The 72,089-nt window shown below is 38.7% G+C and overlaps 2 protein-coding genes across 5 annotated transcripts; one reads left to right on the top strand and one right to left on the bottom strand.

Moving 5' to 3' along the window:
- Positions 1–19,467: 19,467 nt before the first annotated feature.
- LOC126603321 (glucan endo-1,3-beta-glucosidase 2-like) lies at positions 19,468–23,367 on the bottom strand. Its single transcript, XM_050270132.1, has 4 exons — positions 23,168–23,367; positions 20,105–21,358; positions 19,968–19,995; positions 19,468–19,851 (listed from the first exon to the last, which is right to left on the bottom strand). The coding sequence occupies exons 1-4, from the start codon at positions 23,247–23,249 to the stop codon at positions 19,701–19,703; spliced, it is 1,515 nt and encodes a 504-aa protein (XP_050126089.1). The 5' UTR covers positions 23,250–23,367; the 3' UTR covers positions 19,468–19,700.
- A 40,861-nt stretch (positions 23,368–64,228) lies between these two features.
- Positions 64,229–71,819, top strand: LOC126603318 (uncharacterized). Of its 4 annotated transcripts, none has more exons than XM_050270126.1 (13): positions 64,229–64,558; positions 64,646–64,788; positions 65,927–66,233; positions 66,351–66,563; positions 67,444–67,536; positions 67,628–67,741; positions 67,852–68,457; positions 68,985–69,226; positions 69,832–70,002; positions 70,104–70,235; positions 70,324–70,393; positions 70,482–70,577; positions 70,703–70,985. In XM_050270126.1, the coding sequence occupies exons 3-13, from the start codon at positions 65,943–65,945 to the stop codon at positions 70,712–70,714; spliced, it is 2,040 nt and encodes a 679-aa protein (XP_050126083.1). In that variant the 5' UTR covers positions 64,229–64,558; positions 64,646–64,788; positions 65,927–65,942; the 3' UTR covers positions 70,715–70,985. The 4 variants fall into 4 exon arrangements, with proteins under 4 accessions (XP_050126083.1, XP_050126081.1, XP_050126082.1 ...); XM_050270124.1 differs by lacking the exon at positions 70,703–70,985 and adding an exon at positions 71,617–71,819 and having other exon boundaries at positions 64,234–64,558; XM_050270125.1 differs by lacking the exons at positions 64,229–64,558; positions 70,703–70,985 and adding an exon at positions 71,617–71,819 and having other exon boundaries at positions 64,565–64,788.
- The last annotated feature ends 270 nt before the right edge of the window (positions 71,820–72,089 follow it).

Here is a 72,089-nt window from a genome sequence, read left to right as displayed (position 1 = left end):
TTTGATGACTTTCAAAGCTCACGTTTTGGTCATTCGTCTTCCTCGGCATGATCGTGATTTTCTTCTTCCACTCACCGTCCTCCAATTCTCTGCCATCCGATCCCTCCCGCCGCTCTCTCAGAACCTACAACTGGGGCGGACCCGCCTGGGAAAAATGGGTCAGGTCATCCGCTCTCTTAGAATCTCGGTCCTCGTCATCGTGAAGACAGGGTCCTTGGTTTGGATTGCTTCAATGACTACTATGACTCTTTGTTGAAGAGGGCTTGGCAAGCTCTTTTGGATCGGAGTGGGGTGTTCATTGTGGAAGGCGACACAGAGAGCAAGACTACTTTACAAACTACAGAAGCACTCTGCCACTCCTTCCCTCTCGTACAAAGAAGCTACGCAGACGCAAACTCTGATCTTTACGATTTAAAACGACGATCTCTTAATCGATGTCACCTGCGACGCTGCAACTATTAATTCTGGTATACATTGCGTTTTGTAGGTCCACGGTTTCCAAATTTTCAGCATCGTGTTTAAAGAGCCATGGAGGCCTTCGGCGTCGTTTCTAGCCAAGTTCAGTGTTTTTTCCGCCGCTAAAATCGACAACTCCGCCCATTCTTGTACGTCGTCGTTTAACTTCGAGCTTCACATTCTGGGTCGTCGTGATTTTGGAGTTTCACTGAGAACCAAACGCCTCATTGGCATTTAAATTCTGAGTTTAGCGATGACATACATTTACAGTATTATCAGGCGGGTCCTATGTGCTGTGGTATGAAAGAGAAGGCGAGAGAGTACCTAAAATGGTTATGTTGACGCACAATGGGTTGGGCTACAAAAAATTGATTCTTCTGTGATTGCAGATAAGACTCATTTTTTCTTTATTATTTTGCTTTATCATTATTACTTCCCAGCCACCAGAGAATGATGAAACAACCCTCAGTCTCAGAAATCATTGCAAACTATCAGACAGCTCAACCACTCCCACAAAAGGAAAAGTAAAATGATGCCTGGAAATGGAGTGGGAAACAAAAGCAGAAAGCAAAAGAGAAAAGAGAAAGTAAAAGCAGAAAGCAAAAGCAAACATAATTGCGGTGGTGATGGCATGCAGAAAAAAGAATTATAGGTGTGACCCATTGAGCAGAGGGTCGGATTTATTTTTGAATGATGTAATTTATTTTTCGTATCTTTCGGAGATATTGGTATAACCCCATCAGAGGGTAATAAAAAAAAAAGGGCAAGCCCAAAACAATGGGCTGGAATGTCATGTGGAGGGCGAAGACCCATATGCTTAAAAGAGCCAGACCCTCTATTATCACCAACCAGGTGATGAAAAGTACGTCCAGTGCTACAAAAAATTATTCGGCAGCCTGCAGCTATTACCACTAACCAAGTGATCAAAAATACGCCCAGTACTTCAAATTATACATTAGCATTACTCATATCAATCATACATAAACATTCATGAGCATTACTCATGTCAATCATACATAAACATTCATGAGCATCACTCATGTCAACATTCATGAGCATCACTCATGTCAACATCCATGAGCATCACTCATGTCAATCAACATAAACATTCATGAGCATCACTCATGTCAATCAGGCTTCAAAAACTTCATTTACAGAGCTCTAGCTTTAAAACCTTCATTTACAAAGCTCTAGCTTTGAAAGCTTCATTTACAAAAGCTCTAGCTTGAAAAGCTTCATTTACAGAGCTCTAGCTTCAAAAGCTTCATTTACAAAAGCTCTAGCTTCAAAAGTTTCATTTACAGAGCTCTAGCTTCAAAAGCTTCATTTACAAAAGCTCCAGCTTCAAAGCTTCACTTACAAAGCTTCACCTACAAAGCTTCAGTGCAGGGTATACAAATACTGCCTATGAACAACTGCCACTTCGGCCTATACATGGATTCAATTTGAAGTCTCCAGCCAACATACTCTATTAACCGAAGACTTAAGGAACTACATTATGTACCATATATTGAGCCTCAACTGGGCCTCATGAAAAATACTTGAGGGACTTAGCCCATTATTTATGTACTGAGGAGCGAGCCTTTATTTTATAATAGGGACTCCCTCGCTTTCATTAGAAAGCACCTATTATTCATGTACTGAAGAGTGAGCCCTTATTTTATAAAAGAGATTCTCTCACCATCATTAGAGAGCATCGCCGCCTGCTGAGCAACCGCCTTGCCGCGAGCATCACTCATAACCCATTATTTATGTACTGAGGAGCGAGCCCTTATTCTATAAAAGGGACTCCCTCACCTTCAACGCCACAAGCCGAGCCAACCAAGGCAACATAAGTCACAAGCCGAGCAGCCTCGCAACATGTGCTACTTATAGTTGAGCATCATTTCACTTTGAGCACCGCCTCATATCAAGTATCAGTTCAAGACGATATCTAGTTACTTTGGCCCACACATGGACTGAATTTCAAGTCTCCAGCCAAAACACTCTCTTGATTGAAGACTTGGAGGACTACTGTTTATACCATACTTAAGGCCTCCGTATTTAGATCTCGTATAAATAATCGGGGGACTTAAATGTAATTATATAATAAAGGAAGGGGCAAATATGTAATAAGTGAGGAGCCCTTATTCTATAAAAGGACCCCTCACCCTCACAATTGGAGAGGGCTCACTCTCACCCTCAGAGGCCAACTCTTAGGCCTGAAGCCCCCACACCCTCTCACATTATAGAGGTTCTCTCCTTCACAATCCTCTCAGAGAAATACAATATCAGTATAGACGTAGCCCAAACATTAGGGTGAACCACGATACATATTGTGTTATTTACTTTCTTGCAGATTCACGGTCGGATTTACGTTGTTCCAAGACCCCTCCAGTTTTGTGCATCAACAATGTGAAATGTCTAGAATACCCTTGGATGTTGAGTACATTGTGTGTGATGTTGTCATTTGAGTTTGGGTTTTAGACTAATTTAATTAGTTCCTAAGTTTTTGGAACTTAAAATTTATGGTTGTTGTTTGTTGTGATTGGCTGCAAATTGGACCACACACATACACCAACCCATTCCCTTACCCGTTGACCTTTCTCTCTCCTCCCTCTCTCGGTTTTCTTCCATTTTCCGTACAAAGGTACGGACAAACTTCAAACCCTCCCTTCTAGTCACGGATTAAGGCTGTGAAGGTGGTCTTTGTGTTCCTTGTGAACTCAGGAACATATCCATACCAATTGTAGTACATGAAACCCTTGAAAACCTGAAAACCCAAGAACCCTGATTTGGAGTACTGTTTATGCACTCGTAATCGTGAAATTTTCAAAGATTTTTAAGGTTATAGGGAGCCTTAAAACATCTTCACGAAGCTTGAGGAGTAATTTTGAAGTGATTTGGACGTCGGGAAGCCCAGGTTTAGCGAGTTGCATGTTTGGCTGGAATATCGAAGGTTTTTCAGGCAACTTTCCGTTGGTTTTAGGTCCCCAAAGTGGTATGAATATGTTCTTATCATCTTAAGCTTCAATTTGGTTCAAATTTCATGAATTTTGGTTGAGAAATGAAGAAGATATTGAAGTTCTAAGATTTTCCAGTTTCTGGCGATCGCAGCAGCACTGGCGCCGAACTCCGGTGAACCAAGGAAGAAGGAGAAGAATATTCTGTCAAAGTTGACGGAATATTCTGACGTCGTCAGGTAAACATAACGACATATTCTAGTTTTTAATGGAATATTCTCTAACGGCATTAACTATTCCATCCCATATGCCAAGCACGTGCGTGCGCATGAGCCGGGCGTCTGGCCGTGCCTTGGCCGGCGCGTGAGGGCGTGTGGGGTCATGAAATTTTTTTCTAAAAATATGGGGATGTTCCTAAGGTTGAGTAGGTTATGGTGGTATATTCAAATACCCCATTTGAGCAATGTATGAGAAGTTATTTCCTAGTTTTGTGTATGTGCTTTAAATAACGTTTATTTAGTTATTTCACATATAGGTGAAACCTATCCTGAGGACGAGCGCCAACAATCAAGGCTTGGGGGCTACGACCCTTCGACATACCAGTGAGTTCGCTTTTTGTTTTCCCTATATACCTATATACTTGAGATTTTTCCCAGAAAGTGAATTTGAATGATTATACGTTTTGAAATGCCATGCAAAGTATCTGCCTATTTTATTTATGCATTAGTAATTGCATATATTGACAGGTAAGTTCATAAATTAAAGATATGAGGTTACTTCAGTTATGTGAGATATGATGTAATGTATTGAGAGCTCATAAACATGCATCCGGTGTTAGAGCTCCCACCCAGAGTTAGGGCACAATCCTTCACGTGATGTTCACCTCCCGCACCATATGCTCACCTTGGACAAACTTCAAACCCTCCCTTCCAGTCACGGATCAAGGCTGTGAAGGTGGTCTTTGTGTTCCTTGTGAACTCAGGAACACATCCATACCAATTGTAGTACATGAAACCCTCGAAAACCCGAGAACCCAAGAACCCCGATTTGGAGTACTGTTCATGCACTCGTAATCGTGAAGTTTTCAAGGAGTTTTAAGGTTATAGGGAGCCTTAAAACATCTTCACGAAGCTCGGGGAGTAATTTTGAAGTGATTTGGACATCGGGAAGCCCAGGTTTAGCGAGTTGCATGTTTAGCTGGAATATCGAAGGTTTTTCAGGTGACTTTCCATTGGTTTTAGGTCCCCAAAGTAGTATGAATATGTTCTTTTCATCTTAAGCTTCAATTTGGTTCAAATTTCATGAATTTTGGTTGAGAAATGAAGAAGATATTGAAGTTTTAAGATTTTCCGGTTTCTGGCGATCGCAGCAGCAGCGGCACCGGCACCGGCGCCGGACTCCGGCGAACCAAGAAAGAAGGAGAAGAATATTCTGTCAAAGTTGACAGAATATTCTGACGTCGTCAGGTAAACATAACGGCATATCTAGTTTTTAATGGAATATTCTCTAACGGTGTTAACTATTCCATCCCATATGCCAGGCACGTGCCTGAGCGTCTGGCTGTGCCTTGGCCGGCGCGTGAGGGCGTGTGGGGTCATGAAATTTTTTTCTAAAAATATGGGGATGTTCCTGAGGTTGAGTAGGTCATAGTGGTATATTCAAATACCCCATTTGAGCAATGTGTGAGAAGTTTTTTCCTAATTTTGTGTATGTGCTTTAAATAACGTTTATTTAGTTATTTCGCATATAGGTGAAACTTATCCTGAGGACGAGCGCCTTCAATCAAGGCTTGGGGGCTACGACCTTTCGACATACCAGTGAGTGGGCTTTTGGTTTTCCGTATATACCTATATACTTGAGATTTTTCCCAGAAAGTAAATTTGAATGATTATACGTTTTGAAATGCCATGCAAAGTATATGCCTATTTTATTTATGCATTAGTAGTTGCACATATTTATGATTGGTGCTGCGGACGCACAGGTAAGTGCCAGGTAAGTTCATAAATTAAAGATATGAGGTTACTTCAGTTATGTGAGATATGATGTAATGTATTGAAAGCTCATAAACCTGCACCCCGTGTTAATGCTCCCGCCTAGAGTTAGGGCACAGTCCTTCACATGATGTTCACCTCCCGCACCATATGCTCACCTTGGATCCAAGTTAGGTGCACAAGCTTGTCGTACAAACCACTATAGGTGGTTCTGACTCATAGTTGACCCGTGATTATTCACACAGTCTTCAAGTGATCGTAGCACTAGAGCATATTTATTTTACACCTAGTCTTGTCATACAGACCACTTTAGGTGGTTCCGACTCATGTGCAGGATTTGATTTGATATGATTGAGATTGGTTATAAGCTATAGACTAAGCTGTACAAATTGAGTTAGAGGGATTTGGCTGATGCGATATCTGACATTGATATATTTTGTCTGGATTACTCATGGCATTGCATTGAGATACTTTGGCATGGTATACTTCTATGGATTTTCATCTTGAGTATAATTTCTAATACAGCTTATTATTATTATTATTATTATTATTTGGGAAATTATACAGGTTTTACGGCGATGCGTTAGAACTTTTGAGAAATGAAATGATTTTGAAAAGCTTTGTTTTTTGCCCACTCACACTTTCTGTTTTGTGCCCCTCCATGTTTTAGGTAGAAGTGCTTTGGTGGATCATGAAGATTTTGACGGGGGTTTTGACAGATTATCATAAATGTAGGATCACCCTTGGGTGTTGTATAATTAGTACTTATCTTGCTTGACTGCACTTAGGCTAATTATGCTCGGGTTGTGTATTTCACACTTCATCTTGCACTTACACCTTATCTTATCTAGTACTTGATTTGATTTTTGTTTATTCGTAATTCCTTATATCTCTATTGCTTCTGCACTGTGCACATGGCTACGTCACCCTCACATGACGGCCAGCATGCCCTGATTTAGGTCGGGGTGTGTCAGTTTGGTATCAAAGCATTAGGTTTGCAGTCCTACATATCTTGAGAATTTATAATTATTTTGATATCTTTTATCAGAACTATGCCGCCTCGTAGATATCCACATCCTTCTGTTGAGCCTAGTTTCCCCGATATAGCTCAGTTAGGGGAAGCTATAGCTAATGCTATTCAATCTTCACTCCGTCCTCCCCAAATGACACATCTTGAGACTGTGTATAATCTGAAGCTATCATTTTATGGGGAATGAAGGATATGAATGAGCGGAGAAATGGATTAATGATCTCGAAAAGACTTTCTGTGTAATGTTGAGTCAGGGGAATCTTCCTTCTGATAGGTGGGTCGAGACGACTACTTGGTTTCTAGGTCTGGAGCTTGCATCCTGGAAGAGACATGAGTTTTATCAGTTGTTACCAAAGGAAACAGTTGATTGGGAAATGTTTAAACAGTTGTTTCAGAAAAGGTTTATCCCCCCTGAGTATATAAATCGCAAAAAGCAAGAGTTTACTCAATTAAAGCAGGGGAAGATGACGGCAAATGAGTATTATAGGAGATTCACTGACTTGTCTCGCTATCATCCGGAGATTGCTGCTAATCCGGTTGAGATGCTCCGTCGTTTCAGGTTGGGTACTAAAAAGAAATGGCATTCTATAGCAACCTCGACCCCCTGTGTTACTTACCAGGAGTTTTATGATATTTTGTTGATGAATGAGGACTCAGAGAATATGCCCAATGATGGTGGCCACCACCAATGCCACCATCATTACCATCACCACCACTCACACCACCATCACCTCATTATCTACCCCATTACCCTTATTACTACCACCACCCCAACCATCATTGCTATCAACAATACTCTCATCTAAAACACCATATTTATCACCATCGCCACCATTGCTACCAAATGCGAATTTATATATATAAAGTTTGAGTTCAACACGACGTTGTACGCTATAAAAACTCACAAAGTGAGCTACAGACCAGCCGTACCTCCAGTGATTCTTGGACTAATAAAGTACGCAAGTAAAGCTACATGCGATTTGTTGTCTCTAAGAAGGGTGAGCTCAGGGGCTACACCGTTGAGCAAATAATTGATTGAAGAGTATAGATAGCGGTTTCCTTGGGTTGAGATAAGGCCAAGCTATGGCCTAACGGAAAGTTTTGGTGCATCAACTTTTTTTTATTTTAGACAAGCAGGAGGGTCATTTCATCTCTTGTGTGGTGTTGATGCTGGATTTTTTTAGCTAAGATAGTGGATATTGAAATCGGGGAGGCCTTGCCGCCATATAAAGAAGGAGAACTGTGGCTAAAGAGCCCTACTATTATGAAAGAGTATCTGGGTAATGTGGATGCATGTATATATGTGTGTATGCATGTATGTAGAATATCTATTTCTTGGATTGATCATGTGTAAAGATTAGAATATGTCTATGGTTTATAATACCCGTGTTGGAACCAAATTCGCACTCCACCGTGGATAGAGGAGCTATGCAAGTTCGGTTGCCTGTAAGAAGGAAAACAACCATGATTAACTCAAGGTACTAGTGTGGCATTGGCCAAAAGCTCTCAGACAGTCAAGTTTATTAAGGCTCAAGCAATAGGCAAGAGAATAAGCAAAGAGTATCCACTGTACGAGTGAATTACGTTACTAGAGTTCTGCCCTATATGAGAATATTATACTAGTTGGGAGATAGACCTTTTAGGATATTGTATCCATATTAAAACAGGAGAATCTAAGAGGATATCTAGGATTAGATATCATTTTCTCTTAAGAGTGTGATTACTTGCGACACACATCAATTTATAAATTGTAAAAATATCTAAGAATATAGGAAACCCGTCTGATCTTCAATCTGATCAGGTTTTCGTGTCTTGCGAAATAAGAATGGTCAATCTCACGAAGTGGGCAGACTTCATCTACTTTCTATAGTACAGCAAGATGTGGTGGCATCAATGGTCCGTTTAAGCAGCTCAATCTGATCGAAGCTGTTAAATCGATAACCGTCGTCTGAGGTACCTATATTCTAATCTGCCTTACTTTGACCCTAGAAAATCATAGTTCCACAATTGCCCTTAACTATTGTAACGCCCCAGCCCCGAAATATTTATTTTCGGGGATTAAGTTTGTTGATAGGCCCAAATTTAAACTCTTGTGTTATTTAGCTGCCAAAATTCATGACTCTTTAATTTAGTTCCTTAATTCCACACGTTCTATAACCTTAATTCTCTTACCAAAACATAACGATTATATTTTCAATTTACTACCATTTCATCTCTTAGATCAATTTTCCAATCTAAGAATAATTGTCATTACTCAAATGTAATTCTCGATTATTTAAGGCTGCATCTAAACTATGTAAGACTGCCTACGTACCCTGGAACGGGATCAAGCCCTTCGTAGTTCACAATTTATATTCAACCCAATTCACAAAGTAATCAATTAATCCAAAATATTCCACATTCCAGTTAATAATAAAAACACGTCAATTAGATACCAAAAACATAATTGAAATAACGAAATTCGCATAAAAACACAATGTTAGCTCCCTGGCCGTGCGCGCCACACGCGCTGCCATGGGTGGCGATCGGCAGCCCCGATTCGCCGGAAGATTTCACTATTTATAAAAATTCTCAAATTTTACAAAAATGTAGAGCAAGTCAAGGGGAACAAATTTTATACCTGGGCCGAAGTCCAATTCGACCGAGAAAACCCCTAATTCCACTCAAACCCGCCGAAACCCTAGAATTTAGGTGGCCTCCATCTATCACCTCCGATGATCACCACCTCCAAAGTTGTTTGGGCTTTGTTCCTTGCCTCACCAGGAGTCTAACCATAGTGGTAGTTGACCATTTTGCTTTCCCAAATGGCGAAATTGCTAGTAACCACCCCATACACCCACCGATTCCACAAACTCCAAGCCAAAATAGCTTAAATTGTTTGTTAGAACTTGATAGGGGAGGTCGAAAACACTATTCCAAGACATAATTCAAAGAAATTCATTGAAAATAGGACGGAAAACCGTCGAAAACCATCACGGGAGCCGGCTATCTGGGTCAGGTCATCGGGTCCATGGTGATCTGGTGTTTCCCCCTTCTCTCCTTTCCCCTCCCGGCTATTCGCTCCCCTTCTGGCTCTCCTATCCCCTTCGTCCCCCCTAATTCCTTCTTTCTTTTTCTCCTTTCTCATCTTTGCTTTCCATCATAACCGTCCTTTTTCTTTTTCTTTTTTCTTTCACCCCAACCACACACGTGGCACAATGCATTGGCTCCAATTTTCTGGAACCTTCTAAAATGGAATAAAATTACTAAAATGTCCCTGACTTTAAATGTTAATAACTTCTTCGTTGTAACTCCATTTCACAAACAGTTTGCGTCTGCGCGTTCGTGAGATCGAGCTCTATTCGAAAATACAGTTTGTGACCTCAAATGGTCTAAGTATTTTTAATAATTTATTTCCAAATTTCACTCTTCGTAACTAGTTTTAAGTAAAATCTAAATTCAAACAAATTTATATAAATTCTCGAAACATAATATAAAATCTCAATAATATAAATACGTAAATTATAAAAATTTCTGGAAACAAAATTTTAAAATTCCTGAATTAAACTTTCTTAACCATAAATCGATTTATTTTCGATTTTTCCCCACATATTCATAAGTATGAATATCTAATTTATATATTTAAATTTCCATGGTATTACAACTATGTATTTGAAGGGGCATTCCGCTTGAAGTTGGATAGTTATCCAAAGACCATACCATTCGAAGTAAATCATAATAGTTATTGTGTGGCCATATTTGTTACCTCTCGAAATAGTAATTCATATGGCACTCATGTCCTCGCCTTAACTCGGATCCTATTTATTCTGACATCTATTATGAATAGGGAGACCGATACCATATAATGACAAACTAATTGCACAGATCTGCCAACTCGGGGTGGTTATTAAAAGGGGATTGGAGTGCATATAAGAAGTCCTAATAGAAGTATGTGGTCCGCCACCTCATAAAGTCCAAATAGAGTGCATACGCGAAGTCCTAATGGGATATGGTCAGCCACCCCATAAGGTCCGATTGGAGTGCATACGCAAAGTCCTAAACGAGTATGTGGTCCGCCATCCCATAGGACATGGAGTGCTTATGTGTAGGTTATCCACATCATGTTCAGCTACTCTACTCAGGTCTTATTAGACCCATGTTGCACATGGTCTAACTGCTTTGAGCCATGTCTTTGACTAATTGGAGGCTCTGACATTCTACACATAGTCTGGCTGCTTTGAGCATGCCTTTAACTTTGACTCTAATTGCTATGACACTTCAGACAGTTAGCAGAGTGCTCTGAGATGGATTCTGGACGCTTATAATAGGCACCTTAACTTCTCACAAAAAGGACAGACGAGTAAGGGGCACTTCTTTCTCACATAGAGCATTTTGCTCATTTTCTCTCCCAAATATTGACTTAATTGTCATAGAGCCTACGCCGAAACCACCCATTAGCATCTAGTTTCAAGATCATTTCTTTGTTTATGTCCTTGCACACTCACTCCGACTATTGGAACCATTCACTCACTACTACAAAACTACTTATAACTGGCGGTCTTAAAACCGACAAGAAAACCTAATTTATGTCGGATATTAGGTAAAAACCGACAAAAAATAGGTTTGATATTTGTTTCACAACAACTGGGTTCAAATCCAAGGCAGTGGAAAATGTTTTCTCCTAAAAAAAATAAAATAATAATTGTTTGATTTAATAAATCATACGTATTTAACAAATAAATAGTTTCAACAATCCAACCGTCAAACTTATTTGTATATACTCCGAGATCACATACGTCAAAACTCGCAAAAAAAAAGGAACATTTTGAGATTAGGAAATGGAACAAAAAAAATTCAACGGTTATAAATAAAAAATCACGATTTAATGGTTATTTTAGTACCGATTTTGATGATTTTTGTAACGCCCATTTCGGAAAATGATTTCGGTGGTAGGCCAAAATTAAACTCTTGTTTAATTAACTACCAATTGATCACAATTCTTTATTTAAATTTCTTAATCACTCACAGAATCTAACCAAAATTTTACTTACTAAAATATAAGGTTTAATTTCCAAATAATCATCATAATTTCATTTCTTCAATCACATTCCCACAAAAGATTACTCTCAATTATTTAAGGTTGCATCTAACCCTTGTTAGACTGCCTACGTACCCTTGATGCGGGATCAAGCATTTCGTAGTTCACCATTCGTTTTTAATCCATTTCCAAAATCAAACAAGTGACTACCAATCATGAAACTAGGTAATGATTCACACCAACTACATATCATAAATGCATTTAGAATATCGAAATTAACTTAAAAGAACAGCTTCGGCCTTTTGGCCAAGCGCTGCTGCAAGTGGCAGTCAGCCGCCCCGACCAAAAAAATTACCAAATTTTACAAGAATGTATAATTCAAGGAGAGGAACATTTTTCATACCTGGGCCGAACCCGAGATCACGTATGTAAAAATCGCAAAAAACAAACATTTTGAAATTAAGTAACAGAACAAAAAATTTCAACGGTTATAAATAAAAAATCATGATTTAACAATTATTTTATATCCGATTTTGATGATTTTTCACAGCAGCACTCCTTGACCCTATAAAAATGCAATGAATGAATTCGATCTTCAATTTAAAATATTTACACTAGTGGATATTCATACAATGGAAGTACAACATTGACTCTAAGTGTTTGTTTAATCTACCGTTTTAACATGATACACATTCTATGAAACTTTTTTCAATGATCTAACCGTCAAACTTGTTTGTACATAGTCCGAGATCGCATACGTAAAAAATTGCAAAAAATAAACTTTCATAGATTAGGTAACGGAACAAAAAAAAATTGACGGTTATAGATGAAAAATCACAATTTAACGGTTATTTTAGCTCCGATTTTGATGATTTTTTTATAGCTACACTCCTTGACCCTGTAAGAATACAATGAATGAATTCGATTTTCAATTTAAAATATTGCACTAGTGTATACCACAAAAGCTTATGTTGTACTTATTGGAAGTATAAAATAAACTCTTAAATGTTTGTTAAATCTATCAATTTGATTGGATATGCATTCTACAAAACTAGTTTCAACAATCCAACCGTCAAATATGTTATACTCCGATATAACATGTGTAAAAAGTCACAAAAAATAAAAAAATAAAATTAGAGATTAGGTAACCGGACCTAAAATTTTGATAGTTATAAACAAAAAAAGTCACAATTTAACGGTAAATTTAGCTCTGATTTTGATGATTTTTTTACAGCTACACTCATTGACCCTATAAGAATACAATGATTTTTTTACTTAATCAATTAATTTTTTTTTTGTTTATGACTTCTAGTCCATCACAAATGCAAATCACATCTGACAACAGCTAACCATCCTAAAAATTAGAGAAATTACAGTCAACGACCACTTGTTGCCCTCGGGAATAAACAATTACTTTTGACCATTTAAACACGCACTTGAAAAAAATATAACTATAGTAAAAACAAATAAAAAAACCAAAGATTATCAAAATTATGCTTATCTAATCATGATTATTCATTAAATTCAAGTTTTGTACATCTTCATACCAATTATAGTGAAAAATATATTAATTTAACATAAATAAATATTTATTCAACAAAAAAAAAACATAAATAAATATTCATGTTATATTAAATATTAACAAGTTTAACGAATATATTTAAAGGAAAACCAATGAAAATGACATGAAAACTTTGAGTTTTAACGATAAGAACAAAATAAAGGTAAAGTGAATAATACCAGGATTGACTTTTTAATGTAAAAATGTGATTTTTTTGTTAAAATAAACAGTACCGGAATTTTTTTGTTAAAAGTTCCCTATATTTAATTGACCATCTTCCCAGCCTGCTGGTGAAGTGCTTGTGCATGAGAAATCTTGGTATTTGGGTTCGAAGGGTGTGTGCTTCTGCTGTTGCCTTTGAATGTGATTAACAAAACATACATATATATAAAATATTTGAAAATAATATAATACAATCCAATAGTAAAAATACTTGTGTCGGTTATAACCGCCATAATTAGTATAAAAATTTTGAAAATATTTGTGTCGGATATAACCGTTAGAGTTAGTACTAAAAAATTGAAAATAATATAACATAATCTGATGAATAATGCTATTCACACCATGTTTTTATACCACATTTTTATACCACCTCAGGTGGCATCTGATGTGGACAGTCGCATCATTTGAAAAATTTGCAAAACCCAAGGAAATGAATGAGAAAGACTCTTCGTATATCACAATCATCATTTAATTAACTAGTTTTTTCTTAATTATTAGTTTATTAAATAATGAACTAAATTAAAAATATAATTAATTCAAATGATATGGCTGTTCACATCAAATACCACCTAAGGTGGTATGAATATGTGGTACAAAAACATGATATGAATTACATTACTTTAATTTGATACATTATTATTCTTGTCAAAAAGTAGTAAACTAATGTCGGATATAAGCGACAACAGTACTTTGTTATCTGATACTATTTAAACATGTTGTCGGAAATATTTCTTGTCAGAAATTAGTAAACTAATGTCGGATATAAGCGACAACAGTACTTTGTTATCTAACACTATTTAAACATGTTGTCGGAAATATTTTATCTAAAAATAATAGTATAAAATTTCCACCACTCTCTGATACAATAAGCCAATTTTGTAGTAGTGACTCAGCCCAGAAAGACAATATGTGCATAATTTGGTCCAACAATTGTTGCTTTCATTGAGAGCTTAACTCTTATCTCCTGCAAACCACGCTACCTATATCCACGGCCGATCACCATGACCAGCCCAGCCTGATTGAGGGCACCCCTGCCACTGTCTAGGTCAACACCACCTCTGCTGGAGTCCCTACTCAAACCATATCCACCTTCATGGACCCCATTAAGGAGATGCTCGGGGAGTTGAATGATACCCTGAAGAACCTGCAAATGAGTCACTCTGAGACCAGGTTGGAGAATCGGACTGCCTTCGACGATATTGACGTCTTTGAAACCTCGAATCCTCTCGAGCCTAAGATATAGTTGGAGTTCCGGTTAATAGAATGGGTTCCCTAAACACCTTGGGGGAATCCATTCCAATTATCTCTAAGACTCCTCGGCAAATAGGAGAGACCAACAGGGATAGGTCGTCGACGATGGTGCAAAACGGGGCACCTTCGAGCAACCTAGAAAACTCAACTTCAACCTCCCAGGGTCAAGTGACTTGGAGGACAAGTAATCCTAAGTTCATAGAGATTTACAAAACCTAGCCTATTAGAATCCTAAGTGGATTCTCCTACACTAACAAATACGGTGACATTGCTAACTAAAGTTAGGGGTTGGTTGAAATGGCAAGGCACAACATTTTTTGAGGAAATTAATGGTCCAGTGTTCCTCGATCCGCAGCACAGCGTGAGCGAGCAAAGGGTTTGAACATTTTTGAACGCCGAGTGGATGGGGCTGATGGGAATTGAGGTGGGCTAGATGTGCTATTATAGGTATGTATCTGCTCTTGGGCACCACCATGATAATTGGTTGCTCCGAAAGGTGAAAGGTGAAGGGGGACCCCTTGCATTATTTCTAAGGAAAACTAATGAAAAGGGTTTGAAAATTTTGAGTTTTAACGATAAGGACAAAATGAAGAGTAAAGTGAATAGTATCATGATTGACTTTTTAGTGTAAAAATATAATTTTTCGTTAAAGTGAACAGTACCAAGGATTTTTCGTTAAAGTTCCCTTATTTCTAAAGACAAGAACGCGGGTGGAGTTGGGTTCCCAAGTATCAACATATAACCCCATACAAAAAGGGAAACCAGAGATATGCGTTGAGCCAGTTGAGGGCATGTGAGAAAATCACAAAACCTACAAGAAGTTAAAGTTCAAGAGGCCCTACATATTCAGGGAGGCAGGTACATTGGAGAGATTTTTTTCTTTCTAGTTTTTTATGAGCTTAATTATAGGAGAAAAGTTGTTCTATTTATTTACAAGTTTGATGTGAAGCCATACATAACATATTAATAACTTATTCTAATCATATTGTTCATCTTATTTGAACTTAAAAAAAAAAACGGTGGAATAGACAAAACAGTCATAATAAGAGGTGAGGAATTTAAAGTAGGTCAGTCATAATAAGTTGATATCGGATTCACCATTCACAATGGATGTAGAATAAGAAATCTGGTCTAGTAGCAAAGTATATAGGGCTCAAATAGAATATTGTGAGGTTAGGGTTTAGGGGATGACCTACTTTGATGCATGTCGATTGAGTAAGGGACGAGACATATTTATTTGGTCGCTCCGTGCGTACATTTCTTTGCATTCATCATTCGTTTTTGTATGAATATATAGCGAGTACAACTTATAGCACGTTAGCTGCTGCTGGATTTATGATTGCTCCTAAGAAAGATACAAAAAAGAAGGATTGCCTGCCAACCTATAGAATGAGTATAATAATTGGGACGAATGATCCAACTTGATGAAGTGATATAATCTTGAAACTTATTATATAATATATGTTATTATTACTGGGAGAGGCCAGCTGGTGAAGAATTCTAAACCCTTTTGTTCGCATCAGGAATTTCCGTCGGGGATGTTTCCTGGTCGACGAGCACACAGCTCCCCTGGAGGTTGGCGCCGGTTGAGGGCTGCTGTCGGGCTTCTGCTTCATTGTCGGGCGTTGTCGGGCAAGTCTCGTCGGGCAAGTCTTGTCAGGCAAGACTCTTCGGGCAAGGCTCGTCGGGCAAGGCTGAAAGAGAATGATAACGTTAACTTTGAGAGGTGCCTTTGTGGGGCCTTAGGTGTAGGCCTTGAGGCTCACAATCAAGGTTAACATTTAGGTGCTCAGGCGTGCCACTGCCATCTTTAGCATGTCAGATGTAAAATGGATGTCGCGTTTTAGTTGTATATATGTATGTATCCAAGAAACCGTGTTAGTTATAACAGGTGCCTTTGTGGGGCCTTAGGTGTAGGCCTTGAGACTTCCCGTCAATAACTAAACCAGTGCTCGAACACATCACATTTGTTCTCGTGATTGCCGGAGTTTTCTAACTATTATACTTCTGATTACCCGAGTCCAAGAAGTAGAATGAACCCAAATAGGTGCCTTTGTGGGGCCTTAGGTGTAGGCCTTGAGGCTTCCCATCAGAGTTCGTTCTTATACTTAAACTCTCCAGATCGCAGAACGGAATGAATCCAAATGGATGCCTTTGTGGGGCCTTAGGTGTAGGCCTTGAGGCTTTCCATCAGAATCCATTCCATGCTCAAGCGTTCTATGGTAATCATAATATAATAGAAATAAAACTAGAGAGTAGGTCGATTACTTGCGCCCCAAGTAACTTCGGACTTCTCGTTTATCAAGGACTGTCGTGGATGGGTTAAGTCCACATAAGGTTCTTTTTTATGCCTTGAGGCCAAGGACTTTTAACTGATCAGATTTACATGCCCGAGGGCTTAGGACTTGGATCTGGTTTGAATACTGAAGATATATTCAAATCGGATTCAAGTACTGAGAAAGCCTTTTAATAGTCATATTGCTAGAAATAACTTGCATATAACTGGAAGTATACAACATATTGAAAAGACAAAAACAAAGCAAAGAAGGTCGGGTAAGGTTAAACCTTATCAGGTAAGGTTGCCCGTCTTGTAGGTTCCTATCTTTGTAGTTTTGTCAAGGGTCTGAAAGCTTAGAGGGATAGAGAGAGAGATTTACAAAAGATGAATCGATACTACAGCAGGGTGAACAAGGTAGCAGAGCTATTACAAAGGTTTGAAGGGAGGGTTATCTCGCGAGGGATGAAGGCTTGTCCCGAGAGGGATGAAGGCTGACTACAGCTTTGTTTTGAAGGCGAATCTGGCTTTGAGCAGAGTTTGTGCTTGCATTTGTTTGTTTGATTGAGTGTCCTTATTCCTGGTTTTTCTTTCTTCTTATATGGATAACTCGGCTTGGCCTTCTGTAGCAGCAGCCTTGCCCGAATGCGGTTTGAGGGTGATGACTCATCAGCTTTTTTACATGTACTGCCATCATAAAGTACTTTATGGGCTGTGTAGCTGATCAGTCTATACCACTTGGCCTTTGGGTAGGTAAGCAAGTGGTCTTCATGAGCTGCACCAAGTCAGAAAAGGCCCTTTCTGCCTGCTGGGCTTCAGCTATCTTCCCTTTCGGGTCTCCTTTTGGGCCAGCTCCTTTCTTGAGCCCAAAGTTCAAGTTTTGATCCAAACACCTTTATTACTCTAAAAGTGGTCAAAATAAAAGTACTTGATCATTGCTAATGATGTGTTTCAGTGTACAACACCAACACACCAGATCCAGTTAAGTTACATGTGAATCAAATTAAAGAATATGGGGCGGAAAGTCGGCTTGTTTAGAACACAAATGCACTTTAGCAGTGATTTTGTGTTGATGATCGATCCTATTGCTGGACTTCATAAGTACTTAATTAATCTGTTGCTCCTAATAATTCACATACAGAGTTCAAACTTCCAATTTTTGTGCACTGGAATACAACTAAATTAGGTGGCCGACAATTGACAACTGATCAGTCATAATCTACTGGAGCAAACAGCAACGCGGCTAATCTACCGAGCCATTCAATATGATTAGCCATTTATATATGGATGAGAGTGTATGGCAACAAACCAATTGAGTAAAACTTAAGAGTTTTGCTTATCCTAATAATGCAATTTTCTCTTTCTCTTTTGTAGGAAAAAAAAATAGTCTTAATGATCTAGTAGAACATGAAGGCTGTAATGTTAACCTGAAGAGTGTTACCTTAGTTGTTTGTGTTTTGCAGTCTCAATTTAGGTGAGTTTTTGTAGTCTCGCTATATGCTATAGGCGAGTTTGATGGTCTCACTATATATGAGCTTGGTCATTGTGAGGTCGATCATGTTGAATCTACAAATAATTGGTGATTTGAGGATTATGAGGTGATTTGGAGCCACGATATCCTTCTTTGTATTAGATAGAAGCATGGTGTTTTTCTATCCCACGATTAACAGTTTTGCAAGGTTTTATCTCACACATAATCTTGCAAAATTGGATGCATTCGTCTCTATGGATCTTTCTCGTCTTTCAGATCGTTTCATCATTTTATAAGTAGTATTTTGCATTTCCTGATTTTGCTTGCAAGTACCACCTTTCGGGGTCGCAGTACCCTTCTTATCAGTAAAGCTAGCCACTTTCAATCTGGATGGTGCTCACCACATGGCTTTTACTCAAGGCTGGTTTTATTTCCAGAAACAAGCAAAGGGGCTGTCAATTCTGAGCTAAACTAAAGTTCCAAAACAAACGGAAAACAGTCTGAATTCCTCCCCAAGCTTCAGAGTAGGAAAGGGAGAGGACTTTTTGTTTTGGGGTACCCCCTTTACCATATGGCTTATGAATGAGCTAGTTTGCTAGCTCAGAATCTGACACGAGTAAAAACACAAAAAAGTAAAGAAAAAACAAAGAAAAATGGTAAAACAAATGAAGAAAATATTTGTTTAGGTGGGTGGCTTTAGAGTGTGTAGACCCTTTGGTAGGCAACTTTCCTTTTCTTGCTTGCAAGTGCTGTCCAAAGGCAAAGTTAAAAAACAGTACGGAAAATATACATTAAAAATCATTTTCTTCTTCTCCCACTCCATTTTATCTATAAAAAGAAATTGACTAAAATGAACAGAAACCAAATTCCAATTGCGGAACTGACTAAAATATCAGCGATATATAACGATCAAATATTGATACATAGCAATCTGATATCGAGAACATACTTAAAAAATGATTATTTCAGCAATGATATTGAAAATGGTCATTAATTTTGGCTAAATATTCCAGCTTAAAAGGGAAAATTTCCAGGAGAACTCTGCTGGTTGGAATACTTATGAACAGATAGCCTTTCTCTTGATATGGATACAAAATTGTGATAATACAAGACACACCACCAATCAAACATTTAGTTTTTTTATGCCAAACTAAAATTAGAATAGATTGGAATGATTGTTGCGTTATTAAGCCCTAGAGCCTAGACAAACATGCTGCAGCTTTAAAATTTATGAGCATGGGGGCCAAGAAAAACAAAGAAAATGGAACTTTGGATTTAAAAGAATGTGAACCAAACAGTTGAAGCTCAGGCCATTCGGCTTTGTATTTAACAAAATTGAGAGGACCAATTGTCTAAAATTACCTGCTTACTACTACTACCTAGAACCTTTCCTCCTCCAAGCAAAGCGAAACAACGCACCCCCTGAGCACCATCTATCTCAAAATCTCTGAATGTTTTCCACGTGTATCTACCTACCTACCTGCCTACAAGAAAACTGCACTGCCGAGGACAACTCCAAGTATCAGCAGAATGTTTTTAAAAGCATCGCTGTGGAAGTTGTAGGAAGAAGAATCCACACTAGTCGAATTTAACGATGGAGCCGTGATGTTTGCCATGCTGCCATTCTTGCCAAGACTGCACCATGCACAAAAGAATAACAATCAAATGGTGCCAATTTCCTTGTACCCCCCAAAAACTAATTAATATTGTTACTCATCCAGCGAAGTGTAGAGAATGAGCAGAAAATTTACCTTCCCGGAAATATGCAGGAACCATGGCCTGCATAATTGAAACAAATTTGTTAACAAGATGCATAATAATAAATTTCATAAGTTAATATAGAACCTAAACTGATAGCATGTTGCATACTATAAGTTTGAGGTCTTACTTGGATCTGTTGTGGTGATTGTAGCCACTCCATTGAAGTCGCATGACGCGGAAGTCATCCCCATCTGATGGTAGTAAGTATCAAATGCATATGTTGCATGTGCAGCCACATCGTCAGGCTCATAGCATGGTTGTCCCTGCAGTAAAGCTGAGCAATCCACCTTGCCAGGTCCACAAGCCCAATCTAGCGCAGCCTGAAGCATTTTCGGATCAGCTCCATCCTTCATAGTACAGAAAGTTTGGTTTGTTGTATCATTTGCTAATACTGCTCCTGATCCTGTCAAGCGTAAAATGTAGATAGGTGTCCCATTTGCATCAAACAGTCCCCAGTTCTTCTCTGAGACGGGTCCAGGTTTTGTGTCCTCATTATAGAGTTCATAAATGAAAGTACTAACAGCAAGTCCAGGATGTTTGGGAGTTCCAGTTTTGTTCAGCACGTGCCTTATCAAATTGCTGTTGTAAGTATTGGCATTTTCTAATGTTGCATCTGGCTCATTAGAATCTCCCTTAGAAGGCCAGCCTGATTCTGTCACTATGATCGGAACATTAGTGAAGTTAAGGAAAGCCATGGCATAATATGCTGCATCAACTACAGCATCAAAAACATTAGCGTAATGAAGAAGCGTGTTGGAATCAATAGCTTCTTTGTTTGGAGGGAGGGATTTGAGGAGTGCATAATCTAATGGAATGACACCATTTGATTGCATGTAATCGTAGTATGGGTATATGTTGAGCATGAGAAACGATCCTGTGGACTGCAAGAAACTAAGCATGGGGACCAAAACTGGATTCAGTGAGCGATTAAAGAAGGCTTGGGAAGGTGGGAACGAATCAAGGATAATAGAGGAAGAAAGAGGAGTTGAAACTTTGATTTGGCGGTCAAGATTGGATGCCACAAGAGCTGATTGAATGTACTTGAGAGCATTGACCAGGATTTTTGCAGCATTTGGGAGCGTGGTGAGAACCTCTGAGCCAACAGCTATGGCTGTGATATTTGTAGCTGGGTAATGTGCTACTACATTCTGGGATACCCAATTAGCTGCAGTTGCATTAGATTGGCCAATTCCAAGGATCTGCTCATTCGGGACAGATATCATAACTTTAATTCCTGTGTTTGCAAGTGCAACAAGCATGGCACGGTCAGCGTCATATAACCGGACATGTCGAATTTGCTGAGCTTTCAGGAGGGCTACAACTTGCGTTGGGTGTGGCATGTCTGAGAGGTCTGTCCCTATATTCACGCCGATAAACACATCTGCAAAAATGAATCAAGCCATTGTAATTTCTTATTGGTTGAATGTTAGTTGAATTTAACACAGACGCCTGCTATGATGGCAATAATTGATTCAGTTTCGAGTGTTGAGGTACAAGTTTGAAAAGTTTGACAGCGAATATTTGATGGACAAGAAAAAAATGGCACATTCTTCTCATTCACAACATTACAAGACAACAACCATTTACAACAAAATAAGGGGGAGAAGTTACCATGAAACTCATTCATGATATTTGTACCAGAATAGAACTGTGAAGACCATGAACTTGTAAATGTACATTGTACATATACGAGTGTCACGAGTAAGCTTAAACTCGAGTTGGTTTGAATGCGTTTGATGGAGGAAAAAGCAATGCAAAACTCTGTTTATGGTTAAGAACACACAAGTTTGGGATTCCAATAGATTTGAGTTTAGGATGATTTCAAATTATTGATTCATTTCACTTATTCATTAATGTAGTTAAAGGATATTGGAAATCGATTAGGACAGAGTGTAATGAGAATTCATAATCCTTGCATTGTTGAAAACAAAAAATACTTGTTTGGTACTAAAGTACAAGACAAAATTGAAAATCTTGATTCAGTTTAGAGAAAAGAATGTTAATGCACGAGTTTGAAAAAATAAAAATAAATAGCAAAGAGCAAATTTGCATATTAATTATTGGTTAGATTTTTGACAAAAACTAGCAAGACCATTATACCAAGGTAAAAACTAAACTAATCCAAGCATGCGCTAGACTTAGGAAACAGTACACTTTTATGAGGACATCTGCTGTATAATATTGTGTAACTGAATACAGCACAGTTCTCACCAGAAGTGCCTAAATTTTGTAAACTTTGACCATTTTCACTGCTACCAAGGTAAAGAGTAACAGCTAACAACAAATCACCCATGACCTGGAAGACAATGGTATATTAACATTGTCAAGATTGAGAGGGTTACACCGATCTCCCCAACTTAACCATCTATCTAGTAGCAAAACATGCTTTAATTTTATCAGAAAATGCCTCGTTTGCAATCAGAGGTGTTTGCAGGTTTCCGAGTTCCGACGTGGGTCTTTTGCCTTCTTCAACCTGTTATACTATTAAAAATAGTATTCAATTTATATGAAAATTTGCACTCTCATAAGTGCCTTTTGATTTTTTTTTAATCCAACCATATATTTTACACTAAAAGGAGGGGTGAGGTCGGCTAAACCACACAATGGGCAACCTAATTGGTATCGAATTCGCTATCTACGAGATTCGAACTTAAGACACCTCGCAAGTGAAGAGGAATACACGAGACTGTTGTACTGAGTGGCTTGTATTTGATTTTTTATTATAAAAAAGATTACAGATATGAGATGGTGAAAATAAAATTTCAGAAGATTTATTCATATTAAGTTGTGCAAGGTTGTTGCTGGAAGATTGCAAACAATTCCACACCAGGTATCCTCAATGCACATCTGAATTCTAAACAAAGCCTTGTAGCTTGTAATTAAATAAGTGGCCATAAATAAGTCAATAACAAAGGAATTCGTGGCTCAATATCATTAAATTTATGATATGCATTAAAAACAAAAACGGTTGGATCTTGGTGGGTTTTGAGGAAAGAGGTGAAACAATGACTCAGGACAACACAAGAAGATAAATTTGATAATGCAAACCATCACCATCAACTCGAAATATTACAATAAACAAGTAAATTATCACACAAAAAGACTAACAATGCTGACAAATATGGAGGCATAGAACTCAAAAACTTTCAGAGAAACCACATCAAAGTAAAATAGTGAATAAAGATGTAACCTTCATCAGCTGTAGCAGCTGAAACTGCTAAAAGGAATAGCAGAAGCCTCCCAGCCATGGATTTCTTCTCCAAAATACCCATCAAAGAATCTAAAACAAACCCAACAACGCACAGAGAGAGAGAGAGAGAGAGATGAGTGATGAGTGTTAGGATGGAAACATAAGAAACCCAAGTCAAGAAGTAAAGTGAGGATTAAAGTTGCAGGGGGTCGGGGAATATATGATAATCTTGGAACTGTGAGAAGGAAGACAAATAGAGAAGGGCCCACATGGCCACATATCACGTGGCAATAACATAAGAAAATCAAACGGCCAAATGAACGTCTCTTCTCAAAACTGTAATGAGGTGTAAAATAGAGCAACTACTTTAAACGGATGTATTTTTTTGTGCCGTTTTGATTTAATAATACAATATTATATGAAAAATTACACATGATATTACATTTCTTTATCGAATTATTATGCTTTCATAAACCCGCTCTATGTAAATAACTCGCACAGCAGTGTTATGTTGGGTACCGTTATGAAATGAAAATGAGACAGGGAAATAGGTTTTTTCTGCTTTTGTGCAGTGCAGCGTTGGTTTTGTAAAATTTCTGAGATCTGTCTTTTTCCTGTGTGCTAATGGGATAAGAGAGGAGGGAGAGTGTGGGTGGGACCGATTTCTGTACATACAATACAATGCAAACAAACAACAGTACAGCACCCCACCACCACCAGCGGGAACACCGAAATGACCTAGTTACCTGGTCCCAACGGTCATATTTCCCGTCGTTTCTGCTTTCCATTCAACCCATTGTTTTTTGTTTTCTTTTTCCTTTTGCTGCAAGCATTCAATTCATTGATTGCTTATCCAAATAGGTAGTTTGAATGCTAAATGCACTATCTGCTTTTATTTACTTTGATTCTTTGGCCTTTGTCCCGTTAATATTTTTTTTAGATAACGATGTATTTTATATTAAGATGATCAAAATTTGTCATTTATGAGATTCGAATCTAAGTCATCTCACTTACAAGTGAACATGAATAATATTGAGTGACGTTAATATTATTCTTTACTTAACAAAAACAAATGAAAATTGTTATTAACACTCTAAAATTCTCATTTTTCACTCTAAACCTTTTATATTTATAAAGAAAAATACACTTGTAAAGAGTACAAAATAAAAATTTTGAAGTGCCAATAATAATCCTAAAATAAAAATACTAAATGAACTATTATTTACCAAAAAGAAAATACAAAATGTAATATTTCACTGAAATTTTTGAAAATTTGCATTGTTTTAATTTAAGAAAGTTAGAACTTTGCTCATTGCTTTCTCAACCTTTACCCAATTAAAGCATTATTCTTTAAATTTTGGTGTAATTAGAGATCTAGTTTCTGAACTCAAAATTCATGAGCCAATCCCAACTTATTCAGAAACCAAAAGTTTAGAGTGAGAGATTGCATGACCCCTTTGGTGTTGGTTATGCATGAGTTTAGGAGAAAGGAGGTTTTGAAATCATGGCTATTATTTAGACAGTTTGAAACTATGATGAAGCTATACGGCCTGGTGGATCAAATGATCGAATGACTACGGCTTTTATGTATGGATGTATTTAGATGAGAGGATTTAAAGGATGTATATTTGGGGTGGCTTAACATTCTATTTCCTATGCAACTCAAAGTTTGTTAGTTGTGAGGTTGCAACTTGAATGCCACTATTGATGCATGATCTCCAATTGTGATCTCCTTCTTGTTTTTATTTATAGGTGTTGGAGTTTTGAGCTCCTTTTAAGTCCGGGAATTTGAGGTCCTTATATTAATTTAGTATTCTTTATTAGTGAATATGTGTTGGACCATTTGGAATGGGGATTGAGGCTTGGGCTACTAATTGTGTGGATTAGGCTTGATGATTATACCATAAAATTAATATTAATTAATCAAGACAAGGGCCTAAGAATTAAAATTAATCAGATCATTAATTTTAAATTCGAATTAAGTTTTTAATTAAAAATGTTTTGATTAATAGACACAACTCTTTGGAAAGTAGCTTCAAATACACCCAAAAGGTATTTGAAGATGTATGAAAGAGTCTATATAACTGGAGTCTCATTCCATCGTAGATTATCTTTTTCCTTCCTCCTTTTCTTCTGTACAAACTTTCCAAAGAGTAAACCCACAAAGCAATTCGCTAGAATTCTATAATCCAATGCGGGTTGTAGAATTAGGTAGTTGTATCCTGGTCGAGCAGACATTGTAGAACCACAAGCACAAGAGTTGGACGGAAATATTGTTCGAATGACATAGCTTTAGCGCTAGCCTCTACCTTTAATTCATTCAAGTTAATATCATTTTATTTATGTATTTATTGTGGAATTTCATTATGTATTGCAAGTAATTTTGAGTAATAAAGTATAAGTATTTCAAGTTATGTATTTTTGTTTCTAAATTGTTCTCCAACAATAGGTACAATGTGCTAAGCAAGCGAAGGAACTTGCTTCCTTGAAGTCAACCTTCTAGGGATACACCGCTGAGACAAAGACAAAGTTTTTTGCCATGATGGCTGGTATGAAGTCTCTAAGACCAACTCTAATGAAATGACCTCAACACAAATATTTGGGTTTAAATTAAAAAATGCCACCCAAATTTAAAAAATTTGGGTTTGGCCTAAATCAAAACCCAAATTTGGATTTAAATTTTGGCTGACCCAAATTTGGGTTCAGATTTCGTTGATCCAAATCTTGAGTGGGCCTAACTTTTTAAAAAAATGTGGCTGAAGGGTTAAAGTTAGTGGTAGATAGTTGGGTCACTGCATGGCAGAGACCGCAGTTGTGGGACCATGATTTTTCAATGCCGGAGTAAGGCATATCAAATATGACCACCTTCAAAAGTCCAATCATGGACTCAACAACTTCCATCACAGAGTTGCACAGACGATCAGCGATGCCACCATCATTCTATTCTAGAGCAATGGGTGAAGTCCGATGACTTCACTAAGATTGACCATGTTTGTTCCACAAGATATGGAAATTTGATCCGGTATGGAATCAACTAGGTTTCTCATATGCTTGGAGTTCTACAATCTAGGGATTGGCGTGTACTGCAAGTAATCACACATCTAAGAAGATGTAATATCTACTGTAGATATCCTATAGGATTCTCACGGTTTAATACGGATTTTATATCCTTAAAAGACTATATCTAGATTGGAATAAATACACCATTCTAGGGTTCATCTCAAATAATGCTTACACTGAGAGTGAATAAATATTAGTGTTAACTAAGCTTCTTCTGCAGACATGGTTGTGGTAGAATGATTTGATTGGGTCGAATATGCATCTCCACCCTTCACGGCAATGTGCAAATTTGGTTCCAACAATGGGTGCTTGCACTGAGAGTTAATTCATATTCAACCCAATCAAATCATTCTACCACAACCATGTCTGCAGAAGAAGCTTAGTTAACACTACTATTAACACTACGACAGGAAATAACCCATTTCCCAAAGCCTAAGTCACCCTCGGCATAGACAATCTATTTCCCGATATCTTTACTACTCTTGGTGTGAGCAATCAGGACCCTGATACTAAACCATCCCAGGAAATAATGATGCTCCCATTACTAGAACCCTTCCCACCATGGAACAGATTTGGGAGACGTTATTGAAGATCAACACCTCTATTGATTAATTGCAGAGAACCTACATGGCTTCATGGGCTAAAAGTCATTCAAACTTCGTGGATATATAGAAGAGGATGAAAGCCTTGGGAAGCTTAAGCAGACTACTCCACAAACCCATATTCATGTCTTCAATTATGGTAATTTAAGTACCATAACCTCAAGGGGCAACTAATCGTGCCAATGTTTGTTCTGACCCTAGCATAGTTGATGATCTGAACACGAGCGCCCTACACGATGCCCACGTCAAAACTCGGAAACCTAACAAAGTAAATTCAATTATCATACACTTATCCTCTTGCCTATTGCTTGAGTCTCGTAAATTTTCTTACTAACTTAACCATCGGAGAGCCTTTGATCGGCATCCCCTGGTTCTTGGGCTGCTTACACTTGTTTGTTGTTTTACAAGTAAACGAGTTTGTGCATCTCCTCCTTTCACGGCAGTGCGTGAATTTAATTCCAACAACAGTTGTCCAACGATCACTATTGGTTTGAATTTGAACCTTCAATTTTTGGATCATAGGCTATCAACAGTCTAGATCCAACTCCCAATTTATAAACAATACTTTGAAATTGATCTAAAGGTCCATATTTGTTTTTATCAAATCCAACGGTAAAAAAAGATCCATAAACTTCTTTAGGTTAAAACATTCATAAAATTAAATTAAGTTAACATTAATCAAAGTTACAAAAAAAAAAAAAAAATCCTTATTAAAAAAATCAGGGTTAAAAATTTTCCACTACAATTAATACATTTTAGGTCTTAAAATTTAGGTAGGAAGGGTTGAATGACATTATTTTATTTTTTTTTGTCTTTTAGTGAACCTAAATATTTGGGTTTAGGTCCAAGGGTTGGAGTTGGTTTTATGGACATCTTCAAATGCGGTGCCTGAACTTCGAAAGTTTTGCCTTCTTATTCTCTGCTAACAATAAGGATATCCTTATAAAAATTCTTGTCCTATTAGGGCAAGTTGGTGATATAAATTTCTCATTGAAGAATTGCATGCGCTCGGAAGAAGTAGCAGTGCTTGGTATTCTGCTAAATTATGAACAGGTGCCCAGAACTCTTGGATTTCAAGCTCCGCTTCATACCACTAATCCATGAGCTTAAAGCTAGTGATGATACAAAATGACGTCGCAGTCAACTTGCAGAGAGCAAGGTTGTAGTCAATCAACACCTCATTTGTGAAGTCCAAGGGGGAACTTTAAGCCCAAATCTAAGTACCATAAGTGGATTTTGTACATGGACATCATGCGGCTATCAGATCAGGAAAGGGGCATGTATGCCTTCACTGGTCGCCCACCGGAGTGTATAGCCATTCTGGAGATCTTGATTTTGCCTGGCAAAAGCTTCGTAATCTCAGTAGTTTGAAGGTGGAGATGCACAAGTCTGAGTAACTTATAAAAAAAGTAAACAACCATGAGCAAGCTAAATACTGGGTGAGGTGTGTTCAATTAAAGTATCTCTAACAGTCAAGTTAGTAAGCAATAATAAAACTCAAGCAGTGGGTAAGACATGAACCATCGAAGACTGTTTCATACCAGTTGAGAAGGAAACCTTTTTTGGATAGAATCTTGTATTAAACCAAGAGAATCCCAGAAGGTATCTAGGAGTAGGTATCTCATCCTCTTAGGAGTGATTACTTGTGGTGCACGCCAATTATTAGATTGTAGGAACTCTACGAATATAGGAAACCTGGTTGATTCCATGTTGGATTAGGTTCCCGTATCTTACGGAACAAGCATTGTTGATGCAAAAACTCAGTGAAGACTTTGGAACAACGTAAAGTGTCAAGTTTGTGACCTTCGCTCTGTTGCTCCGGTCACTTTGTGAGGATAATATGTAAAGAGATAGAGATAGGAAAGCAAACACAAGATATACGTGATTCATCCTAAATTTGGCTACGTCCACGGAGTAGATGAGTTCTCATTAATAATGAAGGGTTTAATAAATACATAAGTTTAAGCATAATTATCATTAGTGGGTTCTAATGAATTGTTTAAGTACAATAATGACATTAGGGTTTAATTGTAAGAGAGTGGTCTTCTTTTATAGTTGAGGAGAGTCACCAGCTTTCGTTCACGGTAGATGTGGGACTCTATGAGTTTTATTCTGATATTGACATGTGTTGTGCTGTGATTGGCCTTCTAGGTGGAGGGAAACTCTTATGCTTTGTCAAGGGTGCCTCAGCTTGAACCCCTTCTTAATGGGCCCTCAAAGGTATGAAGTTAACCGGTGCTTGGTAGTTTTGGGATTGGTCAAGTATGGTACTGTTAACCCTAAAAACTACCAAGCCTATGTGGCGCGCAGGCTGAGTAACTAATGAGCTAACTACGTCATTCGGTTGTGTGCGAGGCATGCCAACTCGATGACCAAGCTCAACCAGTGAGTAAAATAAGTTGATGTTGCGTTGAAGGAGCTGCTGACTTCTTGATCTTGCGACTCCGCCCGAGGAAGGAATACATCTCGGCCTTCGTGTTCTAGAGCCTGAAGATAAGGCTGCTAGTTCTGCAAAGTTCAATATCAAATTTGGCTTTCAACATTTCGAATGTAGTAACCTGTAACACCTTACTTCGCCGAGAAGGCTAATGAGATGACCTCTGCCAATAAGGATTCAAAAATCCTTCTCGACCGAGACTTGGATACATAACCAGTCGGCCTTGTTGTAGTGATGTTTATCGAAACTGAAGGTGCTTCGCGGTCGGCTGATTCTACGGCAATAGTGTTGTTTATCCAAACTGAAGATGTTCGCCAGTTGCCTTCACAATGCTGTTTATCCAAACTGAAGATGTGTCGGCGAAGAAGAAAATAAAAATCTCAAGATGTTTGAGAGGTTTTGCGTAGAGTGAGGGTTTGCACATGGTAGTTTGTATGTTGAATTGGAGGGGCTCTTCTGTTGCACCGAGTCTTGTATTTATAGGCAAATGTTGTGTGGCGTGGCCAAATGATTTTGTAGAGTCCAATTGCACTTCTATTTCATGGAACTGAAACTAATCCGTGTCTTTCAAATTTTGTGACTTTTAAAATAAAGCCTATCTAGGCTTTATCACACCACATCAGAAACCTAGCCCCACCTAGGCTTCTGATCTCATTAAAAATCTCTAACAGAAACCCTTACTTCCATCACCATGCAAAAACAAAAAACCTAGCCTACCTAGGTTTCTTGTGTCATCATCACAACATAGCCTACCTCTTTTGCCTAGATATAATCATCCACATCACATCACATATCATCACAATTTCACCTTTATCCATGCATGGATTAATTGCATGAAATTAACCCATATTAGCTGCACTGCCATATGCCAAATATCCCTAATTAATTTGAATATGTCTTGGCTTCCTGTTATCAAAATTAGAGATATTACTTGCATCTCATCTATTTCATTCCAATCCTTTATCCAAAGGATAATAACAGCAGGCTAGCATGCGTGATCTTAGGCTTGGTAAGATGACATCGGCATCCGAAATGTGATTGCATTTGAACACCATAAAATTATAAAATATTAAGATAACTCCAATTATTCAAAAGATAATTAGTATGATTATCATAATCATAATAATATAAATAATTGGAAATCATCTTGACATTTTACTCATGCGAAGATCTAAAACTCCATACATTTAACGGTCTTGATTACTTGGACCGATGGTGTAAAATCGGGCCAAACAGGCACAAACAGTGCTCCCTTAAGTTCTTGAGTGAGGGAAACTTCTCTGTTTGGGACATGAAAAAATTTAAGTCACTGAATAATCATGAAACTTCTAAGTACTGAAGTGTAGTAACAAATAGTGGGAGTCCCTCAAGTCTCCGGGCGATGAGAGTTGCCTAAGAAGATGCCTTAATTTTCTCGAGTTGTCGAAGGAATAATGACTTCAAAAAATTTCTACCGTTTTCTTATGTATGCCTTACCCAAGGATATATATGGGCTCATTTTCTTGTATGTAGCCCAAAGTTTCCTTTTATTGTTGTCTAAGTTTTCTAGGTCAAAAGTCCAACACATGCCTTTACTTTCAACCCTCTCTCTCCCTTTGTTTTTTTTGAAGAGAGGAAGGCTTTAATAGCCCATACCCATAATAGCAAGCAGACATCTGCCATTTTTTCTTGTAAAGTCTGCCACCTTTATATAACTTCAACTTTTTTCATTTTCTTTTTAAACGCAGCCCAAGCCTTTTGTAAATTCAGCTCCTTTTTGTGTAGCCCAAGACTAGCACCAATTTATGCTCCTTTTTTTTTGTTTTTTTGAAAGCCCAAGAAAGAATGAGGCCCAATGTCCTAAAAAAGTTTGAAAACAAAACCTAGCTTCCCCGGTGTCTTGTCGATGCCTTCTTCCTCATTTCTTCTAATTTTCTGTGTAGCCGTGACCTTCTTCTTTCTATTATTATTTTTTTTGTTTTTTGAAAACTCCCAAGACCCAAAGCTCCCTCACCCTTCCTTTACATATTTCTTTGCGATTTCGTCACTGTGGTTTGAGAAATTTGAAGGTGTGTCACGGTTTGTAGCTAAAAGTGGTTTGACAAGCTGCGGCTTGAAGGTGGAGTAGTTGGGAGGTTATAGGGTTGAAGATTGTAGACTTGTAGTGGCGTCGTGGTGTAAGGGGCTTGCGGTGGTTGCAGGTGGTGGAGGGCACTTGCGGTTTTTCTTCAGCCAGCCCACTACTAATTTGCATTTTTATTCACTTTGGTTAAACTTGGAATTTTGTCCACTATTAATAGGGCATGGTCTTTGTCCAATATTAATTTGCTTTTTTTTTTTCCAAGCTGTGTTTAACTTAGGTCAAACTTGGAATTCTAATTTGTTAGTCAATCTATTATAATATATCTAAAATTAGATATATGTAATTGTATATATGTTTATGATAGGGACCTTGTGAATGTAAAAACAAAAATGTTTATGTTTATATGTTTGTTGTACAGATTGCAAAAAAAAAAAAAAAAAAAAATTCTTGGGTTTTGTGAATTTCCTATTTTTATTTTTAATATTTGTAGCAAAGGTTTGTGCTTGAAAAATAGTTTAATAGGTAAAGGTTTATGGTTGTGGTTTAATGGGTGTAGGTTTATTGATTCTAGATGTTTGGTTGTTGGTTTTGTTTATACCATATTTAGGGCCTCGTATTTAGATCTCGTACAAATACTCGGGGACTTAAATGTAATTATGTGATAAAGGAAGGGGCAAATATGTAATAAGTGAGGAGTCCTTATTCTATAAAAGGACCCTTCACCCTCACAATTAGAGGAGGCCAATTCCTAGGCCTTAAGCTCTCACCCCCTCTCAAAGCCTCACTCTCTACAGAGGCTCTCACATTCTCTCCCTCACCTCTCAGATAAATACATATTCAGTGTGGACGTAGCCCAAACCTTGAGGTGAACCATGATACATCTTGTGTCATTTACATTTCTTGCAGATTCACAGTCGGATTTACGTTGTTCCAAGACCTTCGGTTTTGTGCATCAACTGGTTTTTTGTTTGGACACATAGCTTGAATAGTTGAAGCTATTTGTAGGACACCGTAAATTGATTTTGCTTCATACTATCTTGATCAAGAGTGTGTGAAGCTTTCTACATGTTGTAGTGTTGAAACTTTTGGGTTAAAGTTTTGTGGGTGAAACTTTTTAGTTGAAGATTTGTAGGTGAAGCTTTTAGGTTAAGCTTTGTAAGCGAAGTTTTTAGGTTGAAGCTTTGTAGGTGAAACTTTGTAGGTGAAACTTTTATATTGAAGCTTTGTAGGGGAAACTTTTGGGTTGAAACTTTTTAGGTGAAGCTTGTGGGTTGAAGCTTTGTAGGCAAAGCTTTTGGGTTAGAAGCTTTGTAGGTGAAGCTTTTGGGTTGAAGTTTTGTAGGTGAAGCATTTTGGTTAGGCACATAGCTTGAATAGTTGAAGTTATTCCTAGAAGACCATAAATGATTTTGCTTCACGCTATCTTAATCAAGAGTGTGTGAAGCTTTTGAGATTTGTAGTTGCCTCCTATGTTTTGAAGCTTTGTTGGCCTTCTCTACATGTCATAATTAATAACTACTTAATTGCTTAATTAAAAATTAATTTATTTTGGATTTTTTTTGGCAGAATTTTTTATTTTTTTTAGAAAAAAACTAGGAACAAGAAAATGTGGGAGAGACCATATATATAGATTTTGCTTCCATACTCTTGAGCAAGAGTGCGTATTGTAGTAGTTGAAGGTTCGAATGAGCCATATAAGTTGATTTTGCTTCGCACGGTCTTGATCAAGAGTGTGCGAAGCTTTCTACGAGTTGTAGTGTTTGAATGCTACAGAGGGGAAATGTCTGGAGCAAATGCTGGAAGGTTGAAGAGCTTGATCTTTGTATACCATGTGATGAAGCCTTTGTTGGCTTGTAATAAGACTTTATTGGTGACTATAACCCTTGTTAGGCATAAGTGTTCCCCAGTTGGGTTGAGTTAAGCTTGCTTATCCCCCTTTTGAGTTGTAAAGCTTGAGGGTTTTTGATTATTTGTAAATGTTAAGAGTTCACATGCACGAGTTGTTGCACTTCTCACCTGGTTGGTGGGAAGAATGGTGAGTTGCCGAGGCAAAAATGTTTATTAATAATACTAGTTGTACTCTTCATCACCTGGTTGGTAATACGAAGGTGAGTTCCTTCATCACCTAGTTGGTGATAAGAGTGGCAAGTTGCCGAATGATATTAAAGTACGGGTTGTACTAGGGGTGGGCAAACGGGGCCTTGTACCCGCCAGTTGAGGCGGGTCCAAATATTGTAAACTCAAAACGGGGTGGGGTGGATCCCAATATATGAGAAAATAGGCCCCCGGCACGGACCGATTCAATTGTCCATTATATGAGATTAAATCTCCACTGCGTATTTCTTAAACATTAGATCACTCCCTCTCCACTGTTCTCATTCTTTATGAGTCTCTCTGCCTCTCTCGATTCCTTGAAGACTCAAATCGAAGTATCGAACTCGTCTATCGCAGTACTCTGTTCGTCCATCCCTCATCTCTTGGTCTCTCTTCTGTCGACTCTATCCTTCAATTTACCCAACTCATGACACGACTTTGAGGTATTTCTCTCTCCCTACTATGACCACCACCATTATATCTTCTCAACTCCGACCACCACTCTATCATTATGTTTGAAGTCTTCGATTTTAAGGTATTAATTGTTAGAGATTTAACATTTAGGGTTTTCTAGATATAGGAATTTTGGGGGTGTGGACCTAATAATTTCTAGTTGTCTGATGATGGAATCAAATGATTAGTTTTCTAATTTTGAAGCTTTTCATTTTTTTTTTTTTGAAATGAGATTGGAATTATGAGAATTTTTTAGATTTGGGGCGTTGGGGATCGGTGGGCAAATATTAGGGTGGCTCAATACTGACATGTTTATCAGTATGTGTATTCACTGTTGGGGTGTTGAGGAAGAACACTTTTTGTGATCGAAAAATTTGGAAATTTTATTTGTTTTTAATTGATTGATGAAATTGTGTGTCCACAGTATTGCATTTTTGTGATTTTGATAATTGGAGAATGTGTTAATTGTTGAATTTGACTGTTTGACAAAGCTATTGATTGAATCCGACTTTTCTGGAAAAAATTGGATTGAACCCGTGGACCCGTCCTGATTTGGCCTGTTTTAAACGGGCCGAGCTAGGTCCGGTTCCAAAACTCAAATTTCCTATAACCAGCCCTGCCCGCCCCGTTGCATTTTAAAATGAGTCCAGTTTGATTCCTTTAAATTTGGGCTTGGCCAGGCCCGTGCCCACCTCTAGGTTGTACCTTTCATCACTTGGTTGGTGAGAATAAGGGCAAGGTGCCAAATGACAAAAAGTATGTTGACACCCCTTCGAAGCTCAACTAGCTTATGTATGAATATGCTAAAATGTATGCTGTTTATGTTGATTGACATGAGTGATGCTTATGAATATTTTTCTATGCATAAAGGAATCCATGCTTTGGATATGTGGACCATCTTGGTTGTAACACTTAGTCTCACCTACTTTGTGTTAAAGTATGCAGTTTGAAGCTCTGAGTTAAAGTATAGAGGTAGGTTAGTGTAGACCAAGTGTTCCAATGCTTAGAATGTAAAAGACTCAAATGAAGTTGTTTGAATTCTCTATTCATTAAATATTTACCGAATGCCTTGTGTTACAAAAGATCTCAAACGGTTGAAGGTCTAAAGATTTGTAATGTGTATGCTTTCTTATAATTATAGCATTTCCTTCAGGTCCCCCCACTTTGAAAGACCGAAGCTTGATCCCCATAGTCATAATAGTTGAAGGTACGTTCACCCCTGGTTGTTTTGATATGAACCTTTATCCTTTTTGTTGTAAACCTTTATCCCTTTCTGTTGTAATGAGCTAGCTAAGAGTAAAGATTCTTCCTCTTATTAAGAGATGAATGTGTTTGGTGACATAGCGAGTAGCTAAGTGAGGCAGGAGATGATGAAATGGGTGTCTGAATGGCCAAAACCTCTTGACTTGGTAGAACTTGACTTACACTCCCCACTTATTGATAGGGGTTAACTATAGGATGGTTCCTTTGTTATGTCATTGCCTTGGCAAATGCATGATTGTAAGCTTGCATCATCACCTCAAAGTAAGTATTCCAAGTGTTAACATTGATCATATATTTGAAAAAGTATTCATGCATGCCTACGTGAAGGCCCTTGAATGCTGTTTTATCATCTGCCTCAGCGCAACGAAAGTACTCGTGGCTGAAGCGATATACATATTCACGCAATGACTCGTCTAATTTCTAACGAATGGTGTATAACTCATCAACGAAGTGTAACCGATCAGCTTAGAAGATGTGTTGAGCCACAAAGAGTCTTCTTAGCTCAATTAATGAATCTACAATATTTGGTTGAAGACTGTTGATGCACAAAATCAGTGAGGACTTTGGTACAACAGAAAATGTTAAGTTTGTGACCTTCACTAGATTGCTCCGGCCACTAATGTGGATAAGTATGTAAATGGATAGAGACAGGGAAGCAAACACAAGATGTACCTGGTTCACCCAGATTGGCTACGTCCATGGAGTAGAGGAGTTCTCATTAATTGTGAAGGGTTTACACAAGTACATAGGTTCAAGTTCTCCTTTAGTGAGTATAAGTGAATGATTTAGTACAAATGACATTAGGAAATATTGTGAGAGAATGATCTCTATTTATAGAAGAGAGTTTCAAGTTTCATTCTGACATTGACACGTGTCGTATTGTGATTGGCTTCTGATGTTGACATATGTCGCGCTATGATTGGCTTCTGATGTCGACACGTGTCGCGCTGTGATTGGCCTCCTGGTTGGAGGGAAACTCTTCTGGGTCCTTGACGATATAACGTTGATTAGTGCTCAATAGTTTCGGGATTGGTCAAGTATGGTACAAATAGTGCTACCCTAAGTTCCCAAGTGAGGGAAGCTCCTTGGTTGGGGACTTGCAAGATCCAAGCCATTGAGTAATCACGAAACTTCTAAGTACTGAAGTGTGGTATCATTTTCACTTGCCTTATCTGTCTCATACGTAGATGTGGCATCTTCTCTGGAAGTACTTTTCCTCCATCCAGGGGTGGTATCTTTAACCGATGAAGATGCACAAGGTAATGTATCAATTTCACTTGAAGCTTACTTGTAGTTTCGGGCTTCGTCAAGTGCGATACAAAACCCTATAGTAGGAGTCTCCCAAGTCGTCGAGCTTGGAGATTTACCGAAGGAGGTAACAAAAAAGGTAAGCAATTAGACTTCCAAATAAGCAACCTAGATCGAAGGTTCGACTTCGGCTTCCAGTTGATTGTTCTCCTTCTCCTTGTGTCGTAAACAACAATAAGGATAAGGAGAAGCAAATGGAGAAGAGATGATATGAGATACTTTTGCTTTTGAAGAAGTAACTTTCCACAGGCTTATTCTTGAACTAGGCTGGAGGGTTTTCTGGTTTCCTTCAGAGTATAAGGCCGACTTAAGAATTTGAGGGTCAAAATAAGTCCATTAAATTAAGAGTGCGTTTAACCTTGATGATATGTGATACTTTTGCTGTTGACGAAGTAATAGATGAATCGGCACGTGTTCTGTTGCGCTTGTCTCCACATGCTTCCTTGTATCCTTCTCACTTGCCCTATTTGTTCCTCAGGCAGATGTGGTATATTTTCTGGAAGCATAAGATGTTGAAGATGAGTGCTTGAGAGCAATGCCAGGTAAGTAATCAGGCAAGGGGTTGGTTCCAGGCAATCAGTTCCTGACTAGAAGCTTGATTCCAAGTGCTGACTGATTGCTCTCTTTCTCCTTGTCTTGCAGGTAAGAATAAGGGCAAAGGAAAAAACAGGGAAAAAGCATGATATGAGATACTCTTGCTTTTGACCCTGATGATATGAGATACTTTTGCTCTGGTGTGGCTGGTTTGCATAGGTATTATTGGGGGGGAAGAAAGCTGAGTATTTCGAGAGGCTTCGTTGGGAGTGTGTGAGATCCCAAGAATTTATTACCAAAGAAGAAAATTATTTGGAAACTATTTATCGAAAAGGTCATTATATGAAGATAGTAGGAATTATTATGAGCTCGTGGCATTTTTGAAATACATTTCGAAGTTCATATGAATATAAAATTTACAGCTGGACCAATGAATTGATGACACATGGCAGCAATTGAGTGGCTAAGTTTGCCACTTGGGATCAACCAACATGCCAGCACAGACATTTGTCATGTTAATAGCATGCTAGGTGGAAAGTGATTAGATGAGGTAGTCAAATTACTACACCAATATTAAGCAGGAGATGGCCTTTCTTTACACGTGGAAGTCTAAAAGTTAATCTCTCTTTCCACAGGCTTATTCTTTATAATCATGAATTATTTTTAATAAGAGGAGTTATTTTCCAACCCGTGTCAAATTTTATTTATTTATTGAGCTTTTAACTCACGTTTCTGATTCGGGTTCGAGTTTTATTACCGACTCTGGGTCTGGGGCGTGATAGAATGGTATCAGGGCATAGGTATTAGACACCCATGGATAAGAACTATGGGAGAAGATTAGCATGAGTCAGATAAGTTTGAATTTAGAAGAGTATGTGCGATGGGTTTTGTTAGTAAAGGTTTTGGGTGGCCTCTAGTGATATGTAAAGTGTACGAATAGACTTAAATGTGAAGTCAGCTTTTGCAAATGATCTTGACAATTGAATTTATATGTGGATCTTTTGAGAAAGGAAATTAAGTTTGATCCAAAAACGAAAAGGATGAAAGTCAAGCAATGCATGCATATAACTTTAAGGTGAATTTTTCAGGTGAAATGGGTTCAGGAGTGACTAAAGGATGAGAGAACTTGAAATGTGGAGTTAATAGTCATGATTTGGTGAGAATGGTAAGAAACTAAAGTGTTTTGTTTGAGAAGTTAGTGTGTACTCAACTCACTTGACTATGAACAATGAAGCATACATGAGTATATAAGCAAATTCTACCAGAGGAACTTCTCGAGAAAATTGGTTAGTTAGTTGAGGGATTAGAAGCGATCTTAGAGTTAAGAATTGAATGAGACGAGAATTTGACACGACATAGAGTTTTGAAATTTCTGGTGTTATCTTGATCTCGAGAAATGGACAGGTAGGAAGGATTTTATAATAAGTTAGTTACATACAATCTTGGAATGACTGTATATGTAGTGTGTAACTACTGAACAAATTGCCAGATTTATTCCTAAGATGATAGAAAGAATTATGATCACTTTGGATTTGTAATTTTGCAATTGAGTTATGAATTAGCTAGGATTTAGGTTTGAATTTAGTGTGGTTCACGATTTTAGAGAATCACTTGCAAAAATTTTGTTATATACAGAATCATAATTATGAAGGAGAATTAGTGCTTCAATATGAGGATTTGGGTATTTATAAACTGGTCAGAAGAATTTGAGAGTACCTATATTGATGTAGAAGAGTATTCTACATGTTTCAGTGTTGAAGAATTCAAAAGCAATGTATAAATGCTTTGTATAATGATAATTAGGCTTGAATAAATAGTAGAGATGATGAAAGATGCTCTAAGAGGAGGGATGAACTTTGTTTGTCTGTCAGCTAGTTTGATGAAGATATGACAAGTTTTGGAAATCAAATTAAGATGGAGAAAAGAGCAACTGTATTGATAATATCGTCTGTACGGAATGAGAGTAATTTTCAATGAGTAAGCTTCGGTTAATTTTAAGAAGAAAAAGAATTAAGGAGTTGAGGATTTTAGATGAAATGAAACCGATCAAGAATGGATCATGATACAATTGGTGTTAAGCTTTTGAATAATTATTGCAAGAAGTTGATGGTATTATGAAAGGTGGTGTATCACTGGAAGAAATAAAAGCTTCTTTTTGAAGATGCATGGTGGTGAAAATAAGAGCAAAGGACCTAGAGGGAATGAAAACCACAAGTATACACTCTTGGTGATATAAGTATAAAGAAAAAGTGAAAGACAGTAGAGAAAGGGAAAGTGGGAGTGCCATAAATTGGTGACTTGGAATTTAGGATTTAATAGGAGTTTGGACTATTAAATTTGGACGTGGACTACTACTTGATTGGAATGGAGTTACTCGAATGAGAATTGTGTTGAAGTTGTCTTGTGGTTAGAATTGGAATAGAAGAAAAAGAAATGGGTTCAAGGTAAAGTGAAGCTTAGGCTTATTGTTTAACAAAAAGGAAAGGGTTTTTATCACAAATAGTCCCTGATATTGATCAAACACATCATTTTGGTCCCTGACATTGAAAATCAATAGAAATGGTCCCTGATATTGATCAAACACATCACAAATGGTAACACATCACAAATGGTCCTTCCGTTAAAAACTTTTTGGGCAATTTTCAAAGCTTCGTAACTCAATCGTTTCTTAACCAAATTCGACCCATGATATATCAAAATGAAGATAGGAAAGTTTAGAACAAGATTATACCTATTTGGAAGCCCAATGGTTGCCGGCGATGGCCGGAAAATAGCCTCAAATGTGACTGGTCCGCGAAAAAACTGGAAAACTTGCTTGAAATGGGGTAAACTTTAAACATTCATAACTTCTTCAATACTCAACGAAATTGAGTGATTCAAAAATGAAAATCATACTTCTCAATGAGACAAAGAGAATGGTAACTTTATTGACTGCTAATTTACGATGGTTTGACCGAAAAATGGCTCGAACTTGGATAACCATTTTTGAGTTAGCCAATTTCGAGTCTTTTTCCGGACAAACTATGACGAGTTAGCCATCAAGAAAGCTACCATTCTCTTAGTCTCGTTGAGAAGTATGATTTTCGTTTTTGAATCACTCGATTTCGTTGATTATTGAAGAAGTTATGAATGTTTAAAGTTTACCCCATTTCAGGCGAGTTTTCCAGTTCTTTCGCGGACCAGTCACATTTGAGGCTATTTTCCGGCCATCTCCGGCAACCATTGGGTTTCCAAATAGGTATAATCTTGTTCTACACTTTCCTATCTTCATTTTGATATATCATGGGTCGAATTTGGTTAAGAAACGATTGAGTTATGAAGCTTTGAAAATTGCCCAAAAAGTTTTTAACGGAAGGACCATTTGTGATGTGTTTGATCAATGTCAGGGACCATTTCTATTGATTTTCAATGTCAGGGACCAAAATGATGTGTTTGATCAATGTCAGGGACCATTTGTGATAAAAACCCAAAAGGAAATAACAATAACAAATTGTGGACTTATATTACAAGTGATATTTCAAATTATTGTTAGAGTGTCTCATAGCTGGTAACTAGCATCGGAAAGTTTAATATGGGCCAGCCATTGAATATTAGACTTATATAGAGTTGATTATGTTACTGAAGGGATATAAATATAAGGATTGCAATATTATTGAGAATTAATTTCAGGATTATTACAAGATATACAAGGAAAATCGTGATGTTGGGGAAGTGAAAGGGGTGAATTTTCTAAAGTGGATGACTTTGAAAGGTTTCTAAATCTTAAGGGCGGAAGAGTGAGCGATTAAGGACTGGGAAACTGAAATATCAAATTCGACTTACTGGAGAGAAATACTTTGATGTTAGACTTGATTGTTATAAGATGAATTCGTACAGCAACATTTGGCCATTAAGTAGTATGAGCAGATGATATTTTACTTTAAGAGAAGTACTTGGAGTATACATATGTTTTGGGGTTTCAATCCATGACCAAAGTGTGGAGATCAAACACACAAGAGAATCAATCCATGACCAAAGTGCTGAAGTTTAGTTTGTTAGGTACACATATTTTGATTGTGAAAATAAGATTGGAGATTTGTTGTGCGATGGATATTTGAACTTTGTTACTACACAACATTGGATTGTATGATGAATCAGATGAAATCACGAATAACGTGTGGTAAGAATAAGAGAATCAATGTAGTGAACTAAGTGATGGGTACCGAATGATGTAAACCATTGAGGCATCAGAAATACCACATGTAGCTATGATTCCATTTGGAAACTATAGTTAGGGTTTGGTTAAATGCCCTTATTAGTTACAAGTACCTTTATGAGATTGTAATTAGAGGCAACTGGAGTTGTGGCAAATTAAGCTTTTGAGATTGGAGGTGCAGTCAGAATGATCCTATATACATAATGTACCCTATGAAGAAGTATCGATTTGAATAGTTGAACGGAAAATGCTTAGGAATTGGTAAGTACCTCTTGTGAAGGTTATATGGCAATACCATGGAACTGAAGAAACCACATGGGAACTAGACTCCGACATGAGAAGGAAATATTTGCACAAGTTTAATGTGTTGGGTAAAATTTGAGGACAAAATTAGAGATTAAGAATCTTTACAAAATGATGGAAGATTGGATCTTCTTATTACCTTAAAGGTAAGGTACTACTAGAAAACGACATGAGAAATATGAAGTTGACCATTCGCATCAAGGTTAGTGTACGAGTTCAATAAGCTATGAAGCCGAGGAAACAATTTGGGGATGAGAATCCGACATTTAGATACCCATCTACATTTGTTGAGTAGTTCACTATTCAGTGGAATGCACATGCAGTATAAAGACTGGAAAGTATTAGCTAGATTTCTTTTCTTATTCATGTAATCATTGTCATTCGCTCGAGTTAAGGGACCGATTGGCCACCGGATCTTTGATACTCTATAGTGGAATGTCCGTTGATTTATGGAATAAGAAATATAACATATAGCATGCTAAGAAAATTGTGCAAAGGTACCCTCAATTTTCTGGAGGTTTATGTGTGTTCAACTAAGTACTAGATATGAACACGAGTAACCAGTTGCTTAAGATTTCGAATTTGACTTGGAGAATTAGATGAATCGTTGCGGTACATGCAACTATGGATTGACTTGGAAATCAAAGTTCAATCACAGGTGAAAACTTTGGACTTGTCAAGTAATTGAGGGTTTAAAGTAAATCTCGAGGACGAGATTTATTTCAAGGAGGGTGGATTGTGAGATCCCAAGAATTTATTACCAAAGAAGAAAATTATTTGGAAACTATTTATCGAAAAGGTTATTATATGAAGATAGTAGGAATTATTATGAGCTCGTGGCATTTTTGAAATACATTTCGAAGTTCATATGAATATAGAATTTACAGCTGGACCAATGAATTGATGACACATGGCAGCAATTGAGTGGCTAAGTTTGCCACATGGGATCAACCAACATGCCAGCACAGACATTTGTCATGTTAATAGCATGCTAGGTGGAAAGTGATTAATGAGGTAGTCAAATTACTACACCAATATTAAGTAGGAGGTGGCCTTTCTTTACACGTGGAAGTCTAAAAGTTAATCAAACTTTCTACAAACTACAGGTGGAAGTAAGTTTACATGCATACAAAGGAGATGCAAGTGACTCATGGTTTTATTAGTAGGACGTGTTTGTATCAGAGAAACTATTATCCAAAGTGGAGATAAAAATATCCAGCAGGTGACTTGCTTAATGCCCAAGCCTTTATCTAATTGGCATGTAGTTTGTAGCCGCCTCCTATTGCTATAAATAGGAGATCATCTCCATATGTTTTCGAAGGAGAGCTAGCATGCAATGCAGGCTCTGTAGCTCATGTGTGCGTGTATATATGTCTATATATTTATATCGATATGGTTGTACGCATATTATATGATATATATGTTTGCATATACTTGTATGCATACCTACGCGCATATCTATATATATATATATAGAGAGAGAGAGAGAGAGAGAGAGAGAGAGAGAGAGAGAGAGAGAGTAGAAAACAAAAGAAAGTGGAAGAAATATATGGCGTTCGGAGTGATCAAGGACTTTATTCAAGTACGTGGAGCTTAACTATTTCGTGGTGACGTGGATAAGTACGTGGACAGTTAGTTATTTTCGGTAGTGATGTGGATCTTCGTTTTAGCTTTGGAATCCATGTAGGGGAAATAAGGCAAACCTTTACGGAAATTGATTTTATTAAATTTCGTGAAGTGATAATATTCTTAATCCTTTTGGTTGATTAATGTGGTTGAATAGTTATTGACTAATTGCTTTCGTTAAGTGTTTACTTGTGATTGGTTATGGAATTATTGCTGAAATGTTATTCGTTGAGAATATACTATGATACATATGGAAGATGAATTGATATTATTTGTGTCCTTCATGTTGATGTGGTGGGAATTTCAGTATTCATATTGGAAGTATGGAAATGAGGGTAGTTGGAAAGGATCTTTTGTGTAGTTGAATCTATTCATTGTGAAACCAGTTCCAGGCGAGCCCGATGTGCACAGTAGAATAGGATATTGACGGGAATTGTCGATGTGGGTGATTTGGGCTGGAGATCAATGAATTAGATAAGATGACTAGCAAAAGGGGTTTATTAACTTGGGATATCATATGGGGGTTAGTTTCTATAATAGAACATTCGAACCACCTCTGCAGGGGTAAAATGCATGGTATGGGACGTGCAGGTTCGCGTGTTTTATTTTATAAATTAACGGGGGTAACTGAAGAAGTTTGCATGGCATTCATGCATCGTTATAATTGCTGTTTCGAGATTTGGCTATATGATTTCATGATACTTAATTTAATATTGTCAATTTACTGTGATAAGGTTATGTCCCTACTAAGCTGTTGAAGCTCATCCCCTTATTATTATTATTATGCAGGTTTATGAACTAGACGTTCAAGTGAATAGGCAAGATGAGATCAGATTAAATTGGAAGAATAAAAATTTTATTCATCTCTTTACTGTAGGTTGTAAAGAATTCTTGATTTGTTTGATAATCATGAATTATTTTTAATAAGAGGAGTTATTTTCCAACCCGTGTCAAATTTTATTTATTTATTGAGCTTTTAACTCACGTTTCTGATTCGGGTTCGAGTTTTATTACCGACTCCGGGTCTGAGGCGTGACAGAGTGCCCTCTCAGATATGAGGAAGGGTTGAGCATTTTTGCAGGTCTACCTGTCCGTGGAGGATAGAGGTCGACATATATAGGAGTCTCCCAAACAACAAGTAGTAATGCTATTCCTTTACCCTTCTTGGCCGTAGCAATGTAGTGGGAGTTGCAAGCTTCACGTGTTTTAACTTTGTCAGAGCACTTTGAAAAAGTGGTATGTGGTATCTGGAAAGCTGATGTTGCGTGTGAAGATTGCAGACAAGCTTTATCCAAGGAAATCTGGCTTTCGAAGTTCGGAAAGTGATGCCTCTTCGATTTTCAAACAAGCAATCCTGTTGAGGATCTGGCTCTCGATATTCGGAGAATGGTGCCTCTTCGATTTTTGAAAAAGCAATCATGTTGGGAGTCTGGCTCTTGAGATTCAGAGAGCGGTGCTTCTTCGATTTTTGAGAAAGTAATCCTGTTGGGAGTCTGGCTCTCGAGATTCGGAGGGCGGTGCCTCTTCGATTTTTGAGCAAGTAATCCTGTTGGGAGTCTGGCTCTCGAGATTCGGAGAGCGGTGCCTCTTTGATTTTTGAGCAAGCAATCTTGTTGGGAGTGTTTTGTCGAATATGAGTAAAGGTTGGGCATTTTTGCCAGTCAACCTTGCCACAGAGCACGGAGGTTGACACACATAGGGACTTTTTAGTTATCAAGTAGTGGTGTTGTTCCTTTCCCTTATGGGTAATAATAGGGTAGCTGGACCTTTAAAATTTATGTGTCTAAACTTTGTCAGAGATTTTTGGCAAAGTTATCTGTGGTACCCGAAGAGCTGATATTGCGTGTGGAGTGGGGTGCCTCTTCGAAATCCGAAGAGTGGTGCCTCTTCAAATTTTTAATCAACGACCATGTTACCCTTTCTTTTATAAGGGCACCAATTGTGTACAAGAAGTACATTCAGAGAGATATTGCTTGTAGGAATTTCCCCTTATTTTTGTACTTAGGAGATTTATTGCACCTCATTTCTCCTTCATTATTTCTGAGAATGTCTGGCTCAACCGATCGTCATTTTGACTTAAACTTTGGTGAAGAGGCAACCATGCCTTCTCAAGACAACATATGGCACCCATCCTTCTTATCCCCTACTAGTCATCTTACCGTTGGGGACTCTATGATGAAGAATGATATGACCGCTGCGGTGGTGGCCAGGAACCTTCTCACTCTTAAAGATAACAGACTACTTTCCAAACAGTCTGATGAGTTAGCTGTTAAGGATTCTCTGGCTCTCAGTGTTCAATGTGCATGTTTTGTGTCTAATATGGCCCAACGCCTATTTTCTCGAACCCGCCAAGTTGAATCATTGGCGACTGAAGTGATAAGTCTCAAATAAGAGATCAGATGGCTCAAGCATGAGAATAAATAGTTGCACAGGCTCACATATGACTATGCTACAAACATGAAGAGGAAGCTTGACCAGCTGCAGGAATCTGATGGTCAGATTTTACTTGATCATCAGAGGTTTGTGGATTTGTTCCATAGGCATTTATTGCCTTCGTCTTCTGGGGCTGTACCACGTAATGAAGCTCCAAATGATCAACCTTTTGTGCCTCCTCCTTCTGGGGTTTTGCCCAGTACCGAGGCTCCGAATGATCACCCTTCGATGCCTGCTCTTTCTAGGGCTTTGCCGACTGCTGAGACTTCTCATGAGCAACCTTTGTGAAGGCTCCCTCTTGTTTGTTTATTTTGATTCATGTATATGTACATATTTGTAACTTATCGGAGATATCAATAAACAAGCTTTACTTCATTTCAACGTATTATGTTAAATACACCAAGGCCTTCTTCACTAAGTTCTTTGAATTTTTTCTTTTGTTGAAGCATGTATGTTGAAGCTTTAAGAGTGAAGCATGTATGTTGAGGTAGTGCTCCCTTAATTTCCCGAGTGAGGAAAAGTTCTCGGTTTGAGACTTGAAAAATCCAAGGCACTGAGTGGTCGTGAGACTTCTGAGTATCAAGGTGCAGTAGCATATGGTAGGAGTCCCCCAAGTCTTCGGTCGAGGGAGTTGACGAATAAGACATTTCCTTTCTAAGTGATAGCCCAAAACTTCTCCTTCATATATATTTGTTATGAAAGTTGTTAGGCCCAAAGAAGATAAGGCCTAGGCAATTTATTTATTTTTATTAAAATTTTTTTTTCGAAATTTTTTTTTCGAATTTTCGAATTTTTGAATTTCCAAAAAAAAAAATATATATATATATTTAAGCTTTGTAGGTGAAGCTTTGGTGTTGAAGCTTTGGTGTTGAAGCTTTGTAGGTGAAGCTTTGAGATTGAAGCTTTGTTGGGCACCATGAATTGATTTTGCTTCACACTATCTTGATCAAGATAGTGTGAAGCTTTTGTAGGTGAAGCTTTGTAGGTGAAGCTTTTGTGGATGAAGCTTTTATGGGTCAAGCTTTTTTGGGTGAAACTTTTGTAGGTCAAGCTTTTGTAGGTCAAGCTTTTGTGGGTCAAGCTTTTGTAGGTGAAGCTTTTGTGGGTCAAGCTTTTGTGGGTCAAGCTTTTGTGAGTAAAGCTTTTGTGGGTCAAACTTTTGTGGGTGAAGCTTTTGTAGGTGAAGCTTTTGTAGGTGAAGCTTTTGTGGGTCAAGCTTTTATGGGTCAAGCTTTTGTAGGTGAAGCTTTTGTGGGTCAAGCTTTTGTGTTGAAGCTTTTGTGGGTGAAGCTTTTGTGTTGAAGCTTTTGTAGGTGAAGCTTTGGAGTTGAAGCTTTTGTTGGATACCATGAATTGATTTTGCTTCACACTATCTTAATCAAGATAGTGTGAAGCTTTTGAGAATTTGTAGTTGTCCTCCATTGATGAAGCTTTTGTTAGCACCATAAATTGGTTTTGCTTTACAATGTCTTGATCAAGAGTGTGTGAAGCTTTTGAGAGTTGTGATTGGTCTCTATTGATGAAGCTCTTGTTGGCACCATAAATTGGTTTTGCTTCACATTGTCTTGATCAAGAGTGTGTGAAGCTTTTGAGAATTGTAGTTGCCCTTCATTGATGAAGCTTTTGTTGGCACCATAAATTGGTTTTACTTCACACTATCTTGATCAAGAATGTGAAGCTTTTGAGAGTTATGGTTGAACTCTTTTGATAAAGCTCTTGTTGGCACTATAAATTGGTTTTGCTTCACACTATCTTGATCAAGAATGTGTGAAGCTTTTGAGAATTATGGTTGCCCTCCATTTTTTCATTGTCTTCATTTGCTCATTTTGTTTCAGATAAAGTGCTCTTATAGTTGAGAGGGATTCCGGCATTGCTTTGCACCATCTTCAGGTTGGTAGTCTTATCCACTAGATCACATGTTTTCATTCTTGTTGAATTGTTTGAGTGTTCATGTATTTGGTTGAGAATATAATGAACTGATTAAGCTTTTCTCCACGCCCTAGGAACTTCCTTATGTTTCGATCTTTCATGTGGTGATAGAGTTTGTTTCTGTTTGTTGTAGATGTCAGAGTTTGGAAGTCCTAGTGATGGGGGCTCCCCTAACTCTAACTCTAGGTTTGAGCTTGCAATGTTGGAGTATTCAAGGCCTTTGTTGGAGTCTTGTACAAAAAAATTCAAGATTGGGTGATCTTCGCAATTGTCAAGCCTTAGCCAATATTGGTTCTTCCTCCTTCATGTCAGTGGGTGAGAGAGTTGTTTGTGATGCCATACCCATATTTTGCTAAGAGTTCACAGCAGACCATTTAGTGCAAAACTTGTTAGATAGCGAAAAGCAGCTTGAGGCCCTAAGGCAGTTATGTAGTATCCCCCGTAGTGTATGAATGCGTTTGGTGCATCATGAAGAATTGTCCTCTGAACCACCCAAGGGTCATGTTATGTTCTATAACCAGATATTATTTACTTAAGTGGTGAAGCTGCCTTTGCACCCGTGGTTGCAACGGATGCTGTATTTCATTGGATATGCACCTGGGCAACTCTACCCTGGTTTTTAGGATACCTTGATCGGGTTTTATATTATTTGGATGGAATGTGGTTTAGGTGAGCCTTCTTTTCATCAATGGCGCTATTTCTATAAGATGCGCTCGGTGAAAGCATGCATTGGGTATGCCGAGTGTGCATGTCGGAGTGAGAGAGAGCTTATTGTCTTTGGTAAGAAAAAGGCATACTGCACTTGGAAAAACCGTTGGTGCTTTCTTTATAATGATTGGGAGTATGTTAAAGGTGTCACACCTGAGCGACGTGTTCCTACTCACTTCCAGATTGTAGGTTGTAATGTATCCATTGTTTGCATTATTTGCTATTTGTTGTGATTTTCTCTTACTTCTAACATTTTTTCTTTGTGCAGTGACTTGAGGGACTATCAAGCTGTCTGAACGGGAGCTAGCTAACGTAAAGGAGGTGTTGAGGGTACCTAAAGAGGATAGACATTTGGGCAAGCTACGACCCTTATTTCGAAAGTACGGTTTCCAGCCCCTAGTGTCGGAGTGCCAGAGACGAGCAAGTAAGTTGTGTCTTTCATTTCGCCCTCTCTTTCTTTTACAAAGTTGCATTCCTTACTTTGATTTTTCTTGTTCAGTGGAGAAGTGGGCAAGAAAGGGGAGACTAATGCCAAGAAAGGGAAAGCACCCATGTTAGTTCCCGTAGACGACATTTTGTTTCACAAGGGAGCTCGTAAGCACCGGGTGAGGCCAACCCCTAAACCTAAGTTACAAGATAAGGTCCTCAAGATTGCTGCCTCAAAGAAGGCTGAAGCTGAGGCCATCGGGAGTGCTGCTACCATAGTTGCAGGGGATGAGAGACGATTGTTGCCTCCTTTTCCTACCATCAATCCCATATTTCCTTCAACCATGGAGTCTACTTACCAAGAAGGTGGCCCTAGCTGTAACCGTAAGAGAAAGTACAAGGAAGAGGTTGGCAGCATTCATTGGAATGACTTGAAGGTTGTCATGCAGCCAAGTAGTTTTGGGTATGTCAATAATTGCCTGGCAGGACGTCGATCCACTGTTGATGAGCTTGGCGAGCCGCTAGATGAGAATGAATCAGATCAGGACCGGATGATAAGGCTATCTTTTTATGTAAGTGTTACTTTGTCATTTATTTGCTTTCTCCCTTCTTTTTCCTGGTAGTGACGATTATCTTATCATGTAGGTTATGACAGATTACAAGAAGTCGAGCGGTACAAGGCAAAGTTTAAAGAGAATAAGCAGCTTGTGAATGACGCCAGAAAAACGAGCAAAGCTTTGGCTGATGCCATCCGCCTTAAGGATGAAAATTTTGAGAGTTTAAAGAGGCGGAATGGTGTGAACGTGAGGCTCAAGAAACAATTGGAAGCGACTAAGGAACAATTGGAGACAACCATCCTTGAAGTTTCCAAGGTTAAAAGGGAGTTGGATAGTGCATTGGTTGAGGTTTATGGGCTGAAGAAGAGTATCCCAACTAAGAGGGATGAGGTTTATGGGCTGAAGAAGAGTATCCCAACTAAGAGGGATGCTGCTATGCATGAGTTCTTAAGTTCCCAGGCCTTTCACGAGGCTTTTAGACCTCACTGCATCCGAGCGGCTAATTTTGAGAAAAGGAAATTGATGGCTGTCCTTGAGCGTTACGGCAATGGAAGCATTATCCGAAAGTATCGTGATGAGATGGATGAGTATCGACAAAAAGGTGAAGCCTTCGTCCTCGCAGTTGATCCTAGTAGTGATGATGACTCTGATAATGAGGCTAGTATTAGTGAGCAGTCTCAGGAGAGTGAGGATGGTCCTGGAGATGCTGGGGAAGGTGGTGATGGCGATAGGGTTGAAACACATAGTGATATTGTCAGGGGTTCGACTTTAGATGAGGATGACTCGTAGTAACCTTTTTTTCTACATGTACTCTGGATGTACGAGTTTGTTGTTTGTGTGACATGTGCCATATACTCTGGATGTACTAGTTTGTTATTTGTGTGGCATGTGCCATGTACTCTGGATGTACTAGTTTGTTGTTTATGTTGGAAATGTGCCCTAAAACCAATCATATGATGATACTTTACAGACATTTCACATGTTAAACTAATCTAGTTTAATATCAAGGGCAAAGATTATTGTTTTAAGCCGTCTCATATAAATGTTATATGCTTAAACGATAAGTCCAAGGAATATGTAATTAGGAGAATGTAATTTAAAGAAGTTAGATTCATGAGACAATTCTCTTTCGTATACATATCCTGAACGTTCCTGATCATAAGATTGCCAATTGGGCATTGACAGTCCGTTAAGATCAGTACGTGATGTGTCTTCTCTCAGGGAGAGTGACTGGTCTCGAGTCATTGGTGTGATTGACACCAAGACAAGCATGTAGGTGCTCAATAGAGAATGAGTCCACTGGGCACAATCAACGATGAGTTCTCATACTCATGTCACATGAGAACTCATGGTTGGGATAATGCAAAGTAGTCATTTGACCTGAGGCATCATAGTTGTCTTGTGGTTAGGTCATTGATCTTTGACTATGTCAAAGTCATTCCATCAGAGGGTGTCCACGGCATAGTTAGGGTTAAGCCACTTAGCCATGGAGGCAAGTGAATGCGCAACAAGGGATCTCTAACCTTCAAACCGTTTGAGGGAGAATACTCTATGATATGATTAAGAATCTCTGGCCAGAGTAGGAATGAGATTTAGGAAATCGTTCCAAATCACATTCAAGGTAATCATATAAGTAAGAGAATCACATTGGATAGTAAACATGAATAAACTATCAAACCAAACAATGTGGTCAAGAGTATTGTATTAGAGAAATACCGTATTGCATTGTAATCCTAAACATAATAGGTTCTCCACCTCTTCTGATTAGCTTGGGTAACCATGACATACTGCTAGGTGTCACTCATGGTTTGTGGAAGCCCTAAATGTTTATAATCACTAAAGGGAGAATTGAAAGTAAGTTTCAATTCACAATCGATTTGAAAGAGTTATAATCGCCCATTGCCTCGCTAAAAGGAACCTAATGGATCGTACACCGAGTAAGGTAAAGATTGAAGAAACAACGGAGATGAGTAGGGATAATTAAATGGTTTAATTATTTATAGCAAGGATTAATTAATATGTTAATTAATCAAACGAATAAAGTTCGTTAAAAGACCACGGGTTAGTTTTGGGCCTCAAGGCCCAATGGGCTTCGAACGTCAAGCCCATTGACTTAAGTTGTATGACAACTTAATGACTAATAATTCACAAAGGCCCAAAAAGCCCAATAAAACCTATGGCCGACCATAATGATAGTGGAGTGGGTTTTAGACTTATTACAAGTTTGCCACTCCAATGAAGGTAGGTATAAATATGACTTTATAGCTATTTCTTCATTAGAGTTTCTTTTAGGGAAAGGATGAGAACACGATGGTCTCCCTTTCTCTCTAAGAGGCCGGCCCTCTTGGAGGAGATTGGCTAGCAATCTCTCATCCTCCAAGGTCACTCCTCTCTTCTTCAAGTCTCTCCTTGGTGTGGAAAATTAGAGGTTCTCTATTTTGAGAACTTGGAGAATCTTTTCTACCATCCTCCTCCAAGAAATCGATGGATCTAAGAAGCAAGGAATGAAGGCCTTTCCTTGGGTGATTAGCCTTTGCTTATGCAAAGAGAAATCAACAAAGGTATAATATTTCTCAACTCACTTTGTTCTTGAGTTGAGTCATGGTTCACCTAACTACTAGGCTTTGAATTTCATGGGTAATGTTTTGTTTTGAGTGCATACAAGCATGATTCCGCCTTTAATTGTTAATTGCATGCCATAGATGTTGCTCAAATGAACATGTTTTTCACAAAATTTCCTTCAGTTTGTGTGGCTTGTGCCATGTACTCTGGATGTACTAGTTTGTTGTTTGTGTGGCATGTGTCATGTACTCTGGATGTACTAGTTTGTTGTTTGTATGGCATGTGTCATGTACTCTGGATGTACTAGTTTGTTGTTTGTGTGGCTTGTGCCATGTACTCTGGATGTACTAGTTTGTTATTTATGTGGCATGTGCCATGTACTCTGGATGTACTAGTTTGTTGTTAATTACCAAGTATTTGCATTATCATTGATGAATGCCTAGCTATGTTTGAGCAAATCCTTTGTTTAGATATAAGCCATAACTTAGATGTACAAGTTATATCCAGTACTGTTTGTTTATTTGTATAGTCTTGTTGACATATACTTAGACTTGATTTCCTGTTGGAAGCATTCATGTTGAAGCTTTGAACCCGAGTGTTTCATTGCTAGGAATGTAAAAGGATTAGGACCGAGTTGTCTAAATCACCTCTTTATTGAATTCATGCCACATAATCTTCGTTACATATGATACTGAACGGCTGAAGCTTAACACTTGTACAATGTGAGTTTACTTGTAATAATACTTCAAGTGATCAGCGTTTTATGAATGGCCAAGGGTCTTGCCATCAGAGCTTTTAAGCTTGTATGAGCCAGGGCGATTGATGCCAACAACTTCAAACAGTCTATCCCAGTTTGGACTAAGTGTTCCTTCACTCAGGACTCTGTCGCAGAGTAATCTTTTCTTCAATACCCAGTCTCCTACTTTGAAAGAACGAGGTTTGACCCTTGAGTCATAGTAGTTGGAAATACGCTGCTTGTAGGCGACATTCCTCAAGTGAGCCTGGTTTCTATGTTCCTCGACTAGATCTAAGTTGAGGGTAAGTTGTTTCTCATTTTCACTTTGCACGTAGTTCTGGACTCAGAACGTTGCTTTCTCAAGCTTAACTGGGACAACTGCCTCTGTACCAAAGGCAAGTGAGAATTGGGTTTCTCCTGTTGATGTCCAATATGAAGTGCGGTATGACCAAAGAACTTGGGGTACAAATTATGGCCAACAACCTTTAGCATTGTCCAAGTTGGTTTTCAAAGTTCGCTTAATTATTTTGTTAATAGCTTCAACTTGTCCATTAGACTGGGGATGAGCTGAGGAGGCAAAACATTAGTTGATGTTGAACTTAAAGCAGAACATCCTGAACTTATTGTTGTCGAATTGTCGCCCGTTGTTAGTGACTATCGCATTGGGAATGCCGAATCTGCAAATGATGTTCTTCCACACGAAGTCTTTTATTTTTGCCTCAATAATGGTTCTACTTCGGCCCACTTTATGAGGTAGTCAACTGCAATGATTGCATAGCGGACCTTGCCATTCCCTACAGGCATTAGGTTGATCAAATCAAGTCCCCATTGGGCGAAAGACCAAGGGCTGATCATAGGAGTGAGCGGCTAGGGAGGGGAGTGAGGAATAGTTGCATAGCGTTGACACTTATCACATGAGCGGGATATTCGGATGACATCTTGGTGGAGTGTTGGCCAGTAATATCCTTGGCGAAAAGCTTTGTGTGCTAAGGATCGAGATCCAGCATGATCTCCGCATACTCCTTCATGTATTTCCCGAATGACAGTTTCCGCCTCTGTGGGCATAAGGCATCTTAGGTATGGTAGGTTAAAACCCCACTTGTAGAGTTGGTCATTAATGATCAAGTAACGGGTAGCCTTGTATCGAATCTGCTTAGCTTGGACTTTATCATTTGGAAGGGTGCCATGAGCAAGGAATCTATAAATCGGGGTAATCCAACTGTCCCCCTGTTGTAAGTTGCACATTTTTGCAGCCATGGTGCTTGGTGCTGCCAACAATTTGACCTGAATTTTTCTCCCAATCTTGTCTTCCATCGCAGAGGCAAGGCGAGCCAAAGCATCTGCATGACTGTTTGCAGCTCGAGGAATTTGGGTGATCTGGTAGTGGAAATGCTGGAGCAACAATTGTGTTTGTGCCAGATATGCTGCCATAGAGCTATCCTTAGCGTCAAAGTTGTTGGTGACCTGGTTAACCACCAATTGGGAGTCACTGAAAATATCAATTCGTTTAACCCCAAGGTGTTTGGCTAAATGTAAGCCTGCTAGAAGGGCTTCATATTCAGCCTCATTGTTCGACACCTTGAATTTGAAATGAAGAGCATACTCCATTGCCACTTGGTTAAGGGTCGTAAGGACTAGTCTTGCTCCACAACCCTGTTGGTTGGACGAGCCATCAACATATAGACTCCATGCTGAGGCTGTTGGTTCTATTTTCTGAGCTTCCGAGGGTAACGAAACCACTACTTTAGGCGTAGAAACAATGTCAACAGGATATGTGAAGTCGGCGATGAAGTCTGCTACTGCTTGGCCCTTCTCTGCTGGCTTTGGTTGGTAGGAGATGTCAAACTCACCTAATGCTATCGCCCATTTGATCATTCGCCCGGAAGTGTCAGGACTTTGGAGTATCTATCCAAGAGGATGATTGGTAAGCACGATGATGGAGTGTGCTTGGAAGTAAGGGCGAAGTTTTCGAGCAGACATGACCAATGCTAAAGCCAATTTCTCAATGTTGGAGTATCGTGACTCTGCATCTTGTAAGGCCTTGCTAGCATAGTAGACAGGCAGTTCAACATTACCATCCTTTCGAAAGAGAACGGAACTTACTGCTGAAGCCGATATCGACAGATAGATAATGAGAGTGTCACCAACCTCAAGTTTGGATAGCATAGGGGCTTTACTTATGTAGTCTTTGAGGTTTTTGAATGTCTCAGCACATTCATCAGTCCATGTAATGTACTTCTTATTTCCCTTAAGTGCTTTAAAGAAAGGAGCACATCTGTCGTGGCCTTAGAGATGAACCTAATTAAGGCTGCCACCTTGCCAGTAAGGCTCTGGATGTCTTTTGAAGTTACCGGTTCCTTCATGTCGAGGATTTCTTTGATCTTCTCAGGATTAGCCTTAATGCCTCGTTGGCTTATCATGAAGCCTAAGAATTTACCAGAGCCTACGCCGAAGGCACATTTGTTGGGCTTCAACCTTATTCGATACCTCTTCAAAGTTTCAGATAAGTTGGTGATGTGTTGGTCAGCATGTTTGCTCTTGACTAGCATATCATCAACGTAAACTTCCATGTTCTTCCCAATCTATTCGGCGAACATTGAATTGACCAGTCTCTGATAAGTTGCTCCTGCATTCTTTAGGCCGAAGGGCATGACTTTATAGCAATATAGTCCCTTATCAGTAGTGAAGGTTGTGTGTTCTTAGTCCGGAGGGTTCATGAGGATTTGGTTGTCATGAGTAAGCATCCATGAAGCTTAAAAGTTCATACCCTACCGTAGAATCTATAAGTCTGTCTATGAGAGGAAGAGGAAAGCTATCCTTCGGGCATCCTTTGTTTAGGTTAGTGTAATCGACACACATTCTCCACAAGACCTTTTGGAGCAAGAGACTTTCCTTAATCGGATTCTTCTTAACAAGGACAACATTTGCTACCCACATTAGATAATTGACTTTGCGAACGAAGCTTATGCCTTTGATTTTTTCAACTTCTGCCTTCATTGTCTCATATCGTTCAACGTCATAAGATTTTCGCTTCTGTCTCACTGGCTTGGTCTTGGGGTTAATACTTAAGCGATGACAAATGATATCGGGAGAGATGTCTAGCATGTCCTCGTATGGCCCGGCGAATACCTCAATGTTCTCTTGCAAAAAAAGAGATCAATGCCAACTGAATGGGTGGTGACAAGGTGGTGCCAATCTTCACCATGCGATCCGGATAATCTTTTGAGATAGAAACCTTCTCCAACTCTTCAGCGAGTTATGCTTGCTAGGTGAAAGAGTCATCTCGAAAATCATCGAGTTAACTATTGCCACCGTGAAGATCCAAGTTAGCTTTGTCCGGGCTGGTCTTTATGACTTGTTCATGTATAGAAAAGGTTTCATTGGGCACAGGCAGGTGCTGTTGCTTGACCGAAGTGTTGTAACATGATTGTGCACTAAGTTGATCTCCTCTAATGTAACCATTGCTATAGGGGGTTGGAAATTTCATCAACAACATATGTGTGGATACCATGGCCTTGAGATCATTGATGCATGTGCATTCTAATATGACATTGTATGCCATTGGGCAATCAACCACCAGGAAGTTAGTGGTAATGGTAGCTGTGTAAGGGCCTGTACAATGGTGTAAGGTAAGTGTATGCTCCTCAAAGGTTGCACGATATCACTGGAGAAGCTTATCAGAGGGGAAATCGAGCGATCGAGCAAATGTTCAGCTACATTAAGTGCTCTGAAAGCTTCAGCAAACATGATATTGATCGAAGCCCCCATGTCTACCAGGATTCATCGTACTTCAAAGTTGGCTATGTGAGCTTTCACGATCAGTGGGTTGTTGTGAGGGAATATGATACCTCTTTCTTCTTCAAGGTAGAAACATATTGGATCCCAGTTAGGCTTTTAATACTTACCTCCCCTGATGTCTTCCACGTGAAACCCTTAGTGGCCAGACCTTAAAGCTCATTCACTATTTTTCATGGCCTTATTGGAAGATTTAGATATGGGTGTGCCACCACTTATGGAATATATCACATTCACCTGGCGTTGGTTACGGTTACCCCTTGGAGGGTAAATGAGGAATTGATCAATTTTTCCTTCACGTGTCAAAGCTTCAATATGATCACGAAGGGTGATACACTTCTCGCCGTCATGGCCGTTATGCTCGTGGTAGCAGCAAAACGTGCCCGTGTTCTTCGTGGGCTTGTAATCCGGGTGCCTTGGCTTTGGCTTCGGTATCAGGTGTGCTATGTTGGGGTAAATGGCCACGCATGTGGCGTTCAAAGGTGTGTATGCCTTATACATCGGGGTAAGGGCTGTCCTGACATGTGCTTGACCCACTGTGTTGACTGCCTGGGATCGGGGATTATCATGGCGATACCCTTAGTTATCGCGGTAGTTTCCCTTACTCATTTTACTAAAATGAGACTGGTGAGGATGGAAATCTTTCATTTTGCCCTGAGATTGATACGTCTGTTGACTTGGCAAAGTATTAAGTAAGGCGGAGTGAGGCACCACTGCCGTTTGGAAGGTCGAGGTTTTCTCATTTGGTTGGATCTGGCTTCCACTCCCTATTTGCTAATAAGGGGTAGATGTGGGGGGTTTCCCTTGATATGTCATTGCCTCGGCGGAGGCATGGTTGTAAGCCTGTGCCATCACCTAAGAGTAAGTCTTCCAAGTGTTGGCATTAATCATGTACTTGAAGAAACAATTATGTAGGCCTGCCGTGAAGGCCTTGAGGGCGGTCTTGTCATCTGCCTTAATGCAGCGAGAATACTTATGGCTGAAACGATCGACATACTCTCGTAGTGACTCGTCCGGCTTTTGGCGAATAGTGTACAAGTCATCTGCAGAATGCAAGCGATCGATCTAGAAGATGTGTTGAGAGACAAACAGTTTCCTCAGTTCAAATGAGTCTACTGTCTCAGGTGGAAGACGACAATACCAGTTTAGAGCTCCGCCAGAGAGGGTGGAGGGGAAGAGAAGACATCGTTCTTAGTCGGTGTGCATCCGATATGCCATGGTGGACTCAAAGAGGTTAAAGTGTTCAATTGGGTCATCCATTCCAGTATAGAGTTGTAAACCAAGCTTTTGTTTTGTCTTCGCTTGAAGGGGAGTGTCGAGGATCCTCCTTGTGAGAAGGCCAGGCCTGGGTTGGTTCCAGTCAGGTATCTCGGCCTGACGTTCAGCCTTCAACTTGTTTACTTCCTCAAAGAGTTGTAGGACAAGGGGTCTTGAATAGAGTCATATACCACTGGGATTTTCTTTCGTAAATCTTCATCGCCTCTTGGAAGTAGGAAAGTTTGAGCAAGGGCATATGATTTTTCCTTATACTCGCCGTACTGACTTTTAGGGCGAGTTTGTTGGAATACCTCAGAGTTCCCTATACCTTCATGTTCCTCTGGGACCTGTCGTTTCTTCCCTAGATTGGCAGTTGGCCTGGGTCGTGGGAGGGGACCGAGTCTTTCAGAAACCCTTGGGTCATTGATCTTTGAGCATATGCGGAGGGGATTCTTTCGACGTTGCTTTAGGAAGTCTCGGCAGTCACGATAAAAGGCTTTCGATCCTTCCAACCCTTCTGCAAGGAGGTGTCTTCCTCAATTTCTCCTGTTTCGGGTCGAAGCAGTTGGGTTGAGAGAAGTCTCATGTTGATCAATGTTTTGATGATTAGCTCGCTCCTCATCAGGGATACCCATGTCGAATGAAGGTGACCCTCCGTGTTGGGGGGTACCCAGATAATGGTTGATATCCACAGGGGTAACAAGCTTGCATGTTTGAGTACGCCTAGTTTCGTGGAGCGTTTCAAAGAGTTTCTCATACTACTCCTGGAGGACCTCATTCTTCATTGCTATCTTGTTGTTCTGAGCTTTTAGCTCATCAACTTTAACTTGAAGAGCAACTCTTTTTCCTTCCTTCTTTCGTTGCTTCACACTAGGTGCAAGATGGGTGTCATTCTGTGTGCTATGGCTTCCTTCGGGATGCCTGGTCAAAAGAAAGTGTACGAATGGTGGAAACTAGCTCGACAAAGCTGAAGAGAGTGGGAATAAGTGTCATTCCCACAGACAGCACCAAATGTTGATGCACAAAATCAGTGAGAACTTTGGTACAACAGAAAATGTTAAGTTTGTGACCTTCGCTAGATTGCTCCGGTCACTAGTGTGGATAAGTATGTAAATAGTTAGAGACAGGGAAGCAAACACAAGATGTACGTACTTCACCCAAATTGGCTACGTCCACGGAGTAGAGGAGTTCTCATTAATTGTGAAGGGTTTACACAAGTACATAAGTTCAAGCTCTCCTTTAGTGAGTACAAGTGAATGATTTAGTACAAATGACATTAGGAAATATTATGAGAGAACGATCTCTATTTATAGAAGAAAGTTTCTAGTTTCATTCTGACATTAACACGTGTTGTGTTATGATTGGCTTCTGATGTTAACATGTGTCGCGCTATGATTGGCTTCTGATGTCGACACGTGTCGCGCTGTGATTGGCCTCCTGGTTGGAGGGAAACCCTTCTGGGTCCTTGACGGTATAACGTTGACCGGTGCTCAGTAGTTTCGGGATTGGTCAAGTATGGTACAAACAAAGACGATAATACCAATTAAGAGCCATAAAGAGTTGAAGGGAAAATGAGACATCGTTCTTCATCATTGTGTCTTCGGTATGCCATGGTGGATTCAAAGACATGGATATGCTCAATTGGATCTTCCCTCCCAATATACAATTATAAGTCAAGCTTCTGTTTTGTTTTTATTTGTAAATGGGTGCAAAAGATCCTCCTTGTTAAAGGGCCTGGCCTTGGCTGATTCCAGTTAAGTATCTTGGCATGACGCTCAACCTTCAGCTTATTCACTTCCTCGATGAGGTGCACGATAAAGGGCTCCTAAGTAGATTCAAGCACCATAGAAACCTTTTTTTCGTAAGTTTTCATTATTTCTTGAAAGTAGGGAAGCTTAGCCAAGGGTATGTTGCCTTTCCTTAGATTCAGCGTACTGCATGTCAAGATGTGCCTATTGAAAGTCCCCCGAGTCTCCTAAGCCTTCTTATCCCTCAAAAGCTTGTCGCTCATTTCCTGGATTAGGGGCTGACCTACGTTTCCTTCAATAACCTTTGGGTCTTTGATCCTTAAGCTTATGTGGATGGGGTTTTCTCAACGCTGCCTTAAGAAGTCTCGATAGTTGCGATAAACAGCCTTCGATCCTTCCTTTCCTTTTACAAGGAGGTGCCTCCCTCCATTTCTCATGTTTCGGGTCGAAGAAGCTAGGTTGAGAGAAGTCTCGCGTTGACCAACATATTGATGGGTAGTTCCCTCCTCATTAGGAGTATCCATGTTGAAGATTGGTGACCCTCTATGTTGGAGGGGCACCCAAGTGATGGTTAACATCCACATGGGTGATGGGCTCGTGAGATTGAGTCTGCCTACCCTCGTGAAGCATCTCAAAGAGTTTCTCAATATGTTCTTGGATAATCTCATTCTTCATTGCTATCTTGTTGTTCTGAGCCTCAATCTCCTCGACCTTAGCTTGAAAAGCAAACTTATTTCTTTCATTCTTTCGCTGTTTCACACTAAGCACGAATAGGGTGTCATTCTGCGTGTTGCAGCTTCCTTCGGTTCTCATGCTGGAGAGGGATGCCTGATCAAATGAGAGTGTACGAATGATGGAAACTAGCTTGACAAAGTTGGAGAAAATAGAAATAAATGTCGTTCCCACAAACCGCACCAAATGTTGATGCATAAAATCAATGAAGACTTTGGAACAACATAAAGTGTAAAGTTTGTGACCTTCGCTTGGTAGCTCCGGTCACCTTGTGAGGATAATATGTAAGGAAATAGTACGTCAACGGAGTAAATGAGTTCTCATTAATAATGAAGGGTTTACACAAATACATAAGTTTAAGCAAAATTATCATTAGTGAAATCTAATGACTGGTTTAAGTACAATAATGACATTACAGGTTAATTGTATGAGAATGATCTTCTTTTATAGTTGAAGAGAGTCTTCAGCTTTCGTCCACAATCGATGTGGGATTCTATGAGCTTTATTCTTACATTAACATGTGTCGTGCTGTAATTGGCCTCGGGAAACTCTTGTGCTTTGGTAAGGGTGCCTCAGCCTGAATCCCTCAGTGGGCCCTCGAAGATATGAAGTTAACCGGTGCTTGGTAGTTTCGGGATTGGTCAAGTATGGTACAAAAGCATGATCAATCTTAGCGAAGTTGTTTGAACTTCATGCACTGCTCTGGAATAGGATGATGGTGGCACCACTGCTCCGTTAACCCAGCTTCGCTCGGAGTTGTTAAGTCCATGACCAGACTTCTAAGGTACTTGTATTCTGATCCGCCTTACTCCGACCCTGAAAAATCATGGTCCCATAAGTAACTATACATCCTCAAAAGGACATCTTTTTCCAAAGCATAACTAGGGGCATTTGTGGACTATGAATTTTACTAGCCCAAAGTAAGACTACAAGTGCCTCAGAAGTCTGATCTTGAACTCAACGACTCCGAATTGAACTAACCCACCTAAAAGGACCAACGGTGCCATCATATACCCTCTTGGACTCCAGAATGATGGGCAAAGTCCACATGCCTTACTAAGAACAACAGAAGCCTAATTCGGCTGGAGATATAAAGATTATAATTCATCTATAAAAAAAAATTCATTCTGAACCCAATAATTTCTGAAAGATTGTATGAAAATCAGAATAATACAAAGACTCCGCAAATTTAAATTTCCAAATGTTCCGAATTTCTAAATTTGAAAATTCGATTTTTCCTTTAAATGGGAGTTAGAAACCTTGTTTATGATGTAATGCAACTCATCCGAAAATCGCCCCTAGTTGGTGTATTAGAAAAAATAAATGATAAAAAATTCAGTCTATGTTTAAATGTTAAGGAAAACTAATGAAAAATTGCTTGAAAACTTTGAGTTTTAACGATAAGGACAAAATAAAGGGTAAAATGAATAGTACCAGGATTGATTTTTTTAATGTAAAAATATGGTTTTTCATTAAAGTGAACAGTACCGGAAGTTTTTCGTTAAAGTTACTTAAATGTTATTGTACTTAACGTTTATTACACATGGGATAGGTAATAAACATTTGAAAATAGTGTTGGAACGAGCATATTTGGGCTAAGTCACTTAATGAGTCAACCATAATCAATTGATATCAAACTCGCCATGTACCTAACAGTTATTAATTTTTTTTTTAAATTATTATTATAATCGTTTTATGCACACACATAGGGTGGGTACTTGAAACACAAAAATTGAAACGGAAGCATAAACCAAATCGGACAGCATTGAACAGTTTGGTTTTGCAGTTTTGAAGTGGTTTTAGTTTGAAACCGAACCGCAATGAAGGAAAACGGTTTGGTTTCGGTTTTGGCCTTTTGGAACTGAATCGAAACCGAATAGCACCGCAAAAATTAAAAATATTTAATTAAATAACTATATTATGTATTGTGTTCTAATTGGTTGTTTGTTAGACTTCATACATTTAGTATGGACCCAACCACGCTAGAAATTCATCTCTCTTAGTTTTTGACTATTTGTTTTTTTAACAAACAATATTATCTACACTAGGGGGTGAGGGAGTTGGATAAACTTCACAATGGCTAGCAATAGTCAGTTTCTTTCTCTCTCTCAACCCTCATCTCAAGCCGAGTTGACATAAAGCACGCTCGCACAGAATTATAATATTGGGTGAATATCAATTTACTACCCTCAAGTTCTGTGGTTTTCAACATTTGGTACATAAAATTTTTTTCGTCCCAGAGTCATACCTAAAGTGTTAATTTTGGGATAGTCTCATACATCAGTTAGTCAAACTGTTAACTCTGTCGTTAACTGATGATGTAACGCTTATGTGAACAATGACTGGACACCACGTGTCATTAAGGAGTCCACGTGGAAATTAAAATTTCAAAAAATAATTATTTAAAGAAAAGTAAAAGAAAAAAAAAGGCAAAACCCAGATCGTCTTTCCTAAAACCCTCCACCGAACCATCCCCTCCACCCCTCACCCACCCCTCACCCACCCCTTCCCTGATACCCACCCCTACCACCAAGCTCCCCAAAAACCCAGCCTCTCCATCCCTTTAACAAGGACCGCACGGCGCGCAAGTACACATAGAAAACATGCATATTATTAAACCTCTTAAGCAATGAGTTCAACAGCAATGCATAAGTTTCAAGATTCGGTTTGCAATTCTTGGAATTCAACATTTTCTTATATATATCAAAAGCTCGATTGAAAAGCAGCTTTCTTCCGCATCAAAATCGAATCATGGAATTGTAAAGGAGCACGCTAATTTCACAGGCCCGACGATTACCTCTTCAACTAGGGTTCGACAAGGGGTAACGTCTGCCGTCGAGCAAGATTTTGATCATGATGAGATAGGTGGCGTGGTTGTGCTTGTAGTTCCGCTGCTAGGCGGTCCACTAAAAAATGTCGAGGGCGAGATCCGGGTCCGATTGGGCTTTCAAGGCCTCGTTCACTTCAAGCTGGCTGAACCCGGGTTTGAGCTTCTAGACCCACGTCTCAAATTGCTTTTCTAGTGGGGTTCGAGTTTGGAGGGGGTTTGGAGGGGTAAGGTAAAGAGGACAAGAGGCGGTGGTGGGGATGTACGTGGTGATAGGGGAAAGGTGGGCGTGGATGAGAGTGAACATTGACGGAGTGGATGTCGCGGTTGCAGGTGACGCAGAGGGTCGGGACTCCCTCTCTCTCTGTCTCCCCGAACCTTCTTCTTCTTTTTCAAGTTCTTAATCCCAGCTGGGGGGGACGGTCAATGGGGAAGATCTGGGTGTGCGTGGGTTTTTTTGGTTTTTTAGTTTAGTTTAGTTTTTTAATATTTTTAATATTTAGTTAATTATTTTTTTGAATTTTTAATTTCCACATGGACCCCTTAATGACACATGGCGTCTAGTCATTGTCCACATAGACATCACATCATCAGTTAATGGCAAAGTTAACAGTTTGACTAACGGATGTATAAGACTATCCCAAAATTAACACTTTAGGTATGACTCTGAGACGAAAAAAACTTCATGTATCAAATATTGAAAACCACGAAACTTGTAGGTTGTAAACTAATATCTACCCTATAATATTTTATTCCTTGAGATTGTACTAGCATGCTTAGATACTCAAAATGCTATCATTAAAATTACGGAAAGGGATCCTCTTCGGATCCCTTCCTCCTAATCCACCAAGTTCGAGAATCCGAGTCTTTGAAATTTGATCAAACGGTTAAAGTTATTATAACTTTTAAAGTGGGCTCCTGTTTATAGCCGTTGGATCAAATTTCAACGGCCTGAATCCCCGAACTTGATGGATTAGGAGGAAGGATCCCTTTCCTAAAATTATTGCTTTATAACTTACACCAGATCAACAGTTTAATGATTTAGTGGTAAGAAAGATAGTTTTTTTTAATTTTTTTAATTTGCACGGTTTAAAATTTTACTTAACTATTTCTTATGCAGAGATTTCGTGTGCAAGTATAATTTGCTATACCATTTGATGTAGTTGAACTACAATTCAGATTAATTGTACAATTGGTGGTTTTTTGTATTTGGACAGTAGGTAGTCAAATTGTTTGGAGTAGAACCACGAATAGTCGGTAATCTTGTATTAACGTTCCTGCGTCATTGGGCACTGCTTATGTTTGAGTGGATGGAATGAATTACTAGTTTTAACATTTCACAGAACTGCAATTCAATGTTTATGAAGCTATTCTTTCATTTTCTTTGCAAATAGTTTGAAACCGATCCAAAATCGTTTGAAATCCAACCAATCCGAACCAAACTAAATAGTTTAGTTTCATTTCGATTTCAGTTTCAAAATCACACTGCAAAAACTTTCGGTTCCAATTTCACTTAAAACCGAACCGAACCGACCCTACACACATATACTACTTTACACAACACCAAATAAACGACATTTTACGAAAATCCATCAAAAGTAGATAAAACATTGTCATTGTGGTCTGGGAAATGTCGTCTAAGATGTGCTGTTGTCTCTCACCTCTTCAGCTTGCTCTCAGCCCGCGAAGGAGACGTCATTTCCCTCTCTCTTTGGTTTTCCACCAAGCCGTTGTCAAAGTTCAGGTGTAATCTCTCTCTCTCGCTCAATCATATTTCTGAAGCTAAATTCAGTGCATTTTTCTGATGGGTTTTTCTTCTTCAATATTTCAGACCAGCAAAAGAACCAAAGGTCCTTAGTTTTTGTCTCTCCCTCAGTCAAGTTCGAGCCGACCATCTAAGTAGTGATTTGGGTTTCTTCCTCTCTCACTTTCCAAGTACCCATTTGGGTATCATCGTGCCTCTTGCCTTATAGGGTATGCTTCTTCCTTTGTATTTTGCTGCTTTTGAGAAATTCAAATTATTGTTTCTAGATTTGTAAGACTTAGATCTGACCAGAGTGTGGGTTGAGTTTAAGATACATGTTCTTATTTTGTCTTAATGTTTGCTGTCTCTTTGGTTGAGGAGGAGGTTTATATAATTCCCTTATTTCGCGGTAGTTTGATGTACATTTGTTTTAGCTAGTCTTTTGTTTTAGATTCTAGAGTTCGTACTTGAAACTCCAGTTGGAACACAAACCTTCTGAAACAGAGCAAAAATTCAGAATACGCTGTGCTTACCATATTCAAAAGAGGAAAATACAAGGAAATTATTGGTTCATTTTCGAGTGTCAATGTACAAGTTTGAAAATTTTGGCTGTAAGGCTTCGATATCCAAGAAAAAATGGCACATTCTTGGAAGGAATTTGAAATCTCATTTAGAAGACAACAACCATTTACGATAAAATCAGGGTGACAAACAGGATGAATCTCATTCACGACATTTTTACCAAATTACAACTGTGAATACCTCGTTGAACTGTGTTGATGTATCTGAGAGTGTCAGCAGACCCTTTTCACTGAACTTTATGAATTAGGATTGAGGCAAGAGTATGTTTCAGTTTGGAATAAAAAAAATTTAAAAGAAAATTTGAAAAAGGGAATCAAAGTCCCTTTCTCGCCTTCTTTTGAAGGCGTTTGATGGAGAAAGACCAGTGCAAAACTTTCTTTATTGGTGAGAATATCAAAACCTTGGGATTCCATTACATTTCCAATTTCCATTACATTTTATTTGAGAAAGCAAGCAAGGAACAAGGAGAAAAAAATTGTGAAATTGAGTTCAGGATACTTTGAAATTATTGGTCCGATGCACTTATTCATTGATGTACTTACTGAGAGCTCATGAATTACCTGCCCTTACTTGAAAAGGGAAATTGGTGGAGTCTTAGAAGGAATTAGTTTAAAATCTCATCATTTAATTTCATTTCGATTGTCAGTTGATTCTATTTTATTTCTTAATTTAAACTATGTATTGTATAAATTTATATAATTTCAAGTTGTTGCACTTGTACCAGTTGTTCTTAATCCATAATTCCGTACATATATGCAACATATAAACCAGTGCTCATTTTTGCAGCTCGTAAGATTAAGAAATGGGTTCACCCAAACCAAAAGAGGTGTCTACTTCAAAGGAGACTGAGGACGCTGTTACTACCTCTAGTGGGTTAAAGAGGAAACGCGGGATAACGAATATGCGTCGCATAGCAAGTACTGGTAAGAAATTAATTGTACAGTATAACTCAAAGGGCAAACCATATGGGAAAGTAGCATCAGAGTTGGCTTCTTACATTGGGGTGGTGACACGTCGTACGGTCCCCATTAGTGTTGAAGGCTGGCCTAAGGTGGAGAAGGATCTGAAAAATAAAATTTGGGAAGCTATAGATGTATGTAGTCGACTTAAGTTGATATTCTTCTATCTTTCACAAATGCAACCTCGTTGATAACTAATGCATTTCAAAAATCTCTTTGATAACAAATCTGCTCGCTGTGTTACTTTGTAGATGGCATTTGTCTTAGCCCCTAAAAGCAGAAAAACGGTGTTGTCCGCTGCTTCCAATAGGTGGAGGCAATTCAAGTGTGACTTAACCACAAAATATATTATGCCATTTAAAGATGATGCTGAAGCCCTGAAAAACCCTCCAAAAGAATATGATTTTATTAAGCAAGAACATTGGGAACAATTTGTAAATGGTCGCTTAACCAAAGAGTTTCAGGTACGATGAGGGACTTATTTCGTAGTTTTTTTTTTTGGTGCAGTGCGTGATAGTAATTGCTAGTGAAGGAAGTGGTCTGCACTAATTCTTATAGTTATACCTTTCTTCATTCTTTTTTCCGGTATCTGCACACCCCTCTTAATTCTGGCCCTTGATTCTCCTTTGCTTTGTATCCAATGGCTTGTAAAAAGAGGGGTGTGCCAGAGGTGAAAAAGGGTGTGCAGAAATCATTTCCCTAGTAACGTTGTGTACTTAAATGATATTACTTGCTCGTCATGTATAACCCACAGAAATAAACTCGATTCTGGTCGTATACACAATCCTAAACTGAAATACAGCCCGCCCTTGATATTTGTATCTGCAGTATGTAATATGTATTTTGTGGTTTATCGTAATTGTGGAGAGTAAGACTTTGACATGGCTCCTTTTAAAGGATCAGACTGCAATTTGCAAGTGTTGAATCGCTCAAAACCATTATATGGTTTAGCAATCCCTTAAAACAATTATTTATACAATTAAATTATCATTAGAAGGTCACCATTAATGAAGTTGTCTTTGTAAACTGCTTTCCGATTTAACATTCAATTGATTGCTTGAATACTTGCACTTCTAACTTGCTCTTTTCTAGCAAGACTTTTTGTCAAGGTTAATCGGTGCGGTCTTTTAATAAAGATTTTCGGAAAAAAAAATTAGAAGTATTGGGAAGGTTTGCATGTCTGGTGTACAGTTAATTGCTTATTTGATGATATTCCCATTTATGTTATACACTTTGGTAGGTGAAATCTAATTCCCTAATTCTTAGTTTTAAAATCAAAATCTTTGTGGTACCTCTATCATCTGGTTGTGTCTACTGAGCTATAACCATATATGCATATTGTAGAAACTCCATAAGGAACAGAAAGAGAGAAGGGCAAAGTTGAAATATATTCATAGAATGTCACGAAAAGGATATGCGAATTTGGAGGCAGAATTAGTAAGTTCATAGAATCCCAGCATTTTCGCCGTTAATATTTCCATTTACCTAGGCTAGGAGTTAGGACTAACCAGACATTTGATTTGGTCAGAAAAAGACTATGCCTGAAGGTGAACTTGATGGGCATCTACTCTGGAAGAAAGCACGCGAGGATAGAAAAGGGAATATCTCCAATGTGACCATAGGAGAGCAGGCTACGAAGATTGTGAGTATGCTACATCCTGTAATATCATATGGTTATGATATGATTATAACTAAGAATGATTCATCATGCCTTTTGCATTTGTTTTGTCGCTGAACCTTTTGATGAAACAGAACAGAGAGCATTCTGAGCGGTCTGGACCTGCAGAACATTGTGAAGATTCTGAAGAATCCAGACATTCCAATCATTCTGAAAGTTCTGAGCATTCTGAACATGCAGAACATTCTGAACGCCCTAAGCATTCTGAACATGCAGAACATTCTGAAGATGCAGAACCTTTTGAACAAGCAGAACAGTCTGAACATCAAGAACATCCGGAACATTCTGAACATCAAGAACATTTGTACAATTTTGACGCCAATCTCTCCTCTAAGAATAATGGTGTCCTGACAATGGCATTGGAAACTCCTGAACAGTCTGGTAGGGTTAGAGAGGTGGGAGGCTTTGTCAGGCCAAGAGACCGACAGGCTCAGTTGGAGAAGGAAGATCTGCTGGATGAGGTCAAGAAGATGATTGAGCAGCAGGGGGCTTACTTTAAAGCCAAGATTGCTGAGTTAGAGGCAAAGATCGATGGTGGGGCCGCTGCTATCACACTTCCAACTCTAACTCCCAATCCTTCTGGGAACGCTGGCTGTTCTGGGAAGGAAAACAATGTCTTAGAAGATAATGAAATTGATTTTGTGGAATTGGCAGTTGCGGGTAAAAGAGATGCCATAAAGGTAAGAATTAAAACAATATTTTTTATGTTTGACTTGTATCTTGTTTTATCATGTGGAATGCACTTATTGGGGGTGTTAGAAGGGTTCTTAGCCATTCACTTACAGAGTGCTTTCCCTTATATTCTGTTAATTGGAATTTGGAAACCATGCACCTTGGTGTGAGCAATGGTACAGTAACTAAAGTGCGATGCGGCCAACCAGAGTCAGTGGTGTTCATTCGGGAGATGGCAGTCTGAAAGTTCCTATTGATGTAGTTCTTGATAAAGCAGAGCTGATTCCCGTCGCCAGTTACTGAAGAATAAGTAACAATTGGCCAAGTCGCAGGCTTGCATGTCATTTCGTCTAAGGGTCTTGTTAGGTTAATGTAGGAGGCGATAAATAACTCAAGTATATATGCCACTGTTCAACAATGGATTTCATTTTATTCTGTGCTTACCTTCAAAAGTTCTTTGTTTATCATTTTATTATGGCCTCATGCTGTCTTCTGATATCATCTATATCTTCATCTTTGCTGCCAAACACTGTAGAAACGTGGAAACACTGCAGAAAAACCTCAAGAGTTACCCAAACAAGACATGAGCCTGCCCAAGTCCCTCAAGTTGCTATATCGTTATGCAGAGCGTGCCATGCGGGATGGCGAAACTATCAGTGTTGATATAGAGAAAGCAGTATTTGGTGTTTCCAAAACTGTATCCATTTCCCGAGAAGTCATAATGCAGTTTATGGAAATGAAGGAAATCTCGGCCACATGCATGATTGTTTACATGAGGTAAATACAAAAATAATTATTAAATAGGTAAAATACAAAATGCTTATGATAATTTACCAATTAATCCAATTTTGAAGTTGTATTTCATATTTCTTTTTATACCGTTACGATCATTAGCTGGTTATTTATTCATATTTACTGTGCTATTGAGAGATTAAGCTTCTTTTTTGTGCGATGGCAAGTGCCTTCGTCCATGAGCAGTAGGTCTCGGGTTCGAGACTTGAGAGCAGCCTCTCCATAAATGGGGGTAAGGCTAGCCGACATTCACCTCTCCCAGACCCTGCGTAAAGCGGGAGCCTTGTGCACTGGGTACGACCTTTACTTCCAGTTTTTGTAGAGTATTTGTTCCACGTGAGAAATGGAAGATTTGCCTATTGTGGTGCTGTCCTTATATATATATATATATATATATATATATTGTGTGTGTGTGTGTGCGTGCTTCGGCATGGGTTTCATTTTCTTGATTGGCATCTACTCAGATTAGAACGAGTAGACGGTCCTCTTATTTCTTCAACATATATGTCAGATTATAACCCTGTAAACGAAACATGGAATATGATATGTGCAGACCCACTAAAATTAACCCTTACGACTTTATGTTTTAGGCACTTATATAATAAGTTAAAGGAATCAAACATGGTCAATATGGTTGCTTTGACTGACCCTTCAAGCATTTCGGTTGGGGTAGGTGATTCCGACCACAAATCAAGAATGCTAGCAGCTGGGTTACAAAATGTGCCTTCCGATCAAGTTCTTTTGGTACCTTACAATTCCGGGTAAGTCAAGCCTTCTCCATTCGATGTTTGTCAACCTTCTGTGTTTGATGAACCAAGAAAACATTTGACTTTCGCTAAAATAATTCTGGTCCAATATGTAGCTATCATTGGATGTTGACTATCATTAGTGAAGGCAAAGACGTATGCTACTTCATGGACCCCCTTCAGCGCTATTTCATGGACTCTCTTCGACGGAGCATGCACGAGGAAGAATGGAAATATGTTGTAAACAAGTAATCAAGCTGTCCTACTTCACTTATGTAAATGAAATTATTGTATTAATCTTTCTAGATTGTAACTTTTTTTTTTTTGGTGCTGAAGTGGTATTAGCCAGTTCAACGCTCAAATGGGTAGGGGAGTCCAAAAGCCACCCATATGGAAAGTACTAACGGTATGTTATTATTGTTCATTTACCTAATAACAAATCAGAAGTGTTGAAGGAATCAATAGAAACTAATATACTTTTGAATTGTGTGTAGGGTCCTAAACAACCATCAAATATGGAGTGCGGGTATTATGTCATGAGATACATGAAAGAAATCATAGAGGATGAAAACCTTTCATTCGCAGCAAAGGTACAAATAACTGTTCTAAGGTTTTCTGTACCGGTGTGAATTGCATTGGCATAAGTTGTAACATGGTTGAGGTGCTTTTTTCCTTTTCAATTGCTACTCATTATGCTTTGTGGGTTGCCTTGTAGCGGCATCTATAATCTACTGCAAATGAGTGAATCTCCTTTATCTACTGCACATGGAGTTCTAAAGTGGTTTGTCTTTTTCTATGTGGTCTACTCAGCGTGTTATCTGCTGCAAATGAGTGAATCTCCGTTAGGCCCATTAAATGAGGGTCGTTTAAATTTGTTTTCCAATTATTGCAGCTCTCAGTTATTATTGTCTAATCTTTTATGTTTGTGCATGCTGAACTATGAAATATTTGCAATTTTGCTAACAGAATGTATATAGTTGTGCCTTTTGTTGGATTTTTATCCGTTGATGAGATGAAGCTGTATGCTCTCATTGTGCACAAACAATGCTTTGTTAAGCAAATTGTTGAGAGTACTACTGTTGTAGGGTGACCTTCTAAGTTCAGTTTTGCATTACATTTCTTTAGGGGGATATAGGAACATTGTCAAGCAACTGCTAAGGGTATTTACAAAACAAACATGTTTGTCGTATTGAGGCGGTAGCTGCGAATTGTTAGCATTTTGCAGGGGCAATCTTTACCTTATCTACACACAAGAAAGAAGAAGGAAGAATTGTATAAGCTAAATAGATTGTGGTGTGCAAATGTGTAATTTGCGGTATAATTGAACATGGTGCGATTATATATATATAAGCTATGTAAATATCCTTCAGTTAGAAAGCAAGTCCCCTCCCCCTAGCCATATTGTGCATCCTTCTTTTCCTTTAGCATGATAATTTTCCGAAGGATTATGTTTTAGACAGCTCGGTAATAAGGATTGCCTGATACGGAATCAACTGTAATGTTAGAGGTTGCTGTCACCAAATTCATTTAGAAGCACACACAGCTACTGCATTCTTTAGTCGCGTTGGACATTAATGTTCTATGTTTTTGCACTCGTTAATGATAAATGTTTTCTTTATCTTGTTTCAGTGGGACGGGAAGGCGTTAGATGCCTACACACAAGCTGAACTCAATGAGGTACGGTGCGAGTGGGGTGATATTGTGAGTGATTATATGTAATGTAGGTGCTAGGTCATAACAACCAGCTGGAAGTGATGTATATGCAAGGATTTATGGCATAAATTTTGTATGGATTCCCTTTCAATGTCAAATTCAATTTAGATGCGACCGAATATGTCGCCTTTTCTGGGGGATTAGGGTTAGGGCCGGGAGTACTCCTAAACTTTGATGTATGTTTGCAGTGAAAATCTGCTACTCTTGGGATGTTTGATGACATTAATGATTCACCAAATGGAGATTATTAGTGCTAATTCTAACACAACTGTAGAAGAAACCAACTCTAAATCACTAAACTAGCAACTAAAAAACACATTACACCCAAATCTAGCATAACCCACATCCGAGCCTGCATAGCACAAAACAGCCGAAATCTTAACTATCAC

Source organism: Malus sylvestris, chromosome 15, assembly GCF_916048215.2.
Source record: "Malus sylvestris chromosome 15, drMalSylv7.2, whole genome shotgun sequence".
Classification (NCBI taxonomy): domain Eukaryota; kingdom Viridiplantae; phylum Streptophyta; class Magnoliopsida; order Rosales; family Rosaceae; genus Malus; species Malus sylvestris.
Note: the sequence above shows the minus strand (reverse complement) of the source record. Positions and strands in the feature narration are given on the sequence as shown.

Coding starts and splice junctions, on each gene's coding strand:
- LOC126603321 (XM_050270132.1), bottom strand. CDS start 23,249: ATGGGTATTTTGGAGAAGAAATCCATGGCTGGGAGGCTTCTGCTATTC. Junction 21,359..23,167: donor AGCTGCTACAGCTGATGAAG/GTTACATCTTTA, acceptor TCATTTTTGCAG/ATGTGTTTATCGGCGTGAAT. Junction 19,996..20,104: donor AATCACCACAACAGATCCAA/GTAAGACCTCAA, acceptor TCAATTATGCAG/GCCATGGTTCCTGCATATTT.
- LOC126603318 (XM_050270124.1), top strand. CDS start 65,943: ATGGGTTCACCCAAACCAAAAGAGGTGTCTACTTCAAAGGAGACTGAG. Junction 66,234..66,350: donor AAATTTGGGAAGCTATAGAT/GTATGTAGTCGA, acceptor GTTACTTTGTAG/ATGGCATTTGTCTTAGCCCC. Junction 69,227..69,831: donor TGCATGATTGTTTACATGAG/GTAAATACAAAA, acceptor TTTATGTTTTAG/GCACTTATATAATAAGTTAA.